The following is a 72,089-nucleotide window of genomic DNA, read 5'->3' as shown; positions in this document are numbered from 1 at the left end:
TCGCTTCGGGGATCGGAGATCATCGACCGCTCCGGGGGGTCCACTTTATGGCGCCCCGGGTGGAGCCACCCTTTCCACCCCTCACGGCTTCTTCCCGAGGTCGAGGGAGTCTGGTTCTCTACGGTCGACCCTCGGGGCATCCCGACCTTAGTCGGGGGATCGTCCGTCAGGTCGGCGGGTCTAGGCACGCTCTACCGACCTGCGACGCTTCCCGAGGTCGAGGGAGTCTGGTTCTCTACGGTCGACCCTCGGGGCATCCCGACCTTAGTCGAGGGAACGCTCGCTTCGGGGATCGGGGATCGTCGACCGCTCCCGGGGGTCCACTTTGTGGCGCCCCGGGTGGAGCCACCCTTTCCACCCCTCACGGCTTCTTTCCGAGGTCGAGGGAGTCTGGTTCTCTACGGTCGACCCTCGGGGCATCCCGACCTTAGTCGAGGGATCCTTGCGTCATGCCGATGTTTCATCGTCCTGCGATACTTCTCGAGATCGAGGGAGTTTGGGACTCTACGGTCGAGCCTCGAGGCATCCCGATTTTGGCCGGAGAATCTGAGGATCATAGACGACCCAACATTAGAAGAGAATTACAGCCATCAAGATAAGAGAATTATTTGCGAAAAGGAAGCTGAGTCCATTGTCCTGATTGTCTTGAACCCCTAGGGGTTTTACTGGTAGTACGTTCGTAGATTCTCGGAGTTCCAGCTTCGCGGGATCAGGGTCCCCTCTAGGGACTTTAATTTATATGCCCCTGGTCGTTGTACCCGGGCGATCTGATACGGCCCTTCCCAATTTGGGGCGAGCTTTCCTTGCTCGGTCGGTTGGGAAGCCTCGGCTCTCCTGAGGATGAGGTCCCCCACTTTGAAGAGCTTGGGCTTGACTCTAGAGTTGTAGTATTGGGCCGTTCGCTGTTGGTATCTCGCCATGCGGACCCGGACAACCTCTCTTGTCTCTTCGACGAGGTCCAAGTTGCTCCTGAGCTGGGAGGAATTGGTGTCGGGGTCGTAATGCTCCACCCTTGGAGAAGGCAGGCCGATCTCCAACGGGATGACGGCCTCAGTGCCGTATGCTAGGTTGAAGGGGGTCTCTCCCGTGGGCAGTCGGAACGTGGTCCGGTACGCCCAAAGGACATTGTACAAGTCCTCGACCCACTGTCCTTTGGACCGATCAAGCCTAGCCTTGAGTCCCTGCAAAATAGTGCGGTTAGTTACCTCAGTTTCTCCGTTTGTCTGGGGGTGAGCGACCGAGGTGAAACGGTGATCAATGCCGAGCTCAGAGCAAAATTCCCTGAAATGAACATTGTCAAATTGTCGACCATTGTCAGATATAAGGATACGGGGTAGTCCGAATCTGCAGATTATGGACTTCCACACGAAGTCCCGCATCTTTTGCTCGGTGATCCGGGCGACGGGTTCGGCCTCGACCCATTTGGTGAAGTAGTCGATGGAGACGACCAAGAACTTTCTCTGTCCGGTGGCCAGGGGAAAGGGCCCCAGGATGTCGATCCCCCATTGGGCAAACGGCCAGGGGGCGATGATGGAGGTCAGCAGAGCTGAAGGTCGGCGTTGGATATTGGCGTTTCGTTGGCACCGATCGCACTTCCGGACGAAATCCATTGCATCCTTCTGGAGTGTGGGCCAATAATATCCTTGTCGCAGGACCTTATGGGCTAATGCCCGACCCCCCAGGTGATTTCCGCAGATCCCTTCATGGACCTCTCGGAGGGCATAGTCCGCCTCGGAGGGGCGGAGGCATCTGAGAAGGGGAGAAGTAAATGATCGCCGATAGAGTCTATTCTCGTACAAGACATACCGGGGGGCCTGGCGCTTGATTCGGCGAGCCTCCGTCTCGTCATGAGGTAGAGTTCCGTCCTGAAGGTAGCAGACGAGCCCATCGATCCAGCTTGGCTCGGAGTCGATGCACATGGTGGGCTCGGGTTCCTCCGTGCTGGGGATCTGAAGATACTCGAGCGTTGTTCCCTTGGGAAGCTCGCTCATGCGGGAGGTTGCCAATTTGGATAGCTGGTCTGCCCTGAGGTTTTTCGTTCTGGGAATATACTGAATATTGAAAGAATTCAGGGCAGATATGAGTTTCCGCACCTTTTGGAGATACTTTTGCATGGATGGCTCTTTAGCTCTAAAATCTCCTTGGATCTGGTTCACTACCAGCTGGGAGTCGCTGAAGGCCGTCAGGTCTTCCACTTTTAGCTCTTTCGCCAGCTTGAGCCCGACGATGAGGGCCTCATACTCGGCCTCATTGTTCGAGGCCGAAAATTCGAGGCGCAAAGCTTGCTCGGCCACCACTCCGTCTGGACTGGTGAGGATAAGTCCGGCCCCGCTGCCCCTCGAGGTCGAAGACCCGTCCGAGTGCAGGACCCATGGCTGCCTCGGGGCCTCCTCCACGGATTCGGGTGGCAGCTCGGGGTCGTCCGGAAGGGTGCACTCCACGATGAAGTCGGCGAGTATCTGAGCTTTGATAGCCGGCCTGGGCCGATATTCGAGGTCGAATTCCCCGCGCTCGACCGCCCATTTGGCGATCCTCCCCGCACGATCCGACCTCTGCAATATTTGCTTCATAGGCTGGTCGGTCAATATAGCTATCGTGTGGGCTTGGAAGTAAGGCCTGAGTCTCCGAGCCGAGATGATGAGAGCGAAGATGGTCTTCTCAAGTTTAGAATATCGGGTCTCAGCATCCCTGAGAACTCGGCTAGTGTAATAAACCGGCTTTTGGAGCTTGTCCTCTTCCCGGACGAGGACTGAGCTTACTGCAGCTGGGGAGACGGCCAGATATAAGTAAAGGACCTCGCCTTTCTGGGGCTTGGTGAGCAGCGGGGGAGAGGCCAGAAGGCTCCGAAGCTCTTCAAAGGCCTGCTGGCATTCTTCTGTCCACCGGAAGTCTTTCGGCCATTTGAGGCTCTTGAAGAAGGGGAGGCAGCGCTCGGCTGACCGAGAGACGAACGTTCCCAGGGCGGCAACCCGCCCCGCGAGCCGCTGCACCTCCTTAACTGTCTTTGGAGGCGACATCTCTTGCAGTGCCCGGATTTTCTCCGGGTTGGCTTCAATTCCGCGCTGGGTCACTATGAAACCCAGGAACTTGCCCGAGGTGACCCCGAACGCGCACTTCGCCGGGTTGAGCTTCATTTGGTATCTCCTGAGCTTGGCGAATGTCTCGTTGAGATCGGCTATGTGGCGTTCCGCCGCTCGGCTCTTTACCAGCATGTCGTCCATATAGACTTCCATGTTCCGGCTGATCTGGTCTTTAAAAATTTGGCTGACCAGTCTCTGATAGGTGGCCCCAGCGTTTTTCAGGCCAAAGGGCATCACCTTGTAGCAGTAGGTGCCCTTGTCGGTGATGAAGGCCGTCCTCTCCTCGTCTTCTGGCGCCATTCGGATTTGATTGTACCCTGAAAAGGCGTCCATAAAAGTTAGCAGTTGGTGTCCTGAAGTGGAGTCGACGAGCTGGTCGATGTTCGGGAGGGGGAAGCTATCTTTCGGGCAGGCCTTGTTTAGGTCGGTGTAGTCCACGCACATACGCCACTTTCCGTTGGCCTTCTTTACGAGGACTACGTTGGCGAGCCAATCCGGGTAGGAGACCTCCCGGATGAAGCCGACCCCGAGGAGTTTGTCCACCTCCTCAGCCGCAGCTCGTTGTCGTTCCGGGGCGGAGCCTCTTTTCTTCTGCTTTACAGGCCGGCTGGTTGGCCTCACCTGGAGTCGGTGGACCATGACCTCAGGGTCAATTCCTAGCACGTCCGCGGGCGACCAGGCGAAGACGTCAGCGTTGTCCCGCAGGAAGCTGACGAGGCGATCCCTCTCGCGAGCGCCGAGGCCGGAGCCGACCTGCACGGTTAGCTCGGAAAAATTTTCTTGTAGTGGAACTTGAATAAGGAGCTCACCGGGCTCTACTTGCTTCTTCCAAAGGGTGTCCCTCGCATCGAGGGTTTCTATGGGCAATGAGGGGCCCGTAGGCTGAATCATCGCCTCGGCTGGTTGCTTTGCTCCGTGGGCCGCCATGTAGCATTGTTTGGCGACCAGCTGGTCTCCGCGGACCTCGCCTACTCTTTGGCCGGTGGGGAACCGCATGAGCAGATGGCGGGTTGAAACCACGGCTCGAAGGGCGTTTAGCCCTGGCCGCCCAAGGATGGCGTTGTAGACCGAGGGCAGACGGACCACCAGGAAGTCCGTCCTCACAGTGCTCTCCCGGGGGGCGAGGCCAACCGTAACAAGGAAGCTGGCCTCGCCTTCAACCGGGACCGAATCTCCGGTGAACCCGACCAGCGGGGCATTAATTCTCCGGAGATGTCCTTCTGGCAGCCCCATTTTTTGGTAGGCATGGTAGTACAAAATGTTGGCTGAGCTTCCATTGTCAACTAGGACACGCTTTACATCAAACCCATTTACAATCATTGAGATGACCACAGCGTCATCGTGAGGGGTCTCGACCCCTTCTAAGTCCTCGTTCGAGAACGAGATGACTTCATCAGCGCGGAGGCGTTTCGGGGGTGCTCCCTGGGCGACTGCTCCTGCCGAGGCCCTCCCAATCATATTGATGGTGCCGGCGATGGGCCTGTTGTCGTCCGGATTTTCGGTTGGTGCGACGTTCTCCGCCGGCCTTCTTTCCTCGCGCCGGTTTCTCACGAACCGGTTGAGTACTCCTCGACGGATGAGCGCTTCTATCTCATCCCGGAGCTGGATGCAGTCCTCCGTGTCGTGCCCACGGTCTCGGTGGAAGCGGCAGTACTTCCTGGGATTACGGAGAATTCCCGTGTCTCGCATAGGCGGCGGGGGTCGGAAGAAGTCCCGACCCTCAATTTCCATCAGGATCTCGGCCCGAGGAGCATTGATGGGTGTGTAGTTGTCGTACCTCCCTGGGTGCATCCGAGGCCGTAGCGGGGACCTCGGTCGGGGAGGTGTCCTCTGCTGAGGTCGTCCCTGCTGACGGGGCGGGCTCCTCAGTCGGGGGAGATTCTTCTCATGGCGGGGGGATCGGCTCCTCTGTCGGCCGCGCTCCTCGCGACGCTTCTTCTGCTTCTTTGAGGCGGGCTCAATTGCCCCCCGCCTGGAGGCGACCGCCTCCTCGGCCTTGGCGTACTTCCGGGCCCGGGCCAACATCTCGGTGAAGTCGGTCGGAAAGCTCTTCTCGATGGAGAAGAGGAGTCGGTAGGAGCGAACCCCAGTCTTCAGAGCCGACATGGCTATCGACTGGTCGAGCTCGCGAACCTCCCATGTGGCGGCGGTAAAGCGGTCCAGGTACTCCTTAAGAGATTCCCCCTCCTTCTGTTTGATGTCCAAGAGGGAATCTGACATCCGTCGTTGACGTCGGCTGGCAGCAAAGTTGGTGGCGAACTGCCTGCCGAGTTGTTCAAAGGAGGATATCGTGTCCGGCTTCAGTCCAGAAAACCAAAGCCGAGCGGTCCCTCGGAGGGTTGCTGGGAAGGCCTTGCAAAGTATAGCTTCCGAGGACCCTTGTAGGGCCATGAGGGCCCGATAGCTCTCCAGGTGGTCGAGAGGGTCGGTGATTCCGCTGTAGGGCTCCACCTGAGGCATTTTAAACCTCGCGGGAACCGGCTCGTCCTCGATCTGGCAGGAGAAGGGAGACTTGGTGGTGAACTCAAAGTCTCCCTCCTGCCTCGCCTTCTTACCGTGGAGCGCTGCGATTTGGCGCTCCAAGTGCTCAACCTTTCTGTCGAGCTCTCCCACCCGCGGAACTGTCGCCGTGGTCTGCGCCGGCTCACGGCGGTCCGGGGCTGACTCAGCCTCAGAAGGCTGGAGTCTTCTGTTGAAATCTTCCCCCGGTAGCTCCCTCCGGGGAGAAGTTCGCTCTTCATTGTTGGCTCTGGAGGAGCCATGTAAATTCTGGCCGGGGAGAACCGGGCCGTTGGGGAGACGCTCCGGCGGGGCCTGGGCCTGCGGGGGAAGCGTCGGTAAAGCCTCCTCAAGCCGCAGGCCCTGAACGGCGGCGGCCAGGGCCTGGACTTGCTGTACCAGGGCATTGAACTGTTCCGGCTGGACCTGAGGGACTGGGTCAGCCGGAGTTGGGGAATTCCCGACGGAGTGTCCGGGACTTTGCGGGGGACGCCGGGAGATGTTAGAGGCTCCCTTACTTCTCAACTTCATGATTGCTACTCGGGCCCTTCCTCTAGCGCCAACTGTTGCTGGAAATTGGACCCGGGGGCAATCTTCGGTCAAGGAGAGGGAGCGGGGAGTCACCACTGCGGGGCGGCGACCGGTCGGCGGGCGGCGTCCTCCGTCTGGGGCGGCCGGAGAGAAGGAGCAGCAGATCCTCGCGGCGGGGCAGCGATCCGTCAGCTGGCGGCGTCCTCCGTCTGGGTGCCTGCACACGAACCGGTGGCCGGGTTTTCCGGCGCCGGCCCTCCGACGCTCAAGTCAGGCAGGGGGCAAATAGTGTAAAAAGAGAGATAAACAGTATCTGTAGAGTGCATTAATCTTCCAACCCCCTCCTGAGAGGCGAAGGCTCCCTTTTATAGGCGGGGGTTGGTTTACCTGCGATGTAACAGGGCGAAGCCGTAGTACGGCTCGGCATGTTGTTCAGGTCGGCGCACGGTCAGGCGAATTATTGCACTGATGTCGGCGGTGAGGGCGTCGTACAACCCGAACTAGCACGCTACCAGGCGAATTATTGCATTGGTGTCGGAGGTATGGCCGAGATCAGAGACTTATCATAGTCGACTAGACTCTGCTGGGCTAATTTGCCGTGGGGAGCTGAGAGTCCGTAGATGACAGGAGCCATGCGCATTAATTGTGGAGTAAGCCGGAGATCCGCGTTAATTGTGGAGTAAGCCGGAGATCCGCATTTATTGTGGAGTAAGCTGGAGATCCGCATTTATTGTGGAGTAAGCCGGAGATCCGCATTTATTGTGGAGTAAGCCGGAGATCCGCATTTATTGTGGAGTAAGCCGGAGGGTTACAGCGGCCATGCGCAATAAATGCCAGAGGGGCGTCAGGGTATGGTCCTCGGCCGGACCTCAGAGGTGCACGGCCGTAGTAGGTGGTTGACAAGAGTAGACCTCGAACATCGGGGTTTTTCTTAGATCGGAGGTCTCGAGGTCAGTCGTCTTGAGGTCGGGCGTTCTGAGGTCGGACGCCGACTTCGGCCATCCAGGGTTGGAGGTTGTGCGGCTTCTTAGGGGCATTTGTGTCATTTGGGAAAAAATCTTATTCCCCCCAATAGGTTCTATATACATGTACATAAAGAAATTGGTGTAATTTAAAAGGCTCTCTGATTTTCTCATTCTTCTAAAGGTAGGTTGGAGCTGCATATTGGGCCCCGTTAGTCTATCGCCTTCTAATCGAAGCATTTTTGCAGGCCGACACAGATACTATTAGGCAAGACTGTTATTCATCCAAATTTCTCGGACAATGTTGTAACTTGTAGCCAGGGTTTGTTACGGGCCTGCCTCTCGTTAAACAAACATATCGTAAGCACGGTCCAGCGTAAATATTTCACGGCACCTTGGGTTGGGTCACGGCTGAAAATGTTAAAAGCCAAGAGAGTGGAATGACAACAATATAATATAAAGTATGCAGTTTTTGTTGTACATTTATTAAAATAAGAGATCAGGTTCTCCCACCACTGAGCTGTATTCTTTTTTTTTTTTTTCTTTTTTTTGACTCTGTTGGATATGCTCATGTGAGATTAGTGTAAGCAACTGGTGTATCAAAATAAATAATAATAAAAACAAAATTTTATTTTAAATCAAAAAGCAATCATATTAGCTAAAAAAAATAAAAACTAAAAATCTAATATCTTTAGTAAGTTTGTGCGTCCCCTTATCTTCCATTCTATAAACTTTGACACCACAGCACGGGATAACACAGGTAAGGCTCTGCCGGTGAGGTCCCAACCAATGAGAGAAGCCATACAAACTCCTATCCTCTCCTCAAATCTGGCACCATCCGGATGCCACACGAACACGAGTGGCGATGCGCGTTCCGCCTATTCACAATATCCCCACTTCTCCAATCCTTTAAGCGTGGTCCTGAGAACGGAAACGGAGGGAGGGAACTCATCTCCTGAGATCTGAGAGCCATGGCCTCCACCACCACCAGCGCCACCTGCGGCCTCACCTCGCCGGCTCTCGCCGACGGAAAGGCGCCCGCCGCCCGTCCGCAGACCCCGCACTGCGTCGGCCTTCCGACGCTGCCTCCTCCGCCGCCCCGCGTCGCGTACCTACGCACATTAAGCCCTTTGTTCACGATGAATCCAACTACAAGCAAAGGTACACCGGTCTACATAATAAAAATGAATGCATGGTCTCTCACACGTGTTATACGGCTCTCTCTATGACTCTTGGAAATGAATGCATGAGTGCTCCATGCACTCCAGCGCTCGGCATTTCTGTGTTGTAGAGCCATTTCCAAGGATCATCCATACTCGTCATTCCATGTCCATTGAAGGGTCTAGCTAATAAGCTGTATGGTTGAAATCACTTATGACTTTGGCATAATTCCTGATAGAAGGACCAATAAGGTTGTAATCTACTAAATCAACCCATAGAAAATCTAGCCAACATTGTCACTCCATCTATATCATGTCCAAGGGAGTAGCTAGTAACTAATTCTCAAAACCTTGTCAGGAAGACAGTCCCTGAGAATTGCTAGAAGCTTTAATTTTTATTCTCTGGCTTCAGAATAAGCTTGGATGATTACTAATTGATCATTTTTATCATGATTCCTGTAATGCATATATGTGGTAAGACATAATGGTGCTTAATATTAGGCAGTGGGGATCTGACAGATGGATTTTAGACCTGTTTATATTTTGATTGATATTTCCTTGTCAGCCAGCCATTGGAAGATCATTTTGGTCATTAAACTGTAAAAGTGAAGGAAAACACTATTTATTCAATTAACAAATAAAGGGTGCACAGCCTGTTGAACTAAATAAACTGTCTGCCTCTCCCTGCCTCCTCCTTTTTCTGTTGTCATTCCTCTATTCTTTGGTTTCTTTATATTTCTTCATATGCATTAAGTTATCATTGCTGCCTTCAAGATCTCTCGAGGTGATGTTTTGATCACAACCTGCGTTTGTAATGGAAAAATGATCCAAACAAAGCTTTATGCACCAGACATCCTATTGTCTATTAATATTACGGGATCTTGAAAGGAAGGACAGAGAGTTTTTCCCTAGAGGAGGAAAAGGCTGAAGGGGGTTTGTTTTTATCTGAGTTTTTGAGACTGCTGAAAGAATCACACAACAGGATGACTGACGTTCTTGTTCTATTTGTGGAGTGATTGCTTTATTTTGTAGCTTGGGGGTGACTTTTTGTTTGGATACCTAGTTTTGACTCTTGTTTCTTGTGCTAGGGGTGGTTGTGAATTATACCTACTGTGATGAGCTTTTATGTCTATTTATTTCCTTTTCTTTTAGGAATTTTAGCTCACTTTTGTTTGTCCCATTTCATTTTCTCAATTAAATGAGTGGCAGCTAGCCTCCATTTTTCTTAAAAAAAGTATTCCTGTGCTTTTTTTTGAAAATATACATCTAAAACCTCCTTAAGACAAATCAATCTCGATTCCAATATGGTCCACTAGAAATTTATTTTAGCAAACTGTAGCCTTGTTTTGAGGGTATTATTGGCATTGGTTAAATGAAAGAAAAGCAAACTGCTGCAACTGCTGCAATCCCCCCACTCTTTTTTTGGAGGGGGTGGGGGAGTGATGCAATGGAGGAGGTGCATGGGGGTGTAAAATCATCATTTCATGGTACGGTCAAGTTATAGAAGTGATCTGGCCAATATATGCACATACTTGAAATCGGATTTTTGAGCTTACATGCCTAATGCTGATACATCAACTTATACCTCCAGAGAGACTATTAACTGTATGGTAGGTATACTGATTTGTGAACCAAATTGCGTTCGAAAACTGAGGGACTCTAGAAGGCACCTAATTTGAACTTTTAATATTGTATTCTCATGCCATCAGCTTCTGGATTTTAACTTGAAAGGCTTAATAGCAGCTGATTAGTTTGCATCCATATAAATATGATGGCCGAGTATTTGCAATAAAAGTTTAACACAATGTGGAAACTATGAGAGCAGGGGGTATTGATGAACTTCAGCCAAGTGGATATCATAGTAACCTGCTATTTATCTTTCTCATTATCACGGTGCTGTTTTTGAAAAGTCACCTTATGTTGCAACATTTTCCCCTGACAAAATCTGAAAACCCCTAGATCTAAGAAAGATCTATTCATCTACATCTAACCATCCTAGGTGCACAGCTGGCATGATACATGAAACCTTGGTTTTGTTTGCTTTGAGACCAATCATGTCTTGGTTGTGTTATTCAAGAACTGGTCCTCAGTGCCTTACTGAAAACTTGTTAGGCATTTAGATGCCTAACTTTCTCTCAAAAAAGAATTGATCCTAATTTAAGCATGGTCTTTAAACTGAGCCAGGTTGATGTAATTGTTTTCTAGCTATCTTTGTAGCTGTTAGTTAAATTAGGTACCTAAGTCCAATAGGAAGGTAGGTGTTAACTACCTTATTGTTCGCATGAACTCCACTAATGCAACAGTAAAACAGAGAAAGCGCTAACTTAATTCTGTCATCTTGCTTGTACTGATCTAGGTCAAAAAATTGCAAGAAATGTTATCACCATGGCCACAGGAGAAACACCTGCTGAAGTTGCGACTGAGCTTCCAGAAATTGTGAAAACCATGCAAGAAGCGGTCTGTTTTTCATTATTATTTTTCAGTACATATTCAAAATCAAGGATATTCCATCTATGTTGTGGGAAATATAAGATTACAACTATGACTATTTTTTGTAGACAGTGGGAAAGACTTGAAGATAAGTATGCAGTGACTTCCCTTGCGTTTGCTGTAGCTGTTGCACTCTGGAGCACCAGTGGAATGATCTCGGTAATTAAAAACATGATATTGCCAATCTCAGCAACAATGTAGATAAATAGTTAATGTACATAGAGTCTCACCATTAATGCCAAGATCAAATAGTTTCAAAACCAAGCATCTTTAATTTCTGTAAGGAACTTTAATCTCTGTCTGAGAAATTTCAGATTCTTAATGAAGATTTTGAAAATGAATTTATGTGTGCAGGCAATTGATAGGCTTCCTATAGTTCCTGGTGTTCTTGAACTTGTAGGAATCGGTTACACAGGGGTAAGTTCTTACTTGTGGCTCTTTTTTATGAACATGATATCTAGTGACAGAAAACCATGTAATTATATTTTTTTCCCTTCTGTTATGCAACCATGTGTGGTATCATAAAGGATTCATCTAGCATTTTGTACAAATGCATATGATCTGTCCAAGTAGTCCTTCATACATAATCCTTTTTTTTTTTTGAAGTATATCATCTTCATAAAGCCAAACATCTATTGCATCATTATGTAAATGGAGATGAATGGTCTTTATTTGCCCAGAGAGTGCATAGTCCGAGTCCAATTCTGTTCTGTGCCTCAATGATAAAGTGGAATAGGGAGAATCTTCTATTTAGTATTTAGAGCTGGGATCCATGGCAGCTGCAGTGTATACTCGAGGAAATTAACTTTTCATATATAAAAAGTTATCTGTTCGAGGTATGGAAACTTTGCGCATCAGCCATACTGTTTAGTGTTTCCTGATCCAAGCTAAATACAGCATGAAGACAATTTAATATTTGTCTTTCATCCACAGCATGCATGAAAAGTGTAATGTTGAGTTTATTATTTTTTCATGAATAGTTAACTATTCTCTAGACTGTTAAATTAGATTGTTTTCTTGCCAAAACTTTCATATGTTACTACTAATTTTTCTTTGTTACCTGTACAGTGGTTTGCATATCGTAACCTGGTTTTCAAGCCTGACAGGTAGACTCAAACTCTGCTACTTTGAATCATATTCCTACTATAACTTTATGTCCTATCACTGTCATGTGACTAAACCCCTTTCACTATATAAACAACTGTATGTTTATGAGGCTCACAATCTACCTAACATGGTGGTGATAGAATCTCTTATCTGCTAATAGGAAATTGTTTGCAAAAGGAAATAATTTACTATCAATTATATTTTCCAAAACCTGCTTGAAATCTGCAGTGGTGATAGCTAGTCATGTTAAGTGCAATAGATTAGGATGATGCTTAGGATTATTTACTAGATTCCCCTTCTTCATGTTCTCTAGGTGGGTTATATGAATCAAGCAACAGAGTGAAGATTTCCATTCACATACCCCTGCCCACCTAATTAGCTTTTAATCCTTGTATTCCATGAGTAGGATGCTTCTTTACTAGTGGAAGACATGCGAAGTTGTCAACCCTCAAAGCATTTTTTAATTTTTGAAAGTCATTGTAACAATGAACTTCTTACTCGAAGTCAAAAAAAAGGCTTTGAAATGCAAATATAAATTGGAAGAAAGAAAAACTAGGATTATTTGTAAATTATTTAATTTCTAACAATCACTGATTGCAATGTATGTTTTCATTAGCTGCTTCCAATGCACCCACATATTTGCACACAATGTACCTAAAATATTTAGTACTATTATCAATGTAATCTTTCATGTTCTCGAAAATTCAGTTTTATATTTTCATGAATCATGCATTATCTATATCCATTGTTCAGATATCTGTCATAAACCAAATGAATGATTTATTTCTTAAAAATTCCCAACAATCTTAAATGTCTCCTTGTGTAGTAATTTCATTCTAGAATCATCCAGAAAAATAAAATGGGTGAAAGAATAGAACTAGTATACCTCTAACCTACGTGAATCTATATGCCAAGCAATCAAGGATTCAAATGCCAGTCCATGCCTACCACGCTGTGCTGCACTAGGCTGGTGCGGTTACTTGGCATGCATGCATGCTTGATACTGTGCATTGCCACATAGAAAGCTGCACCGGTCCCCATGCCAGTTCAACATGAGATGATATGTCATGGTATCTCTAGAAATGAAACCAAAAGATTTTTTTTTCTTTTTTCTCGCATGCCATGGCACAGCACATGCTATGCCAGCCGGTGACCAGCACAACCACCAGTATTGGCACTTGAATTCAAAGAACCAATGCTAGCAATATAGGATCGGGACAAATGATCATGGGGCACTTATTGATTATTTATTCTTGCCTATATGCTCAATAGAAACTTCATTTACGCTTGATAGAAACTTTCACTTCACAAGAAAACTTCTAGACCATTATGGTTCTGGTCATTATACTCTTCTGCTGCCAAAACTTCTTACATAAAAATCATTTTGTTTATAAGCACCACTTTGATACAAGTGAATTATAGCTTCTTTCATTAGTCAATGTATTGTTCCATAAATATAGAATGGATTAATATAAATACTACACGAACATAGAATATCATCCAAATTATTTGTTTCATCCATCACATACCTTCTTCAAAATGTTTTCTCCAAATTATATGGTTTAAAATTCATGACCAACAGTAGCATAATGTGACAGGTTATCATGGATCAAATATATAAACAGCAAAGATATAGCAATTATATTTTGAGCTAGAATGAAATGAAGAGATGTTTTTGAGATCTGAAGGTGATCGATTGGATGTTTTGATAAATCAAGAGATCATTCTGTAGAAGGAAAATTAGGCTACAATAAATGGTTCAAAATGTTGGGCAATAAAAAAGGGAAAAACACATTGATCTTGTTGAAGTGCTTGTGTGACAGAAGAAGGAAGATAGATTGCGGAATGGATCCATTAGAGGAGACTTGGGTGTTGCACTACGTGAATATATAGTGACTGAGAACCGATATAGATTGTATAGGCATGTGCAACAAAGATATGAGGAGGTTTTCATGTGGAGAGGTGCTTGAATCTGTAGCAAAAGGTCTAACATTAGTGGAAGTTGTAAGGAAAAGAATTAGTGAGCAATCCAGCAACTTCAGATATAGCCCATAAAAATAGTGACTGATGCAAACAATCAGAAGGATTCACAAAGCCGACCCCAAGAAGTTGGGACAAGGCTTGATGGTTACTCCAAATTATAGTCTTAGAAATCCAGGTTTATCATAATCATGTAGAGGTCGATTTCATGCTCACATCTTTTCATGTCGATGCCTTTTTGTCAAAGATGGTCTTTGGGACAATTTTAAGACTTAAATAACCACCTATTTGCTATCCTTCAAAAAAAAAACCCATCTATTTGCTACCAAAGTTTATCATAATTCAGTGAAATCATGGGATTTTGATTCTTTTTAGGACAGGGGAGTCAAGAAAAATAAGTTGATATGACGAATGACTGCAACCATGACTATTTTCTATCTTATAAATCAACTACAATTATTAGTAGTATTCTATGAACCTTATGTTCAGTCAAGTTTCGTCATTTAGGAAATTTGATCAGGAATCATTGGACTTTTATCAGATGGTTTTACACCAGTTTCTTTTGGTTCTGCCTCCATGGTTTGTGGTGACATAGACAACCACTTGTTTGGTCCTAATTTGTTATTTTATGAGATATTGTTGCTTCATATTTGTTAGGCTATCCGAGTGCAATGGTTCAGCAGATTAATTTAATCCTTCACATATGCTCCAATTAAATTAAGGTCGATTTACTTAACGGCAATAGTTCTTATTCATGGACAGTCTTTTCACCAATGTATGATGCCCTGCGCTTTCATCAAGCCAGAGTGCATTGATTGAGTCAAATCAAGATTGGGAGGAGAATAAATCAGTTCCCTATTTAACGGCTTTTTATTTCACAGCAAATGATACCATGAGTTTGTGGCTATCATTCACTACTTCGACAAAAAAATGAAGTTTAGGCTTGGGAATTTAATTTAGCAAGTTGGTATAATTATCTCATTTGGAGATATTGGGTAAAACCATGTTTATATATGAACGACAATCATAGCATTAATAATCCTCATTATTTTCATTATCAACAATAGATGTTATTTTCTTCTTCTGTTAGACGTGAAATATCCCCTGGTAAGGGTTTTGCTGCCATATCCTTATCGTCGTTCTTTTGTTTAATGGGTTTCAGGGAAGCTTTGATAGAAAAAATCAAGAGCACCTATAGTGACATTATTGGGAGCAGCTAATTAAGCATCCACAGGTGATCATGTCATGCCTCAAGAAGCTGTAGGGATGTGGTTGAGTCATGCACTGGAAGAGTTATTTTTCCAAGAATGAGAAGTTTGTAGTTGTTCCATGTTTTTCTCTGATATCTTTATCCCATAAGCTTCTAACCTTGGTTAATATGTCAGATTAATCACATTCTGTATCTATTTATCTATTCATGATCTTATGAAACAGGGTGCCATGCCACCCCTGAACTTGTCCGGCTCTAGCCAACCACTCCTCACAGTTGTGCTGATCTGGGACCAGCCTCATGAAGGGGCAGGTTTTGTTCAATTCCTTATGAGGTGTTCTGATGGATATCCAAGTGGTGGGATTATTTGGTTTGTGGTGTGCTCCAGGCGTACTTCAGTACACTCAAATAAAGTGCCATAATTTTGGCTACTATCGAAAAATAAAGTGCCATAATAATACTCGAAGCCTCCAGCCTTGGCCACTGAGAATCCATTTTGTTATTCAGTGAAATTGTACTCCCATGTTTTTTGGGGAGAAAGCATCCGATTGATTCAACTCTGGTCGAAGGGAAGATGGAAAACAGGAGTGTGTCCGATGAAGGTCGAGATGTCTCAACAAAGAAAAAAAAGGTCGAGATGCACAGGAGAATCTGCTCTAAGAAGAACTCCGATTTGCACAGAAGAAGAACCAAAAAGATATCGAAGGTTACCAAAACTAATCTAGCTGAGGAACTATAATGCTTTAGTTATACAGAGCTTTGGAGAACAGAAGAGTAGAAGAATTTCTAAAGAGCAAAATAGTGATATAATATCTACATAAGATGCGCAATGTGTACCTGGATCTCCTAGCCCTGCTTTTGTAGTGGAGTCACGGTCTGGCTGGGATTGGACTCAATAGAGTCCCAAATTAAGAGGAGGGCTACCTGTGACTTTTCTTATCCCGATCCGCTTAGGAATCTGAGTCCGGTTGAAATAAGTTTTGAGCGTCAAATTTGGGCCTACATCAGGAACTAAATGAGTAATAGTGGTACCTTCTTAGCGGTGAATTAGTAGTTACAGCTTCAACGGTATGAACTTACGTAATTGAATGCAAAGGCAACATGGAATAACAAATGACGCTATGCGGACTCCAATGTTAACAAACAACTAGACTATCTCTATTCTCATTCTAATATCAATGGTGGGTTGGAAGTACTTTCCACTTCTGACTTTTCTCTTACCTCCAATTCTCAATTCAGCTCCTGGAAATGATCTCATTATTATTAGATGAGTCTCTCTTTCTACTATTACAAAACAATAACGGTGCTCTAAGTGGCAATTGGATCCATTCCTCTTGATTCCATGGTTGAGATTGATAACTAAATATCTATTTCTTATAAAGATTTTTGACGTCCTAGTTGTAGAGAAAAAACACTCCTTCACTTTGTGAGATCACAAACTCAACCAAATATGGCCAACTACGTGTAAGTTTATGAATACAAAGTCTATGGAAGCTAGTCACCACAAATACCAATGCTAGGCAAGCAAAATGTATGGACTGATTCTAAGTGGCAAAATATCAAACACATAGAAGGCATACACAAAAGACACAAGATTTAATGTGGTTCGGCATACAGCCTACATCCACGGGTCATGCTCCGATCAAACTTCCATTATAATAAACAAATTACAGTGATTTCTACTCAAGTATCAACATATATCACTTGAGCCAACACAATCCAAAAAGAGGAGAAAGTCAAGGGTTACCTCATGAGCATGAACAAGCCAATTTCAACACAAAATCTTCCAAACAACTTGTTGGAAGAAACTACACCCTTGAAAACACAAGCTTCAATGAGTATCAATGAACATAGGAGTAGGACACACAAGCTCTCCCCAAACCCTAGCCGTCTTCCCTCACAAAGAGCTCTGATTTTCGTGCTTCTATTTTTATATCCAGAAAAAACAACACCCAGGCTTTAAAGTTGGGCTTAAAATGACTTAAGAGGTTCCATGGGCTTGGACTAAAAGAAAAGGCCCAAACCACATAACAATCTCCCCCTCCAAGCCCATGAGGGAGGAGAACCAACTAATGACTCCTTACCGGGAGCCTAAACCCGCCAACTTGGCGCAAAGCTCAAACTTTTTTTTAGGAAGCACTTTGGTCATCATGTCAGAAGGATTCTTATCTGTGTGTATCTTCTCAAGCCGCACTTGTTGCTTGTCTACTACATCATGTAGCCAATGATACCTCACATCTATATGCTTCGTACGAGAGTGATACGTAGCACTTTTACTCAAATCCATAGCACTCTGACTATCACAAAATACCACAAACTTATCTTGCGATATCCCAAGCTCAAGAAGAAATCTCTTCATCCATAGCATTTCCTTGGTGGCTTCTGTAGCAGCAATATACTCTGCCTCTGTAGTGGACAATGCAACACATTTTTGAAGCTTTGACTACCATGAAACAGCTCCCCCAGCAAATGTGAACAGATATCCTGAAGTGGACTTCCTGTGGTCTAAATCTCCTGCCATATCAGAATTTGTAAAACCCTCTAACACTGGTTTGTAGCCACCAAACCTCAAGCACAACTCAGAAGTACCCCTCAAGTACCTGAAAATCCATTTCATACCTTCCCAATGATCTCTGCCCGGATTTGAAAGAAACCTGCTAACCAAACCAACTGCTTGGGCAATATCTGGTCATGTGCACACCATAGCATACATAAGACTCTCCACAGCTGATGAATATGGAATGGCCTCCATGGATTTCCTTTCATCTTCAGTAGATGGATATGAGCATTTAGAAAGCTTAAAGTGATTAGCAAGAGGAGTGCTAACTGACTTAGTATTTGCCATGTTGAATTTTTGAAGCACTCGTTCAACATATTTCTCTTGTGACAACCACAATTTCTTTGCCTTCCTATCACGATAAATTTGCATGCCCAAAATTTGTTGTGCTGCACCTAAATCTTTCATATCAAAAGACTTAAATAAAGCTTCTTTTAACTTCACAATCATTTTTGCATCTTGACCCAAGATAAGCATATCATCTACATAGAGCAAGAGAATAATAAAGTTCCCACCACTGAACTTTTTGAAGTAAACACAATGATCTACATCTGTTCTTTTGTACCCATGATCGACCATGAATGAGTCGAACTTCTTGTACCACTGCCTTGGTGCTTGCTTAAGCCCATAAAGACTTTTCTTCAACTTGCAAACCAAGTGCTCTTTACCTTTCACCTCAAACCCCTCAGGTTGAGCCATGTAGATCTCTTCCTTCAAATCACCATGAAGAAATGCAGTTTTAACATCTAATTGCTTTAGCTCAAGGTCCAAACTAGCTGTCAAACCCAAGGCAACTCTGATAGAACTCATCTTCACAACCAGAGAACAAATCTCATCAAAGTCAATGCCTCTCTTCTGACCAAAGCCTTTAACAACCAACCGGGCTTTGTGTTTCATTAGCTTTCCATTACCATCCTTTTTCAACTTGAACACCGATTTGTTCTTCAATGCTTTTCTGTCTTTAGGAAGCTCCACAAGCTGATAAGTGTCATTTTTCAGCAAAGAGTTCATCTCTTCTTGCATAGCTCTTATCCAACTAACCTTGTCTTCATGAGACTGTGCTTTTTGAAAGCTCTCCGGCTCCCCCTCACTAGTAAACATAATGTACTCTGAAGCAGGATACCTTGATGATGGTCTATGCTCTCTAGCAGATCTCCTGACCTAAGGTTCTGCACTTTCTTGTTGAGTAGACTGCTCCTCCTGCTCACTAACCTCATCTTCAAGCATCTCATCATCATCCATACCCATTTCTAACATATCATTGCCACTAGTTTTCGGTACCTCATCTCTGCTAGATTCATATTATACCTCCCCCCATCTGTAGTATGCTGCAAAGGTGTCGGAATAGGTACAAAATTGATAGCATCTTCTACCACATCCTTAGATTTCTCGGCCATTTCAGCATCTTCAAAGGTTTGGCCTTCATGAAAGACCAAATCTCTACTTCTGATAATTTTCCTCTTCACTGGATCCCATAATCTGTATCCAAACTCTTCATTGCCATAACCAACAAATATACAAGGAAGTGTCTTATCATCAAGCTTCAACCTTTGCTTCCTAGGTACATGTGCAAAGGCTTTGCACCCAAATACCTTCAAATGCAAATAGGAGACATCTTTTCCACTCCATATTCTTTCTGGAATATCAAAGCCCAAAGGAACCGAGGGAGATCTATTTATTAAGTAACAAGCAGTGAGAACGGCTTCACCCCAAAATGCCTTTGGTAACTTAGCCATCTTTAGCATACATCCGACTCTCTCTACAATGGTGCGGTTCATTCTCTCTGCCACCCTATTATGTTGTGGTGTACCTGGAACAGTTTTTTCATGCCTAATACCATGCCCGGAGCAGTAACTTCTGAACTCTTTTGATGTGTACTCTCCTCCGTTATCACTATGGAGACACTTCAATGGTTTTCCTATCTCTCTTTCGACCATGATATGAAACTGTTGAAATAACTGAAGCACTTGATCTTTTGTCTTCAACAAATACACCCACACCTTCCTTAATGCATCATCAATAAATGTGACAAAATACCTATTGCTACCCAAGGACTCCACCTCAATGGGTCTACAAACATCAGAGTAAACCAACTCAAGAGGATTAAATTTCTTTGAAGAAGATTTAGCAAAAAAAACTCTATGTTGCTTACCAAAAAGACAATGATCACAAGGGTTTGGAGTTTTACCTTTGGCAAAGAGAATGAGAGACATCTTTGCTAAAATTTGCAATCCCTTCTCACTCATGTGAGCCAATCTCTTGTGCCACAAGCTTGGAGACGACTCATCTTCGGTGACATACAAGTCATCTCTACACACCTTCATATATGTCTTGTAAAGAGTGCAACAACGCTTTGCTTTAGCTACCACAAGTGACCCTTTAGTAAGCTTCCATCTTCCATCACCAAAGCAACTCACATAACCTTGCCTATCCAAGACATTCACGGAAATAAGATTAAGGCGCAAATCGGGAACATGGCGCACATCCTTCAAGGTCAAAGTACATCCGGCATTAGTTTGAATGCAAACATCACCAATTCCCACAATTTTCGAATAACTCTCATTGCCCATCTTCACATTTCCAAAGTCTCCTTCCTTGTATGAAGTGAAGAATTCCTTATAAGGGGTAGAATGGTATGAAGCTCCAGTATCAACAACCCACTCAACTTCTTCACCAACATGCATACATTCATCCTCTTCATAAGAAAGAACTACTACTTCTTCACTTGAGCAAGTAGCCGTTGTATTCTTATCATCTTCTTTCTTCTGTGTATTATTCTCTTTTTGTTGTGCTTTCCATGCATAGCAATTTCTTTTCATATGCCCCACTTTACCACAATGATAACCTTTGCCTTTTTCACCAAACTTTCCTCTAGACTGAGATCTTCCCTTAAATTTACCATGAGCTTTGTGTTCTCTACTCTTGCTTCTACCCCTGTTCTTTATGATAAGAGCTTGTGCATTATCTGTACCCGCTGACTTTCTTCTTGTTTCTTCATTGAACAAGCTACTAGTCACTTGACTCATTGACAATACACCACCCGGAGTAGAGTTACTAACTGTGACAATCAAGGTCTCCCAACTATCCGGAAAAGAACTCAAAAGCAATAAAGCTTGCAACTTGATGACCCAAAGATTGATTCATAGATTGATTTTGATGATCACAAAACCTTGAAGTATAGATACTAATGTTTATGTTGCAAGGAGAAAGATATTTATTTTGCAAGGAACATAGCAAGTTGGAAGAACACAAGAAGGTCTCCAAAGCTCTCAAGTTGGAAGAAAGCTACAATTTATTGGCCCAAGTTTAAAGTTCAAAGGATTCAAATTGGAGGAGTAAAATCAAAAGAAAAATTCAAAAGAACAGTCTTCGAGTCGACTCCAGTGGAACGCGAGTCGACTCCGATGGTTGGTAGGTCGACTCCAAAGAAAGCAAGAGTCGACTCTCAGCGGAACACAAAGAAAAAGTCAGAGAGCATTTTTGGGACTCTGAGATTCGAGTCGACTCCCGCATTGCACGAGTCGACTCCGAGACTCCGCGACCATCAACAGACAGAAAACCAAGTTACTGCCTCTGAGATTCGAGTCGACTCCCAGACAGCTCGAGTCGACTCCAAGGCAGCGCTACACCAAGATGGCAAAAGGCTGTGTTTTGCAAACTGAGAGCCGAGTCGACTCCAAGGAAGTTCGAGTCGACTCCAAGACTGGACGAGCCAAAAGACAGAGGATCGGGAGTTCGGGCTCTGAGATTCGAGTCGACTCCCAGGACAGTCGAGTCGACTCGAGAGGACAAAATTCAAAATTGGATCCACGGACTTCAGTGGATGAGCCGACTCCGAAATTGCCAAGTCAGCTCCAGAAGTTGGCGAGTCGACTCCAGGTTAAGACGAGTCGACTCCCAGTCGAGGCAAGCACATTAATTCAAATTTGGAACAGTGGCCGAGTCGTCTCCGGTAAAACACGAGCCGACTCCTGCAACAGGCGAGCCGACTCCTGATCGCGCGAGTCGACTCCGATCCCAACGGTAACATTGTCAGAAAATGCAGACTGTATCCAACGGCTCTTTTTCTTGTCTCTAACGGCTATATTCTTGTTTCCATGCCATCTAAAGCTATAAAAAACAAGAAGAGAGCTAGGGGAGAACTCATGGAAGTGGGAGAGATCATTTAGGAAAGAGATTCCAAAGAGATTACAAGAGAAATCTCCCATAAGCACAAAAGGGCCATTCAAAGTGAAATAGAGAGAAGAAGAGCATCCAAGAGAATCCCAAAGCTTCCTCTCCATCCGTGTGCTGCCTCAGTGATCCTCTACCTCGTGCCAAATCAGAAGAGGGTCAAGTAAAGAAGAAGCCGAGCTCCTCCATCTTCAAAACTCGGTTGAGGGCTTCTCTTTACTCTATTTGTTTATATTGTCATATTTGCTTGTTTAAGAAGCTTTGTTTTGTTTTATACTTTGTTTTAATATCTTGTAACTTGATTCAATCAAGGGATTGAATCAAGGGGTTAAGGTTTGTTGGTGAGCCAAAGAAAAACCAACGGTGTTAAGGTTGTTGGTGAGCCAAAGGGAAAACCAACGGTGTTAGGTTGAGCCGAGGGTAAAACCAACGTGTAAGGGTTTGATTGTGATCCCGGAAAAATAATCGGGGAGGTTCTAGTCGGTGAGCCTGGGAAAACCGACCGAGTTCGTTGTGCGCTCGTAAAACAACAAGTTGGGTTGTGAGCTTGTAAAACAACCGGCTGTAATCGGTAGGATTATAGTGAAATTCCCAAGAGGTCTTGGGGAGTGGATGTAGGTGCTGGAGTGCACCGAACCACTATATGTCCTGTGTGTTTGTAATGCCTCTAGTTATTGTCTAACTAACACACTTACTTACTTAGATAAATTGCTTGCTTAATTCTTATCCGCACATCCTTTAGTTGCAAGCATATTTAATCAAGTCGAAGTCTATACATCAAACCCTTGCTAAGTTTAACTTTCACTGTGCATCTAGACAACTTAGCATAGTTAATCAAAAAGTTTTAGAAGTAGCATAAAAGTTTTAAAAGACCCAATTCACCCCCCCTCTTGGGTTGTATCTACTGGGCAACAAGTGGTATCAGAGCAGGTGCTCAAATATTATTTGTAGTCTTAACCGACTAGAGCCAAAGATCATGACAACTCAAATAGATAGTTTTCTAGGAGAAGGACAATCAATTGATACACCTCCGCTGTTTAATGGTATAAACTACCCACATTGGAAAATACGCATGCGCATCTTTATTCAATCACAAAACTATTATTTATGGAAAATCATAATAAATGATCTTCACACACTCTCTCAAACTTTTAATGAAAAGGATTTAGCACAATTGAATGCTGATGCCATGAACCTTTTTTATTGTGCATTACATAGGAATGAGTTTAATTGCATATCTTCTTGCATGACTGCTAAAGAAATATGGAATATGCTTGAAGACAAATATGAATGCACTAACAAATCTGAAACATCATGTGTAGAAGGAGAGCAGTATCATATTGAAAATCCATGCTTGGTGGCACAAGAGGTACATGCTGAAACTGAAAGCAATTTTACATTTGATGAACTCCATGATGCCTTTTCTGATTTGTATTTAGAATATAAGAAACTTATTTGTAAGAATAAAAACTTGAAGATTGAAAATCAAATTCTAATAGATGAAAAACTGAAACTAACCAGTAAAACTGAAATCTTAATTAAAGAAAATCAAGAACTAAATCAAAGAGATCAACTTCTCACTGAAAGTCATGATAAACTTAAGAAAAACAATGAGTTACTTTCAGAAGATAACAGAAGATTAACTAAAGAAGTTGACAGATTAAAACCTGTTGTTAAAAGATTTACCCTCAGCTCTGAAAAATTGAACCTAATGATAAATAATCAAGGAGCTGAATTTGATAAAGTTACATTAGGATATCAACCTTGGTACACCCAAAAATCTTTTAAGAATATGTTTGTTAAAACAGTTTTTAATTACTCTAAAACAGATTCTTATAAACAAAAGCTAAGTAAAATCTCTTCTGTTGTTCCTAAATCTATACATTACAAATTTGATGAACCAAAAAGGGAGAAACAGAAAATTAAAAGTTTTCCTACTACTCATGTTCGATCTAAGTTTGTTAAATTCAACAAGAGGATACAGAAATACATCCCTTGTAATCCTAAAATCTGTAAATTCATGGACAAAATAGCTATTAAGAGAATATGGGTTCCAAAAGGAACAATTATAGCTAACCTACAAGGACCCAAAAGAGCTTGGGTTCCTAAGTTGAAAATATGATTATTCTTTCAGCAAGCATGTCTAGCTATCCAAGGTTCTAATGAAAGATGTTATCTAAACAATGGGTGCTCTAGACATGTGTTAAAGAATTGAATTTAAAATGTAATTAAAAAGAATGATTTAAATGAAAGAAAGGATGAAATAAGTAATTCTTACATCTTCTCGTATTGAAATTACTTTATTAGTTGATTAAAACATAACTTGAAAGTATTAATCATTTTTGTGATATAAGTGATATTTGTCTTTTTGGGTATGAAAAGAAAATATATTCAAATCACTTCATTTTTTTTATGCTCCACTCACTATTGGATAAGTTGCTAAATGATTAATTAATTCATTAAAAATAACTCTATGAACCCTCTATATGCTTGATTAAGAATTTTTATCCATGGCATTATTTTTATTAATCATAAATATGATAATGTGTACTTGGTATGCTTTGGAATATATGCACTATGAATACCAAGATTAAAGAAACCATCTTTGGCATATAAAATCAACTCATGCTAGTATGTACTTAATCTCAAAAGACCTTGCCATAGGCTTACTTAGATTATCTACTTAAAGGTCAAAGTTTTGCTATGCATGCTAACTAAGGAAACAAACAAAAATCATTTCTAAATCTAAAGATGTTGTTTCCATCTCCAAGTTTTTCAAAAGCTTACATTGGATTTATTCTTGAAAAATAAAACTGAAGTATTTTTCTGTATTTACTAAATCTTGTAAAAGTGGTTCAAATGATAAAGGTTTCCAAACTGTGAAGATAAAGAGTATCATGGCACAGTGTTGAAAACCAAAATCCTGATAAAGGTTATACAGAAAATAATATTAAATCCAATGATTTCAGCACCAAGGACACCATAAGCAAAATAGGATTAATAGAATTCTTGAAGAAATGAAAAAGACAATTATGTATGATAGTCATCTACTTAAATAATTTTTAAAAGACTATCATCACTGCTTGTCATACATATGATTTCTATTTTTGATGAAAATTTTGATCTTCTGAAAAATGAAAAATGAACCATTGCATATCTTTCATATTTTTCAGTCGTACATGTTATTATGAAAATAATGCCAAATCTGATAGAGATATGTCTATCCTTGGATATCATTCATCAAGCAATGCATATAGAATATTCAATGAAAAGATTTTAGTTGCAGAAATATCAAGTCATTTTATTCTTTATGAGACTAATGATTCATTATCAAGATACTAAAATCAAATTATATATGAATATGTTTAATCTTTTACATATGACAATCTGAAAACTTGTTAATAATTAGAACCAAATTGAGTTTTCAGAAATGCACTTAATGAAGAAAAATTGGTGACTACTAAAAGATTCAATCAAGAAAAGATGAATTAGATCTTGATGAAATTCTTGCATGATTAGAAGTAAAGATCACCATTATCATTTGCTTGCTTTATGAGCTTTATATTTTGTCAAATGAATGTGTAGAATATACGTCTATGTGGTTATTTCATTTAAAAAAATCTATGTAAAATAATCACCTTATTTGAAAACACTCATTACCAATATGATAAAGCAATATGTGATTTGGAACAAGCATCAAAAGCATGATAGAATAATTATTTCATCATACACCTAATAGACCAGATTGTGTGATCATTATGTGCCCTTATGCAAGACTTCAATCTAACTCTAATGAATCATAATTTATTGATAACAAATGAATCATAATCTGAATTTTGATAGAAACAATTGTTTAAGGCAATTTGATCAAAACTTAGCTAGCATGCCTTATTGATAATTATCTTAAGCAAATAGAATCTAAGCTAAATTGATTCTGAAAATAAAAAATTGATTTGACCTTGATAAATCTTTCTATTGCCTCACATGCTTGTCCTTGAACCATCTTGGTTAATGAAACTATCTCTTTAGTTCAAGTGATATGTGCTTGCTTATATTTAGGCAATCTCTTGAATAAAGTGACTCAACATGCAACTATTGTCATATCTTATATTGAGTCACCTAATTAAAAAAAATATATGTTGGATGAATGTTTTGTATCTTGAAGAAACTAATGACTTTCTTTTAAGAAAGAAAAGGAGTTTGTTAATAATGCAGGATCTTTGAGCAAGAAAATGAGAGATCTCAACTTGAAGGATATCTCCATGTAAGATACAATAAACATTCACATGCAAACAAGAGAGAGGACCTTCTTCAGCCAAAAGTTCATACATAAGAAATCTAGTAGGTATTTGACTGAAGAATGCAGAATGAATTGGTAATTCTAGATACTTCTCTCATAAATTAATTGAGCAAAGTCAATAACTTAAATCTTATTATGGCATGATTAAAGTCTTTAATTATAAATTTTTGATATCATGTCTATATATATATATATATATTGATTGACTTATACTTTTAGAAATTGTTTCATGGTTTGCCCAAACTAAAATATATCTTTGCCTATGTCATAACCATGAAATACACAAGTTTATGCTTAAAATTTTGATTTAAAATAACTTGTGAGAAATTATGAATCCTTGAGTACAATGAAAATATTGTTTGCATGATATACATCTAGATGATACATAAGATTATTTCTTTATTCTACTCTTTCATGTAAATTACTTGAGAATAACAAAAAGAGAGAGAGATAAAGAAAAGAAAAATGGATATTATTCGAGAGATGTAAAATCTAAGCAAAGGCAAATACTTCAATCTTAAGGAAAAGCAAAAACAAGCATAATATATTCGGCACATTTGTGATACTTGTGTGAGCATTCTTTTGGAAGAGATAATATTCGTAATTAATTACACTTAAATAGAGAGGGTTTTGAAGTAAACATTTTAACCTTTCTATATTGCTCATCATAGGGATGGTGCCAATGGGGAGGCTAGTGGTAGTACCCGGCACTATTTGATCCAACTATTCGATGTAGGGCATATTAGGGACGGCACAAGAGGGAGGCTAGTGGTAGTACCTCGTGCCCCTTCCCAACTCCACCGGATAGGGAGCAAATAGAGTATAAAGCATAAGAAAGTAAAAATGAATGACAAAGTAAATGAAAGTATATAAGAAGAATCAAGTCAAGTTTTAATCACTTGGAAACACACCTTAAGGATGAAATTAGTGGAAGATTATATTTAAATAGGGGGAGTTAATTCGAAAAGAATTGATTGCGATCCTTGACATGCTTGTTCTTAATATTTTAATGTATGACTTAACACACACTATATTTTGCATATAGCATGATATTTTAAATTATGGGTTCTCAATATTTTTTGTACTTCCCCATACTTGGACAACTTGATTGAATGAAATACTACATAACATCTTTGTTTAGTTTTATTGAAAAGAAATTTCAGATTTGTCATTCACAATCATTGTTAAAATCTGAAAGCTAAATAAAATTTTAGAAAGGAGAAGAGAAGAATATCTCTATTTAGGAAAAATAAATTGATTTTGATCTATCTTTCTACTTGCCTAACTTTGATACATAATGTCCTAATACTTGTTAAAATATTCTTTATTGTGTATCGAAACTCAAAATTAAACACAAAGATTCTGAAAGTGCTTTAATATTATTGAAATATGTATTTTTCAATCGTAACAATTTAAGATGAGCTACATTGTGAAAAATACATATCTCATATTATGACTTAGAAAGCTTTTATTGAAAATCCTATGTAATTCAGAATCTGATTTTGTATAAAAGCTTAAACTAAATGTAATTTTTAAAATAAAGTCTTACTTTAAGAAAAACAAAATTTATTTTGATTGCTCCGATACGCATCCGAAACATATCATTTCTTACTTTCAAAGTATACTAATTTTGATTCAAATGATGTGTCTTACGATGATCTTGATTGCAAGTAAATATTTTTAAAATATATGACTTTATCTTAATATTTAAAAATTTTATTGAGCTTCATGTATACATTGCTGAAAAACTGTGATTAGAAAATTGAGTTCTATAAATACACATACCTCAATGATCATCTATATGTTTTTCTCTCCTACATTCTTAGAAACTATCATCAGAATATATATATATAGAGTGAATACTATAAATTTTGAATAATTCTAGATCACTCTACATTCTCGATAACATAGAATTTCAGTTTTATTCACGTTTATTATTAAATTCTGAAATTCAACCAAAGAAAAGAATGATTAAAGAAGAATGCATCTTTCGAGGGGGAGCTTTAGATTTTCAGTATCTTATCCTAAAGAAACATTAATTACCTTTTGATGCATACCTTGAATTTTATGGATTGATTTTGATGAACCTCCTTATATTGCAAGACATGCTTTAATTACCTTGAGATGAGTTCTATAAAGGCTGTCTTATCTCAAACCTTGAGTCTTATGAAAATGAGCTGAAACTTATAGAAAATATATTTTGAGATTGACAATTTTATTGAACATTATCTTCAAATTCTAAACTCTTAAATGGAATGATCAATAGAGGGGGAGAAAGAAAATTTCAGAAGGAGAGGTCTCACGGAACTTAATCGCATACATCTATAACTAAAGGAGAGAGGAAGAATACAAAATGAAAAATGATCCTAATACTCTCCAATATGTATCATCTGAAATTTAATCTGAAAATCTTTATGATACACCTTAAGGCCTGTTATTTGGTTAGTATATCTTATGCATAAATCATGAACCAAATTGCAAGTTGAGCTTAAAGAGCCTCTAACTTAATGAAAAAGGGGGAGAATAACGTGTAAAATTTTCTTGAGTATCTTTTAGAAAATCTATTTTGAACTTCACTAATGAGCTCTAATTGGCTTGCTTTTTGGAACTTCAATTTTGTGCAAATTCATTATTTTATGTATCAAATTGTGCTTATTTTCTAAAGAAATAAAAGAAAGTCTTTAAAAGAGCTCTAAGATGTATCAAAAATTGCATGAATGTATATTTTGATATTTGTGCCCCAATGCTCCTATTATCATAAAAGAACTTTGAAGTCATTAAGAGAATTAATTAATTTGCTCTCATGGTTGATAAAATACTTAATAGATTGGGCAAAAGGTCTTAAATGAACAAGCTTTCATACTTAGTGAAGAGAGGTTAGATTTCCACTCATATTTTTCCTTGAATATCATTTGTGGTACTTCTTGAATTAACCTAAGGAAGATTCCACCTACACTTGATTAGAAAACTATCTGTGGTATCAAATTAGAAAATCTCTTGAATTCACACTCGATGTGTTCTGCTCTGATCTTTGTACTTAATGTTTCACTATCTTTTTGATGTTGTCAAAAAGGGGGAGAAATATCTAAGTATATGCTATATACTCAGAATGCTTTATTACTTTGAAGTGAATATAAATCAGCTTAAAATTTAAATATGTTGATTGTGTTAAGCTGATTAAATCTAAAGCATTATCATGAAGTATGTTTTTAAATATATATGTTTTCCACTTCATGCAACTTAGCTATGTATTACTTCTAGAAATCAATATCTTTTATATTGCATATACTCCAAGTTTTGTCATCATCAAAAAGGGGGAGATTGATGACCCAAAGATTGATTCATAGATTGATTTTGATGATCACAAAACCTTGAAGTATAGATACTAATGTTTATGTTGCAAGGAGAAAGATATTTATTTTGCAAGGAACATAGCAAGTTGGAAGAACACAAGAAGGCCTCCAAAGCTCTCAAGTTGGAAGAAAGCTACAATTTATTGGCCCAAGTTTAAAGTTCAAAGGATTCAAATTGGAGGAGTAAAATCAAAAGAAAAATTCAAAAGAACAGTCTTCGAGTCGACTCCAGTGGAACGCGAGTCGACTCCGATGGTTGGTAGGTCGACTCCAAAGAAAGCAAGAGTCGACTCTCAGCGGAACACAAAGAAAAAGTCAGAGAGCATTTTTGGGACTCTGAGATTCGAGTCGACTCCCGCATTACACGAGTCGACTCCGAGACTCCGCAACCATCAACAGACAGAAAACCAAGTTACTGCCTCTGAGATTCGAGTCGACTCCCAGACAGCTCGAGTCGACTCCAAGGCAGCGCTACACCAAGATGGCAGAAGGCTGTGTTTTGCAAACTGAGAGCCGAGTCGACTCCAAGGAAGTTCGAGTCGACTCCAAGACTGGACGAGCCAAAAGACAGAGGATCGGGAGTTCGGGCTCTGAGATTCGAGTCGACTCCCAGGACAGTCGAGTCGACTCGAGAGGACAAAATTCAAAATTGGATCCACGGACTTCAGTGGATGAGCCGACTCCGAAATTGCCAAGTCAGCTCCAGAAGTTGGCGAGTCGACTCCAGGTTAAGACGAGTCGACTCCCAGTCGAGGCAAGCACATTAATTCAAATTTGGAACAGTGGCCGAGTCGTCTCCGGTAAAACACGAGCCGACTCCTGCAACAGGCGAGCCGACTCCTGATCGCGCGAGTCGACTCCGATCCCAACGGTAACATTGTCAGGAAATGCAGACTGTGTCCAACGGCTCTTTTTCTTGTCTCTAACGGCTATATTATTGTTTCCACGCCATCTAAAGCTATAAAAACAAGAAGAGAGCTAGGGGAGAACTCATGGAAGTGGGAGAGATCATTTAGGAAAGAGATTCCAAAGAGATTACAAGGGAAATCTCCCATAAGCACAAAAGGGCCATTCAAAGTGAAATAGAGAGAAGAAGAGCATCCAAGAGAATCCCAAAGCTTCCTCTCCATCCGTGTGCTGCCTCAGTGATCCTCTACCTCGTGCCAAATCAGAAGAGGGTCAAGTAAAGAAGAAGCCGAGCTCCTCCATCTTCAAAACTCGGTTGAGGGCTTCTCTTTACTCTATTTGTTTATATTGTCATATTTGCTTGTTTAAGAAGCTTTGTTTTGTTTTATACTTTGTTTTAATATCTTGTAACTTGATTCAATCAAGGGATTGAATCAAGGGGTTAAGGTTTGTTGGTGAGCCAAAGAAAAACCAACGGTGTTAAGGTTTGTTGGTGAGCCAAAGGAAAAACCAACGATGTTAGGTTTGTTGGTGAGCCGAGGGTAAAACCAACATGTAAGGGTTTGATTGTGATCCCAGGAAAACAATCGGGGAGGTTCTAGTCGGTGAGCCTGGGAAAACCGACCGAGTTCGTTGTGCGCTCGTAAAACAACAAGTTGGGTTGTGAGCTTGTAAAACAACCGGCTGTAATCGGTAGGATTATAGTGAAATTCCCAAGAGGTCTTGGGGAGTGGATGTAGGTGCTGGAGTGCACCGAACCACTATATGTCCTGTGTGTTTGTAATGCCTCTAGTTATTGTCTAACTAACACACTTACTTACTTAGATAAATTGCTTGCTTAATTCTTATCCGCACATCCTTTAGTTGCAAGCATATTTAATCAAGTCGAAGTCTATACATCAAACCCTTGCTAAGTTTAACTTTCACTGTGCATCTAGACAACTTAGCATAGTTAATCAAAAAGTTTTAGAAGTAGCATAAAAGTTTTAAAAGACCCAATTCACCCCCCCTCTTGGGTTGTATCTACTAGGCAACACAACTCATCTTCAAGCACCATTTTCATTGAACTCAATTGATTCACAATACTTTGAAATTCATTCAAGTGACCGGCAACGGGGCAACCCTCTTTAAACTTCATATTCACAAGCTTTCTAATTAAAAAAGCTTTGTTTCCGGCGGTCTTTTGCTCATATCTAGCCTCTAGCTTCTTCCGCAACTCATGAGCATCGGTTTCATTAGACACATGATGAAAAACACTATCATTCAACCATTGCCTAATTATCCCAATAGCCTTTCTATGCAACTTTTGCCAAGCTTTATCATCCAAGTTTTTAGGCCTAGCCGTTTCACCCTCCACGGGCTCATACAAATCTTTGCAATAAAGAATGTCTTCCATTTTTGGTTTCTAAATCAACCAATTTGTGTTTGTAAGCTTAATCATGGTACTAGAAGAACCTTCCATCTCAAACCACACAAGTCAACCACAAGCCACACAACTTAGCTCTGATACTACTTGTAGAGAAAAAACACTCCTTCACTTTGTGAGATCACCAACTCAACCAAATATGGCCAACTACGTGTAAGTTTATGAATACAAAGTCCATAGAAGCTAGTCACCACAAATACCAATGCCAAGCAAGCAAAATGTATGGACTGATTCTAAGTGGCAAAACATCAAACACATAGAAGGCATACACAAAAGATACAAGATTTAATGTAGTTCGGCATATAGCCTACATCCACGGGTCATGCTCTGATCAAACTTCCACTATAATAAACAAATTACAGTGATTTCTACTCAAGTATCAACATATATCACTTGAGCCAACATAATTCAAAAAGAGGAGAAAGACAAGGGTTACCTCATGAGCATGAACAAGCCAACTCCAACACAAAATCTTCCAAACAACTTGTTGGAAGAAACTACACCCTTGAAAACACAAGCTTCAATGAGTATCAATGGACATAGGAGTAGGACACACAAGCTCTCCCCAAATCCTAGCCGTCTTCCCTCACAAAGAGCTCTGATTTTCATGTTTCTGTTTTTATATCCAGAAAAAACAGCACCCAGGCTTTAAAGTTGGGCTTAAAATGACTTAAGAGGTTCCATAGGCTTGGACCAAAAGAAAAGGCCCAACCCACATAACACTAGTCTGTGATTTTTTTTTTATCATGTGCACAATCCTTTATTGAGCTCGCCTAGTAATCTCTGAATTATGTTTATTGGCATATTAGTCCCTTTGCTTCCATATGTCCACCCAAGATATAAACTTACCCATGTAACCTTGTTTTAAGCTGTGAGTTATAAATTTAGTTTTTTTCTTTTCACATTAAATATAGGGTTGAGGTTTTACTCTCCCTTTTTCCTTCCATCTCCTCTTGTTCCTTCTTCATTCCTCTAAAGAGCTCTAGCAATCACTCTTTAAGTCACTGCAAATGGACATGTAGACAAAAATACAATAGTTGAAGTGTGTTTTAAGAGATCTAAAACTCAAATATGTGCAAAACTGACTAAAGCGATGGCAGTTCTAGGGGATGGATAGAGTGCTTTTGTCAAAGTAATTGATGAGAGTATTTATATAAGATGTAGTTAAATTGAAGCAAAATACACTCTAGGATATATAGTTACAGAGACTAATTTATAGATTAAAAAAATTGATGAATTAATATGCAAATGAAAAATTATTTTAGGAATTTATAGGCAATAGATAATTATATAAATTAAGCATAAAAATAGTCTAGATATTTTGAACCATTAATATCATAACATATGCTAGAGAATATTTATATTCATTTGAATGGTGGTTAACTATAAGACAAGGATTTACATGCATAAATTATAATTTCAAGGATAAAATATACTTGTAATGAAATGAGGGACTAATATGAAAGTTAGAAAGATTTCAGGTATTAATATGCATGCGAAACCCATGACTTCAATTCTAGCCATCAATGCAATAACATTCATATTTTTATGAGACATTTTTCGGTGTTCCCCTCTATAGGAATAATATTTGCATTCCTTTTGTGCGGAATGTACACTTTACTTTCTCGAAAAAGCCATAACAATTAAAAAGAAAAAGCACCTCGAGTCTAATTCTAAACAACTATGGTGTAGCATGCGCATCTTTCTATCAGCAACAGCTTGCACGTTGGGAAAAAAAAGCAACGCAAATAATGCCTTATGCTTAGAATGGGGAAGACATCAATAAAGATTCTAGAAAAAACCATACATATTTTCGTTATATTCTGATCAAAGATAAAGTTAGGAAAAGGGTAAGAAGAGTATGCTAAATGTTAAAAACCTTTCCAGAATTTTGTTAAAAAGTTTGAATAGTCTATTGGAATAAAACCACCTAACTCAACACACAACTCAGACAAATTTATGCTCATCTCAACATTATTTGGCAATGGACATAGAAATTTACATGAAACTAATAATTGAAAAGTCATTATTTTCAAGCACCATATATTTCCTCTTGGCAACAATTTATAGTTAATCAATTAATCTGAAGCGCCATTATCCACATGCTCGGGTCAAGTTAGCCAACCAGTGCTCTTGCCATGGTCATGGGCATGGGATACTCAGGTAGGGGCAAGAAGAGAGCCACCATGACTACTCTCCTGATTGCGAACGTTCGTAAATGAGAAATATCCTGAATATACAAGAAATCATACACACAAACACGCATACATATTCGAGCTATGGGGTGGCCATTCAGGCCAAGTATGTACTCAAAAAGGCAAATTGGGCTGCAAACTGGGTGGCTTCATATGTGGCTAGTCATTCCGATGGCACCATGTGGGTTAGAGATGGCGAGCTGCCTAAAGCGCTCTGTAATCTTTTATTTTCTGACTTTATTAAATGTATCCATACTAGAAATATATGAATTATTTATTTCAGCAAAAAAAAAACATACACGTATATATACATGCATATACATACACTCTTTATTGAAAGAAGGCTAATGACAACATTCCTTTGTCAAAGTGATAGAGTATATACACTTTGTCTATGTCTCATGTTGTGGTACATCATTGACATCATCTAATTCATAAGATCATTCTATTAAGTAATCAAGCTTATTACGATGGCTATAATCCAGTAGCTCCTACGTCTTATCAAAACCTTCGCACCCCACTAAATGGCATACTTGGTTATCTAATCACTAAAGCTTTATAGCACTATAAAAATATAGTTATCAAATAATAAATAGTATTTTATAAAAATTTTATTTTTAAAAGCTTTGAAAATTCTACTGCTAACAGGAAAGCATTAAGCATTTAACAAGTAGACTTTTCAGTAGCTATGTACCGGATGCCAATTGTTTTTTCCCCCAAATTGTTGGTTGGTCTAGCGTAACTCCCTTCGCGTATCGAGGCCGTATTTATTGCTCCCTACTACGTGCAAACAGGTCCTCCACAAGCAATGTGAACCACAAATCCTCTTTGCAAACTTTGTCCATCTGGCTAGGATAAGGCACTCAAGCCGAGCACTTGTCGTGGCTCCACCACTTGGGGCGGCTGGGCACTCCTCAGCCACAAGTCCACAGCCGGGCAAGTAGCGAGGCGACATGGCGGGCAGGTCGGGCAGCCAGCGTGCGCGGGGCACTTCTCGGCCACAACTCCCACGGCCGGGGCAGTAGCGAGGAGACATGGCGGGCCACTTGGGCGCTTTTTCTTGCCCGTCTTCGACCAGTCTCAAGAAACCCCGAAAGTCTCCTCAAGAAGAACCCATCCATCCATCCATCCATCCATCCATCGTCTTTTGTGGCTGAGGTGAAAAAGCGCAAGGGAGTCGAGAGAGCCACGAGTGGCGTCCACCATCCGATCGCCACATGGCGCCTCCTCCTCCCCTTTCCCTTCTTCTTGGCCGTCTTCCAGCCGCAAATTCCAAAGCCTTCTTCTATCCTCCTTCCCCACTCCCAAATTCTAAATTTCCTCCCCGATCGAAAAGAAATCCGTTTGTGGCTGAGATTTCTTCTCGCGTTCGCCAGAGTGAGAGAGAGGCCGTACTCTCGGTTTTAGGTTTGCCGAGGCCGATAGCTCCCTGTCTATCCCCGTCTTTCTTCCAACTTATGAAAAGGGTCTCCCCGCGCGCCATTGTCTCAAAGCTGTCCGCTCGGGTAAAGAGCGAGCTTTTCTTTCTTTGTTCGATTCTATCATCGGGCTAGCGTTTCTTTTCTGGTTTCTGGCTTCTTCTATGTGACGCTGTTGTAATACCATGGCGCTGCGTTCAGCTTGATTGGGTGAGAATTCTGATGGCACAAGCTGTGCTTTTTAGTTTGTTTTTGTTACCAAGATTTTTTTTTTTTTTTTTTGAGCCTTCTTGGTTGTAGTTTGATTGTTACTGCGGTGCAAATTAATAGAGCTATGAGGTATTTTTATCGCCAAATGGAGCGGTTGGTGGGAGATATGGAGGGAGGAGTACTGCTCTTTGTAGGTGGATTTGAGTCAAAGGAACATTTTTGTTTTAGCTTATGAGATTCGGCAATGGAGGCGATCTCGTCTGGGGAGGATTTGATTCTAAAGGTGATCATTGGTGACAGGATTTGGTGTTGAATTGCTTTGTGTTGAATTTAAGATTGTTTTTGCTTTCTTTTGTGCTTATTTGGAATGGCATTGTAGAGGAGGAAGCCTTATACCATCACAAAGCGAAGGGAGAGGTGGACAGAGGAGGAGCATAACAGGTTTTTGGAAGCTCTGAAACTTTACGGGAGGGCGTGGCAGCGTATAGAGGGTAATATAATCAACCATAGAATTCTCTTTTCCTTTAAATTTTGTTTGCTATAAAGTGAATAGTCAACCAAAAAATAAAAAAAGTGATTGTGAACATGAATCAGCACGTACACATATTAACAAATTCAAAAGCTTGATGCTGTAGGATACAGAATGAGTGAGAATGTGAGATATTGGAAGCTCAATTGGAAAAAGGGGCTTGAACATGTTAAATATGGAGAAAAAAGAGAAGAGATGCATAGAGAATCGAGTTGGAGCTATGGTTGAGAGATCTATTCCTTTTTTAAGACCTCCTAACTAACCAACAAGATTGACTATAAGAAACAAGTGCAAACACTAAAATTTCATTTTTTTTCTTAAGTTATTTTACAAATTTTGTCTTGATATTCTTGTTTTAGGGAGTCACTTGGAGTAGCATTCCAAGGTTTTACATACTAGACCATACCAGTCTATACCAAGTATACTATACCATACTTTATTTTGTCTTTGATTAGTATTAGCGAAAACTCGCTCGACTTAGTCATAGTTGTCTTACTCGACTTGCTTACTAGCTGCCTTTCTAACGAATATCATTATTTTACTTATGAATTTAGAATTCGGTATTGACACATGGTATAGATGTTGTTCCGACTTAACACCTCTACCATGTGTCCGTACAGGGGCATCCATGCTATGTCATACTAGGACCTAGTACTAGATATAAAATCTCGGCATAGATCCTTTAGTCTTCTATATATGATATCTTCTGTATGTTATATCTTAATCCTCAGATTACCTCTAGATGGAGGTTTCTCCTTAGAGAGCATAGGAAAATAAGTGATCATTATTCAAATCTTTTCCTATGAAATCTCCATTTGGCTATATGGTATAACTTTAAGTTGAGAAGAATCTATGGAGCATTGAGTGAATTATACAACCCATCATCAACCTAACATTGGATCTGTAAAAGTTGATGTAAAATTTCTAATTAGTTGCAAATTTAGGCAAGAGAGGGGCCTAGTCATGTAGTTTAAGCTCATGCAACCAAATTTTCCTAGACATGAAAAGAGTCTTGATGAAGGACTGTAACATTAAAAATAGGGAGCTTTATTTATCTCTAAGCCATGAATATGCCAAAAGCCAAACAAGACAATCTCATAAAATAGGAGCAAATCCCTAGGGTTTTCGAAGTAGTTGCCCATCCTAGAATTACTCTCATCCAAGCATACCTTAACTTTTAAAGAATCAAAGAGTTACAATATTTAAAACAAAGTTCGTTGTAGTGGTGCATACTGTCTGATATTGATACCAAATCGCGACTCAATATGGGGGGCATATCAAGTGTCAGTACATTGAACCGACCCCCCATATTGGGCGTGTTGATACTATATCAGCATGGCATTGATACAGGATCTGGTACTGAGACTGCAAACTTTGGTTTAAATTTTAAAGAAATATCATCACTTTCCAAAAGTTTCTTTTAATGCACTTCCTTTAGGATACTTCTTAACTTTCTAAGTGATGCTTACTAGCTGTATCTTGGTCCTAGAGTACATCGATTGTATTGTTGTCATTCCAATTTGCTTCTCTGTTGAAATGATAATTGCTAAGTGCTTTGTTTAATCATGACTTAAAAAGGTTTCTTCCTTTAATTTTATGATTGATTTAGTCACCATATATTACAATGCCTTATTGTTTCTTGCCAGTTAATCTCATTATTACTTTTTCATGTTATTTGCTACATTTGTTGCAACTATCTTTTGTTGAGGATTGAGCTACTATCTTTCTTTTAGATTGTTCATGGTCATTTATTTAACCCAACATGGGATGCATTTTTTGAGGCACTCTTCATGTCATCAAGACATTTGACCTAGTTACTGTTTGATGTTGTCTGGTCAGCTATAGGACTTCTTTTGCTTTATACCAAATTTCATTATATAGTGCACCTTTTATATACATCTTGTGCACTCTTTAGCTATGCCAATTTATTTGACATGGACCTTTTTTTAGCCTATACAGTAGGCTCCAAAAAGACATAATAGTTGAACAAGGTAGTAATAAGATACATTAAACTTCGGTCTAGTTTTCAAAGAATCGAGCTTGTCTTTTTTGCTCCATCTTCTCTCATTAGCTCTTTTGGAGTATGGGCATTTGGACATTCTTCATAATCATGCTATTCTTAAACACAATTAGTAGGATTCCTCATAATCTTCGACTATTATTGTTGCTCTTGTTCATTACAATAAGTTAAAGCTTGATAGGTTAGTAGCAAGCATAGTGCCCTATTGTTCCTCCCTTGAATTGATCCATCCACTTTTTTGTTGAGCCCCAGTGATAGGTTCAAGTCCTAGTACCTAAGCCTATCCTAATCTGGGTTGGTTAAATACAATGTTGGGATGGTTAGAACGGTCCTAGGACATCCTAGATCAGTCCAAAAATAAAAAATAAAATTGATGTTCTAGATTGCCAGGCTGTCCTAAGTGTTGGGACAACTTAGTTTGGTGAGACTTCAGGCCTGGATGTGTCTTTAGACCTGATTTCTCTTTAATCAAGTGTGATCTTTTTAGAATGGATCGAAACAAAAATCCTTGCTCTTTACTCACTCTAGTGTTTTCTTCAACTTGTGTCTGATAGAGATCCTTCAAAATTAGGCCAGGTTATTGCAAATTGGAGTTGGACAAACCTTTAATAAGGCTTGATGAGCTAGCCATTTAAACCAAAGGGCCTAGGCTCTCTCAAGTTGTGCAGCCTTCTAGAAGGTTTCATCCAATGAGATAGGACTGAAGAAGACTACCTTTGCTTCTAACTCTAGGCGCATGGCATGCTAATATTATTCCAATCACCACTCTACATCAAATCACATTGGGGTAACAAGTCATTAGATTTTGCTATATAATTGATCATGGTCATGCTCCCTCGCTTTAGGTGGATGAGCTTCTCATAGATTTCGCTATAATATTGTGCTAGGTGCTTCATTGTAATTTGTACATCATCATATTCTAACTAGAGGTGAATTCTTCATATCCTAACTCTTGTCCCTCCACAATTCTTGATGCTATCACAAGAGGCACATAACTGCAAGAGGAAGGAAAGATTAAGATAGAGAATAAGATAAATAGAAGGATAGTTTGGAGTGGAACCAACCACTTTCAAATAATTGATTTAAAACTCATAACAATTCTCCGTTGATATTGCTTTCCTGTGTTTTAAATATGTGGGCAGTTTGGTCACCACATAGTGTATATGAAATATGCAGGATGCATATGTGGTTCAAATTTTTAAATATATAATAATAATAATAATAATATATATCTATAAAATGGATTAAGAATTAGAACTTCGTCATCAAAATTCAGAAATAAATAATAAAAATAAATATACACATTTGTTCCTGTTTGAGTGCATATTCTAGCATGGTTAGACATGTTAACTTATTAAATCACGATTCTTATGAAGTTTAATCCATGCTCAAATTTCAGGTATCCCCTGCCTAGACTGATTTCAACTTGCCTGACCTGTATAAACGAACTAAAGCCCGCTTAATTTGGATCGACATAAAGTGGCCCTCATGCTGCATGACTTACATGTACGGTCTGTTGCCAACTATGCAGCCCACCACATATGGATACTGCATATCCCACATGCGATGCAGTTTATATGCTGCATACTCTTATGTGGCTGCATTTTTCACTTGTCCAAACACTATTTCTTTCACTATTTCAGGCCTGCTAAGTAGCTATTAGATGATCATTCATATCAATTTAGATCTATATTTACTCAAAACAAAACATTTATAAATTGTAAGAGACACCATGCATGAGTGATAGTTAATGAAGCCTAGAGGCTTTAAGACAACATTCATAAACTAACACAAGTATTTAAAACTTAGCCATCACCAACTATTAACTACCTATAAATGCTCCTTGACTATACTTTTGACATCTTAACTTTAGAAAGAGACAGACTAGATATATGAGGGACTTGAAAATGAACCAATCCAAAAGCCATCACCAACTATTAACTACCTATAAATGCTCCTTGATTATACTTTTGACATCCTAACTTTAGAAAGAGACAGACTAGATATATGAGGGACTTGAAAATGAACCAATCCAAAATGGTCGGTTCTCTGCTCCCATGTCAGTTTTCAACAAGATATGTATATGTCCTTTCAACTTGTTATTCATAAGTTACAAGCAAAGTGACCCAGTCATCTCGTACCAAGATAGTAAGAATTGCCTAAATGCAATCTGATTAGAAATGGTGTCATCATGGAGCTTATGATCGAAATCTAGAGCTTCAAGCTGAGCTTGTTTGTAGTTGTCATCTTCCATTTCTTAGAGAGATCGGGGCCACTCATATTGGAATTGAATGATGGTGATACATGCCTATGGGTGGTATGCCCCTTGAGATTCAAATCATCAACAAGATGCACCTTGTTAGGTAGTTGTTCAAGTGGGATTGGATGGTCCATTTCTTTGCTTCTCTTGAAAGTTAAAATATATCAAATGCCTGATTGCTACCACTATATTGTGCTGGCTTTGCTCCTTATGCCCGAGCAAACTTCCGTAACATCAATTTGTGGGCCTAATAGGCTTCCTTATTAATGACTAATGGTCGATTGTCTAAGAAACCCATCAAGATTGCATGCACTAGGCAATTGACCACTAGATGCTTAGCATCAGAAGTATCGGAAACCTAGCCAAGCACTATCCTTTTAGGAAGTTATATTCACCTCCGAGAAGGATTTCATTTAAATGGTGATATCATTTTCACATCTAATGTCACCACCTTCATAATGTAGGACAACCTTAGTAGCCTGAAGCGGGTGTGGGTGTGGGTTACAAAGAGTCTGTTTTGTTGTTGTGTTCCGTATCACTGAAGCCTGTTCTGCTGTTGTCCTTCCTAAATTACATTTTTTGAAAATGCATTTGTTAGAGCACTGGACAAGAGATAATGTGGTTTGCTGATTGACTTGATCTTTAAATGTTGAACCTACAATGTGGATATAATCTTTTTTTTTTGGTTTTTTGTAAAAAAACCATGTTGATTTATCTATTTCTTTGGTTATCCTTACCTGGAATCATGTTCCGTAATATCTATTATAATATTTACTGTCCGGTGTACACTCTGTACAGAGCATGTTGGTACAAAAACAGCTGTACAGATCAGGAGTCATGCACAAAAGTTCTTCTCAAAGGTAACGTATAGATTTTCTCATTATATGCTTATTCTAAAGTAGAACTGCTGCATTTGTTTGCTTTATTTTCAACAGTACAAAGAAGGTGTGTTCGATTTCTATATTTGCTCGAAATATTTTTACCTAATTATGTATTTTTCTGTTTTCTTTGTTTTTTTTGAAGTTGTGTTCATTTCTTAAGTACCTTTCTGAGACTTTAATTTATGTGAAGATTTTTTCATAAACTGGAAATCTTATCTATTATTAGTTTCAAAGTCATTTGAGTTCAGGTCTTCTTCTTACAAATCTAGAAATCATTAATGTTAAATCATAAAGTTGAACAGGGTTTGTGATTTGTTCTTCCAGAATTACCTTTAACAACTTCATTTACTTTTTTAGGAACCTTAGTTTTAATCCTCTGACATGCTGCTGCTTATGCACAGTGATACCATGCAAAGCATTATATTTATTTGAAATGTACGTAATTTTGTTTAGAGTAATTGATGGTTAATGGACAATCTGGACTATATATTTTATAAAGCAGATATAGTGTATTTAACAATCTGTGAAAAGAAACATCTAGCTGCCTAGTCTTGAAGATTCTCTCCTGGATTATAGTGAAATAGAAAATCATGATTGATTAACTCAGAATGAGTTCTTGAGTACGAAAATGAACATTTTCTACAATTTATCAATGCTATCCATTATACTAATATCAATGAAGCATGATAATTAAATTTACTAAATGTCCTTTGAATGCATATCGATGATAGCAATACAATGCCACAATCAGTCCATAGTTAACCCTAAAAGGGCTCGTGTTGTAGTGTCCCCTAGTCCACATGGACCATCGGTCTGGTTTGCTTTAATACCATTTGCAACAATCCAAGATTTCACCTCTAAAAGCTAAGAAGATATTGTTTAGGTTCTTTGGCCTTGTATAGGTATCCAAGATCTTCCAGCACATAATCAATGTGAGACAACACACGCCCGCTTGTCTCCTCACATCTTAGTATCTCAATGTGTTCCATCTTGTAACCCAACCGTGAGCTAACATGCCTTAAGATTAACAAATCACCCTTTAGTCCTTTCTCTGACTTAAGCTGCTAGACTCATCTTCGTGGGTACCGGTCAACTTGTGCCACGATAAGTTATCATTTAAGCAATAAGCACCTAGCACATTACCTTTGCAACATGGTCCCCCACTCTTGAGTCATTGACACCTACAACAGCCTAACTATTAAGCTCTGTCTACACCACACTCCAATGCCTTTGTATCAGCCTCAACTTTGATACTCCCATGTCAATTGCCAACCATGTTTCATCACACTTGCATTGATGACCACCATTCTGCTCCAGGACCACATGCATCAGAAACCATTACTAGCATTTACCATAGCCAACTTGACTTTGGTACCATCTATCACTCGGTGTATGTTTTCTGTTGCCCAACACCTGTAGCATCTTGGCAGCCCCATACCAAGGCCAACCCTCTTCAATCCTCCCGGTGATATGCCACAAATGTGCAGCAGTCTAGCCACATGACTAAGAATGAAGCACTCTTTGAGTGTTTGTAAGCAACTTGACCCATGATTTAACGGCAATGCCCATGTTCCCCCAATTGCCCACCGCTGTTGTCCCCACTTTTTCGTGGTTTTCCTACATTCCTACTGACCAATTCTTTAAGTTTTCTTTGGTCAAATCTATGTTACAAAAGGGTTTATATATGAGATATAGATGTTTACATGCTCATGTACATATATGCAAGCTTATAAATGCATACTTGAAGACTAGAGATTTATTCCTCCCTAGGCAGCAATTGCCTAGGCCATAAGGGCGGGGGAGTCCATCCTTTATTCTCGCTTAGGTTGTTTCACAACCTTCGTAAGATTGTCTAATGCAATTAAAACAGCTGTTTAATTTATGTGTAAAGGAGTCTATATATATATATATATATATATATATATATATATATATATATATATATATATATATATATATATATATATATAGGTTCATTATCTAGAGAAGCATGTGATCTTTGAGATTTTCAAATTAGTTACATTTGCATAAGGTAAATTTTTGACCTCAAAGAAATTAAGTGCCAATCTTTGCCGCTACGGTGTACCATCATATGTGAGAGAGTTGCAGTAACTTATATTGAGAATAGCATGTTCCATGCACATGAGATGCAGTATAGGTGGCTGTGATCCAGAAATCTGATTAATTTTTTTTATTCATATAATTTGATGAATATACTCCCAAATCCCAATTATGGGAGGTGCATTTCTCTTCTTTCTCTTCCTCGAAGCAAGAACCATACCAGGTGAGGTATATTTATTTAAGTTGAGGCAAATTGTTGCAATGTGGAGGAGAGATGTCAAGACCCAAAGCCTCACAAGTCTGAAGGACTCCTAGGTTGCAGTGATATATGAAGATAGATAAATGTTTTAAGAGGAAAATGCTAATGATAAAAGTTTAGTCTTTAACAATTGAATCATTCGAGATAACTTCCTTAAATGGTCAGAAGATAAAAATCATGTTCCCATTGTTAACAATAACACTATTTGACTGCAGTTGGAAAAAGAAGCCCTCACAGAAGGCATTCCTCTAGGGCACTCTCATGACATAGAAATCCCACCTCCACGGCCTAAAAGAAAACCAATATTCCCATATCCTCGGAAAGTTGATGTTGGTTCTCCTTCTCCATTTGAGGAAGCAAAGGATGAAAAAGTGTCAAATTCTGCTGCTTCTCAAGAGGTACATCTCTCTATCAGTTTTTTAAAATTCGCAAATATCTTTTTATTTCCACTTTTCCCCTGATGCTGTAAACCTTTGATCAGAAGCCTGTTGCGGTAGAAATGCAACAAAGAACAAAACGGACATCTGGAGGTGGCAGCTGCTCAGAAGTCTTTAACCTTCTCCAAGATGTTCCATCTGCTTCCATGTCTTTGGCGAACAAGGGCTCTTCAAACATTTGTACCTTTCAGCATTATGTGAAAGAAGTCAAAGATAAGACTGCACAGAGTGAAACCTCAAAGACTGTTAAAGATAATCATGAGGAGAAGAAAAAAGTAGCAGATCCCACAGACATGGATGTAGGTAGACTCGGCAGAACTTGCTTGCATTCACAACCAAAATTTGCCCATAAAGAGAGGAGAGATGCAAGAAAGCAGACTGAAAAATTTGGCCCATCATTGGAAGATAATCAGCAAGGTGCTCACTGCTACTCAAAGCATATTCCAGGGCAATTCATAGACAGGAACAGTGCAAAGTGCAAGCAGACTGCATGTTCTAATGAATTTATCATGCCAGTGACTAATCAAGTTGAAGCTCATGCCGATGTTAATCCATTCAAGAATCCTATTACTTCAGCAGGACATGAAAGCTGCAGCAACCGTACAGTGTCTTCTGCTCATCAACCAGTTCCAGTGTTCCCACCACCCTTTACCCAATTTGGCAGCAATCAAGATGCTTACAGATCATTCCTGTCATCTGCTTCTTCAAGTCTCATATTGTCTGCCTTGTTGCAAAATCCATCAACTCATGCAGGAGCAAGCCTTGCTGCTTCGTTCTGGCAAGCAGTTAATGCCAATGCCCCTGTTGACTTAACTGCAGAAAACCTTAATGGAGGCATGTCTGAAAAACAATCAAACCCATCCCCAAGTATGGCAGCCCTTGCTGCTGCCACAGTTGCAGCGGCATCTGCATGGTGGGCAACCAGTGGATTGTTGCCAATGTTTCCTCCCTTTCAACCAAGTTACGCATTTGCACCGTCATCCACAGTACCAGTTCCCACAGTGTACATAGCTCAAGCTCCAGAAGACAATAAAGAAAAGAAAGATGGCAGACCTCAAAATCTTTCGCAGGAAGATCACCAGAAAATCATGGATCCAGGACACTCTGGGGCTCTGAGAACCACACAGAAGGCTTCTAAATTGTTACCATCTTCAGAATCAGATTTAGATGAAAGTGGAAGAGGTGAAAGGTCTCCGTATGCCAAGCTAAAATTTTCTGCAGCTGACAAGTTTGAACCAGTATCAGATACTGGATTTCTAGACTCTGACAAAGCACAACATAATAAGAATTCGAATCGCTCTTCTTATGGTTCCAACACACTTTCCAGCAGCGAGGTAGAAACTGAAACCATGATAAAGAAGCACAAAGAAGTCAATGATGAAGCTGAACGAGTCCATTTAGAAAATCATCTGTTTGGTGAGGCTAGCAATCATCGACTTCATAGTAGCAGAGTCACCAATGGGTCATGGAAGGAGGACCTTGGAGAGGTTGTCATCAGTCGAATTAGTGTTATACTTGTTCATCTAGAATCAATCTTTTAACTATAATTGCTCCTCTATTTTGTCAGGATGGACCTGCCTTCCAAGCACACTCTACTAGAGAACTGATGCCACAAAGATTTTCACCACTGCAGACTAACGGTGATGAAATGCCAAATTTATGTAAGGACAAGGAAGTTACTGCGTTGCCAGCTGATCTCAGCGGGAAGGCATGCGAATCAACTAATAAACTTAACATTGACAGTGAAGATAGTTTGGTGAGTGAAATTGAACATGGGAAGCTGAAAGCAACTCGAAGAGCATTTAAACCTTACAGGAGATGTACGGTGGAAGCCAAGGACAACCAGGCAGCTACTGATGAAGAGAGAAGTGGCAAGAGAATACGTATGGAAGGGTAAGCAATACCAGTAGCATGCATGAAAAACTTAAGAATATTCTTGGCATGTAATCATTGGATTTAATTTTATAAGGATTTGTCATGCTTTAGTACTTGGACTCGAGCATCCATTGCCTCTTGTTGTAAGTGTGGTGTAGCAGAACTTAATGCATGGCTAACTACTTAAAATTTGGCCTTAAAACCATGTTGGATACTGCCCCTTGACCGAGAACAAATGGGTTGCAAAAGAAATATGACCTAAAACACAAGGGAAAGGTGAAGGTGACCTACAAGGAAGACGAGGTGACCCAGAACCTCTGCATTTAAGTTATTTGACACAAATTTTTCTCCCTTTGCCTGCTGAACACAAAACAAAAAGACCTGTGTAGCTTGTCTTTGTAAATATGCTTATGTTTTTAGTGTGTACCATTTACCGACCTCATTTTTAGTCCCCGGAATACATTATTCACTAACCTGATGGTTAAGTAACCCAAAGAGATACAAGCAAAAAATCAAGCTTAAGTGCTACATATGCCATGTGTATTCATGCACAGAAAAGTGGCCCATTTTTTTTTTTTACCCGAAGTGCTAGAGTGCTAAAACAAAGTTCACTGTGTTGATACTGAATTTCAAACCGGTGCCACACTCGCACTGTACCAATAGAATACAATATAAAATTTTTTTGACGTATGTTAAATTTTTTTGGTGTACCGAATATTGATATGCTATCTCTACCGAATATTGGTATCGCATTGGTAATGATATAATACATTCCATACCATTTGGTTCGGCTAGAACGGCGAACTGCTACGGTCCGTGACTAACACAAGATGCGAACCATGTGCTAAACTGAAGGGGCCCAATTGCACAATGATCGTTAATGGCCCAGCACAAGTATATATTCTACATCCTTTTGTTTTTGGTAACAGCAGGTAGCCTTGCGAATCCTCTAGTAAGGGTACGTCAGGTTTTTGAAATATAACAAATATGTAACTTTGGAGGCAGAAATCTGCAGAGCACAACACATAATGGATAAAGCAAGTAATGATAGGAGCTCTGAACATTGGGAACATGGCAAGAGTAACATTATTCAGAGGGCTCTATTATGCAAGGACATGCCATTCAGGACTAGAAACATAAATTTATCATGCCAATATTGAGATGACACAATCTGATAGTGCTGAAACCTGCTTGGATTGCCATTGAGAAGAGCAGACCTCTGAATTGATAGGGATGCCGACTGATTCAACTCACATTAGTAATCAGACTTGCACTGTCAGCTTTTGAATTGCCAGGAGCATAGTAGCGTACCCAAACATGGTATGAACCAGAAACCTGAATGAACTTCTAAAATGCATCCACCACTAGAAACTTTCCCAAACTGAGAGTTCAGCAATAATAATAAACTACATTTCAACTTGACATTGACAGTTATTTATCTGTACAGTTTCTAGTTTTTTCTTCTTCTTTTTTACAACCTATCAAGCTAAAGACAGATTATGTGCATTTATTTCCACATGAGTAGCTTTGTAACCAAAATTTGACAGAACCCCACTACCCATGAATGAGATTTGTCACCTCTAAGAGAAAACTTGATTAGAATACGGATGTCTGACAAACAATGACAGGCTTTGTGATTAGATACGATCCAAGATGATGGGTTTCCTCAGTAAGTAATACCATGGGCAGTCACTTGAGTCATATATATTTACTTGAAGAGTCATATCAATCGTTGGAAGATTCATTAGTTTGTCTCTGAGTGAGTTCTGCCATGAGACATGTTTAGATGACTTCTTAAATTGATGATGTATCTGTGGATCCTTTGCCGATCAGAAGGAGGGAGTGAAAATGGTGGATTCAATGGTAGCAGTATTGCTTCCACCATAATAAATGTAAGCAATGCGATTGCTCTTGAGTACAATGCAACTGCTCTCCTACTGTTTCTCATAACTTCTTCCACCTGAAAATAAAGCACATTAAACTAGTGAATAGTGATGGTGAGAAGATAAAATCAACAGGTATAAGTGCCAAAACTGTTTATTTACTGTATACCTAGGAGTCGGAGCAGAACAAAAAAACAAGAAGATAAAAATGTATCATATTGAATCTCAGAAAGTTTTTGACTAAGCCTGAGGTGTTGCAATTTCCTAGATTTAGTTGGCCAACCAGCCAAGGGCCACAAACAGACCAGGATGTTAAACTTCATTGGAGAAGGGGAAAGTGGAAAGGTCGTGCCACTGTAATCTCAAACTTTCCGGTCAAGATGTTAGGACATTGTTTCCTCAGAAGCCAGAATCTGCCTCATGAGTCACCCACATCATACCTGATCTAGAATCTGGCTCTCTGACCAGCACATGCTTGCCACTTCTAGGGCTCTTTAGACAAGTTTATAATATCAAAACTAGCATTGAAAAAATTGCATTTCATGATGTTATTATTGTTATTTTGTAAGTGGGTGAGAGGGAACCTCCATTTTCTACATAGTCCTTTTTGAAACAATATAGCACGAACAAAAAGTGTTAATAATGAGGCTCCATATACTAACACTAAAGATCAGGTGTCCTATGAGTTAGTCGACCAATCATGCAAATATCAAAGTCTGACAAAGGATTTCTCAAAAGCATCAAGGTGTGAAGTAATAAAGTTGACAACCTGATTACATTCCAAAGCAGGTGATACAATTTCATTATTACCCAAGCAATATATATATATATATATATATATATATATATATATATATATATATATATATATATATATATTTATATATGTGGCCAGATATTCCTGTTTGTTATAGCAGGCTTCCAATAATCATAAGTTACCCGTCATTCATGTAAAATTCAAGGAAAGGCATCGGAAGCAAACAAATTTGTGATATCTAAACCACTCAGATATTGATTATTGTTTAGGAAGTTTGAAATAGTAACAAAATCACTCAAACCTTATGCAAGAAAAAGATGACAAAATAATATGGGAAACTTCTTAGATAGGTGCTTGTTTGAGACTGATCCTACAACACAGCCTGCAAGCGAAAGACTATTGATGAGATTAAAGCATGGAGTCATTTGTATTATAACACTCCAGTACTCATGAAATCCTTTAGTATATCAGCTGGCTTTGCATTTCAATATAGCTAATCAATATTTTAAACAGTAAAGGGAAGAAAATGATTACTTACAGCACCACGTCTTCCATCTTCTAAAGCTGTTTGAAAGATAATCTCCATTGGATCTGGCATCACCACATCACCTGAAACACATGGTGATTCTTAAAATGAAAATCTGTAAATTGCTTAATACACTAATGAATGGCAGCAATATCATAAACATCGGCTAAACCACCTATGTCCCGCAAAGTATTAGAAATCTTTTCAGCTCGATCACATGCAACGACAAATCCTTTCTCTGCCCAAGAGCAAATGGATGATGGCTTCATGAAATCCACTCCCTCCGCAATGTTCAGAGACATATGGTCTTTTTGATGGGATGGAGTTTCATTAGCAGAAAAAGTATTCAGAGCATCTGCCTCGGCTGTCGAGGCCATCCATGAACTACATATGTGTAGGGCTTCTTTCCATACAGCTAAAGTCACGAGTTCAAGTGAAAATGATTCCAGATGCAATCCTTCATGAAGCTGTAACCATCACACAAATCATCAAATACATTTTGTTAAAGTAGAGATTCATTTCCAGGTTATGCTAGTGAATAGGAAAGAGCTGCATCCATAAAGTAGAATGTCCAGTTTTTCTATTTTATATGACAGGTTTGTCAGATGAAGTTTGTGTGTCTGAACAAAGATAGCTTGTTAAAAAACATAGTGCCATGCTGTGCCAGGATTGCAAAGGTGGCACTAAAGGGAACTTAAAAATCGATGAGTACTGTGTTTGAAAAATTCATGAGCCCTCATTTTCATTAAGAAAAAACAGTGACCAATAAGTACTCATTGCAACTACTTGGGGTTAGCTCTACGAGTCCTCATTCAACAAGAATTCCAATTTAGGGCTGCCTCTAATATTGTTTCAGGCTTTTCCTTATCTTTTCTCACAGCTTCCATGCTACCTTAGGTCCTCTCCTCCTCTAGTTGCATGTTTTCCAAGGATTACTATTTTTTAGGGAAAAATATTGAGCAAAAAGGAAAAACAAGTCACAACTATCTTTATCAAAGTGTAGGTCCACCTGATCTTTCTAATATGAGATAGTTATGACCCACCCTTTAAGGACTTTGTCGGTAATAAAACCTCTGGCCTCCCAGCATTGGCATGTGGTAGCTGGTACCTGGCACCTTCTTAATAACCAGATAGTTTGACAATACCCTTCCTTAACTGGTTAGACGGGCTGTGAATGTGCTTTCTTCTATATATATCAAACCTCAAGTCATCACCATCGTTCTGGTCTAAAATACCAACTCACTTGTTCGTTGGCCTTCCCCATCTGCATCTCCTATTTCAAAATAGGAGAACCAACATTATATGACTCATAGCTTTTCTTCTTGGTTATGGGTTCAGCTCGGATGCTTATTTGGTTCTCTGGTTGCCCATACTCATGCAAGTGCCTGATGTTGTCCTACACTTTCATTGGTGCATTATGTTCATTTATTCCACCTTTGACTCCATGTTCACCCTTCTCATTCATGTATATCATCACTCCACATCCACGACCATCCCAAATTGTTAGAATGTAATCCGACATGCTTATGTAAGATGCTGATGTTGCCATTTTATCTAGCCTTCTCTTTGGGCTTTCTAAGCCCTCATTCACAACTTTGTTTTACGAGTCCCTTGCCACCCGTTCACTCTTCATAAGGACTCCATTATTTTATCATGCCTGAGCCAAGCATTATCCATCAGATTGTCTACCCCACTAACCATCAACAATTTCAATTAATTGCATATCAACTTTTGGAACCACCACGTTCTGTGTACCTACCTTATAATTTTTGGATGCCAACATTGAAGTTGCTCTCTCATCATGCTTGGTGTCTATTTATAGCCTGTCTCTATCAGAATTAGCACCACGAGGATTCCCTTGCTATGTGCATTCCATACAGACAAGCAACCTTCATTGACATGCTTGGTGTTGGTGACATGTTTCAGTCATCATCATCTACATGTAGACTTTTGGCATTAGTTGTCAGCTGTCATCTTCATAAGCCAACCACCAAATCACACAACTAAGCAATCTTACAGGCTAATTGTTTTAGTTTACAAATTTCTCCATTTCATTACAGGCTTCTAGCTGTTACTGCTGTAACCTGCGGCTTGATACATGTTCCTCACCACATAGTTACTCTCTGGCCAGTAATTCAACTTTACTCTTTAGTGCCATCGCAACTCATAGAGATTGCTTGTTATTTGGTCTCTCTCATCAACATCAGTTCATTATTGTGCTTATGACCATCTCTTCATGCTTGTGCTTCATCATCTTGGCTCATCCTGGGACTCACAACTAGGCTGCTCTACAGTCAGGTTCACCTGCCGCAGTTCTACTTCACTGTTTTACTCCATTCTGTCAGTGGATAAATTGTTCATCGGTGGTTGGCTTTGAATCTCTTGTAAAAAACTGTTGGTGTATAAACTCATGTTTGAGAGAGCATGATCAAGATAATATCTTATTATCATGTATGTAGACTATGTTATATAAATTTTTAGTACTTTGATCCTCAATGTCCTGTTTTATTCCCTGTATGAGTTTGTACGCAGATTTCACATGTAGAATCTATCTACACGAATATGCATGGTGCAGTTTCATGCTCATCGGTAAGTTTTACATATACATAGGCTCAATGCCACACTGCAACACTATTCCACATATAAAGCAAATAAAATAGATAAAGTGGAATTCCCTGGTAAGACAATGTAGACAAACATTTTAAGATCCATCAATTCTCATTAAAATGACGCAGATAACTGGCAATTGATACAACTGCAGCTATCATGATTTCAAAACTTCCAGTAGTTGTAGAGTATTCCAGAAGAAATTAAACAGATGCAGCTTCAATTAGAAATTGCATACCTTTTCTTGTGCTAATTCTGTGAGGACATTTACATACTGACTTAGAAGCAGAAGCCTAGTGGAAGGATGCAATGATGACGACTCCTGCACATCCTCTGACGCAGTAGATGCCTGTAATTTTGATAAGGGAGAAGAAACATCGCTTCCCATACTCTCTGCACCAGAAATATTGCTAATGACTAGCTCCCCAGTTTGCATCAGGCCAGCAGTACCCTTGCTTGTCTGCTTTGGTTTGTAACTAGGAAGTCTAGTTGTCGAATTATCTTGCAAGGATGTCTCAAGTGAAGAAAATAAGGCCTCCATAGAAGCAAAATGAGTTTGAACAAGAACATATTCTTGTTCGAACGAGTCGGCGACTGGACAAATACTTGAGATTAGACCAGTCAGCAATAAACAGCCTCAGAGCAAGCTTGAAATCTCACCTTTTGAAGTATTTGTGAATGAAAGCCCCTGGTCCATGCTTCCAGTCTTCATGGCATGCACATTTAAAGAATTTGATGGATCACTATCTCCTAAGTTAACATCTGCAGTATTTTGTGACACCATAGCAGTTCCACTTATCCTACATGTCAACATTAGGCCGCCAAAATCTTTTAAGTTTTAATCAAAGTTTTTCTACAGATATCAATTAGATTTAGGAACTTCATAATTTTAGTCCTTTTAATAAAGACAAGTACGCAAACTTCCTCTAATTATTATCACAATGTAATACACAAAAACATGAAGTTTAAAGTAAACCTTTGTGCCATGAACTTGTGGTTGAAGAAATCTTCAAATGTTAGTCTCTCCACTGCCAAAATAATTGGATACTAAAATTGTTAATACTTTTTTTATGGTGTAATTGTGCCTGCTAAGTCAAGTTGAAGACTAAAAAGTAGACTTCCATTTTAGATTGAATTAAAGCATATTGGAGCTTTTTCTCCTTCAAGATGTTACTCGATATAGGTAATAACAGCTACCCAGCAACATACTGTGGTAAAAGACAGAAAACACACCATGAAATAAATAATCAACAAATGCAAGTTTCTTCAGTACATAAGCAACGTAATGAAAAATTAGAACCCAATGTATTCCATTTCAAGGCTCTAATATCTAACTATATCCATAACAAACAAGATGCCTTTACTATTCTGGTAAAAAGTAATTGTTTCTTTTCCCTCTTTGCATTTTAAAAATTAAAATAAGATAGCATGAAGAGAAGTGAAAGGCTAGAGTGTTAAACACAGCATCACCATAAATCTCTCTCTCTCTGTGTGTGTGCGCGCGCGCACGCGCACGCGCGTGTGTGTTTTGTGTCTATGCATTTGCATACAGCTAAGGGTGGCCAAATTTGGTTCGAGCTGTCCAACCAACCCAGTCTAACCTAGGATATATTGGGTCCATATAATATAACCCTTGTCTGGAAACTGGGTCCCGGAAAGAATAATGTCCGAATTTAAAACATCTTTGGCTCCAGGTCTGTAATTTAGACAAGCGAGGTCATTAATATAGGGAACATCAAAAACAGGTCATGTTTGGATCAACAAACTTGGGAAATTCAGACTCTTGCAAATAAGGCTTCAAGACCGGATCAAGTCCATGTTTGCTAGTCTGGAAAATTTGAGTTCTCACAACAGGGCATCAAGAATCAATTCAAAAGAGACCATCAAAGCAACATGATCATCAAGCATTCTACTAGAAATGCTTCACTCAGCCAGTGGTAATTATCACTTATGATTCCATAGCTAGTCCAACCTAGTGACTATTTTTGAGAATTTTATGAGCTATTTTTTTTCTTTTCAAATTTTGTTCCTAAAGGTATAGAGTTCATTACACTTTAAAAAAAAAAATGTTGTTTCTTATATTTTTCTGACTATAAGTCTAAAATGGATTAAGCAACGAATCTTATGGTTTAGGAAACACTACACTTACTATCATGTAAAGTCAACTACTGTTATACCATTAATAAAGTTGTGATTCCTTATCAACTCCTCTCTATGGTGAAACACCATACAAGAACCAGTTGTGAGAGGCTACAATTCAGAAAGAAGTTAGGAAAGACTGGGTTTCTTTAACTAGGGCCCTCTGAAGGTCGGAGGTGCAATACAAAGGTTGATTAGCAAGAGGTGTAAGGTGTAATGTTTGTTTCTGGTTATCCCTAAAAAGCTACCCTTGATGATTTAACCTTAGTTATATCACTTCCACATCCTTTAGATTACTGTGCTTCCACACATTATCTATTCAATTTGTCAGCACTTACATTGCATGTTCTAGGGAAAGGGGTTCTCCATCCCCTACTTGTATCAAATGCACAGATCAAGTTTTGTACACCAGTTGATTTCTTTTGGATCCAATAAATCTATTGAGAATCAATTGAAACTCCAAAACCAAGGTTGTGATCAAATCAGACATGATTGAAACTAATCCATTTTCCTTGAAAACTTAAAACCACGGTACCTACAAAACTAGTGTACAAGCCAAATAGTTCACAGGACAAAGTCTTTGGAATCAGATATGGCTGTTATCAAATATGTGATCCAAGAAAGTAGGTCCGACCTAGACCAAGTACTAAGACAAACTGTCAGATGTAAGTTTGAAAACCACTAAAAGTTAAACAAAATGGGTCACTTTTATCAGTCCAAATTAGATCAGCAAACATATCAAGACCTATTATGTATGAAACTAGATGACTTGCAGTAGAACAACATACAACATATTCCTGCCATGATGCATTTGGATTTTGATAATAATGTATGAGCTCCAACATCAACTTAGAACACATTATAATTAAACAAATAAATCATGATGTGCAAATGCTGAATCAAATCCAAGAATTAACTAGATTTCCTTTGGACATCCATACATGTATTTTCTATTACATAAACATAATATAACCAAGAATTAAGAATTCTTGACATAGACCAGCTCCAATAGGGTGTTAGATGAGATAAGATAATGAAATCCTAGACATGTCATATAGGAAATAGAACATGTTTACCTGGGTTTCGACGTAGAAGACTTCTACAGAGATCAATACAATCAGGATGCAGGTTCACCAAAACATCTTCTGGAAATTGCAGTTCATTAGTTGCCAATATGTTCTGGAAAAGCTGTTACAAACGAGAAAGAGAAAGATAACTATAATGGACCACATGAACTAGTTTCTGTTGTATGCAAAATATTACAAATAATTTTTTAAAAAAATAAACCTGAAAATGAGTATTTCCATCAAAAGGCAGCTTCCCTGTGACCAACTGGAACAGAATTGCTCCAACACTCCATAAGTCAGCCTGCATTTATCAACTTAATAATTGAACAATATTAAGAGTTGCAGGCATTTATAAGTACAAACTATATCAAGTTCTTTTTCATAGCACCTTGGCATCATATTTCCTATCCTGTATAATCTCTGGAGCCATGTATAAGGGGGAACCACAAAGTGTGTCAGCTAACCCTTGAGGCATCAGATACCTGGCAGACAGTTATTTCCAACAATTTAGTAGGGCAACATATAAAGACTTCAATATAGCAGCCATCTGAGTGACATATCCGTGTATTTGGCTTGATATCTGACTCAAGAAGGTGCATTTTACAAGCAAATAAGCAAAGTCTAGGGCAGAGATAATCTCAAAATAGTGTCAAGCCAAGCACAAGATCACATAGCTTGCTTATTTTCAGATTAATAAGCTCAATATCTACAGAAATATATACACACATAATTATTATTTATATGCAAGTAAACACATCGTTACCAATGATCAAGATTTTGGCATCTTCTCTTATACAAGACTGTTCATCTTACATTAACCCTCCACCTTTCTCATCCGGGCTTGGGACCGGCATCGGCGGCGTTACAAAAATCAAGGATACAATATAAATATACTCAGGTAGGGCCCCTTTCAGTTCGCAAAGAAGAGGTTTTCCGTGGATGCAGAATCACCTTAGAAGCTAACTTGCTCTATTCTGCAGCAAGGGAGCATAAAGGGAAACATGCAAATTGTATGAACTAATAAGCAGCCCCCAGTCCATTTACCAACATAGCAACGGTCAAGTGCTTGGAAAAGAGATCTCAGAAAAACCACACCCGATAAGGTCAGTACAACTCCACATAGATGTATCATATCAATCCTCCACCCAACATCAATCTCTTGGGAATAGGGAGTTGTTACAAGTTTTTCCGGTTTCAACCCCTATCACGTAAGGCCCAGCTCCTGGACCAGCCCCCTCTAGTCTTGGGAGCATGCACAAGAATCCCGGACACTTTTTCAGCCCTTGTTAGTTGCATATTATGACCACGTATTGCAGAAGACCCAACCTAGATACCTACCTCAATTGCCCATATGATGCCTATGTTTATTAAGATTGATCATGTTGCATTATCATATATTCACAACTTCTAGCAATAAAATGATCATTGCCATCAGGGTAATATCCTTGGTCTATTCATGACAGCAAAAGAATCAAGCAAATTTAGAATAAATTATGCATGACCCTACTTTGCATTGCAAGTGGAGATGAGTGCAGGTATAGGTATAATCTATGTGTTCTTTGAACGTCACATATACATCATTCCTTAATGACAATATTTCATATCTTGCCATCTTATTATTTTTGAGCTGAGCAAGTTTATAGTTTAGGTTTATTCGAATTGTGTAGCTCATATGCTTGTGGTCCATGGTATGTCGTATCAGTCAGTACCAAAGAATACCAATCGTACTATACGATATTGGTACCAAACATGTACGAGGTACGGAGGGCATACCGAGTCTCAATACACCAAATTGAACCCCATACCGAGCGTACCGGCACTATACCAGAATGGTACCCATATGGGGTCCAGTATTGACATGGTGAATCTTGTTGTGGTCTACCAATTATCAGCAGTTCAGCATCGTACATCTTTAAAATGGTTTACGCTACTGAGATCATTTGGGAAAGTCAAAAAAAAATCTTTGAATGTTCAACGTGCCTACTTGTTGCTGCAAAGCAATCAACTATAGACAAGAAGCCCAAAAAACAGTTTTGAGCTGCATTATGCAAACTCTTAAACTTTAGATGCAGGCATTAACATGCCCGTGCAGTTGGATGTGATGCAACCCTTGTTTGTGCAGTCCTAGCTTAGCACCTTGTGGTAAAAAGGGCAAGAAATGTCATTGGGAACTTGATGTGATAAGAAATTTCTTTCATGGCATCATCATAAAGTGATGATACTTTTTAATCAACCTTTAACAAAAAGAATGTTATTTCCCTCCAATTTGTCTAGACTAAATACATGGCCAATATGTTGCCTAGGACAAGCATGCTAAAAATAGAAAATTCGTGGATATGTTCTACATGTTTTGTAGGTTTTGTAACTTCAAGATAGTATCAATTAATATATGAATATCAATATAATATGTCCTTGGCTGTAGATGGATACTAAATATATTGCATGATTGATTTAATCGAAAAGATAGGAATATCTTACCAAAATGTTTCAAAGAAAAATCTAGCACGCTTTATGTATATGATGTCATAAGCACATTGAACACCGTTATTCTCTATCTATGCATATGTCTTCTCTAACTAAGATGTTAATCATCATAAGTAAAACAAAAGAACAAGACATAACAATGAGAACAGTATAGCTGCCACCTTTAACCTGCAGTCTCTAAGACTCGCTTAACAAATTATATAATGATCTGCCTAAAGAAAATTTAGCCCACATATTTACTAAGATAAGAATGTTAAATACAATTTCTCACCTTGCAAACCCAAAATCTCCAATCTTCAAGACGGGGGTTTCATCAGTACTTGACAGTAGAAGGTTCTGCAAAATTTAGTATAAGTGGTTAACGTGTAGAAAATAACTAACAAAGCTTTTATTCATATAGCATGTCATATGATGTAAATACAATCAGTAATTAATGTGAATATATAACATTTGGAATCCAAGTATAAGTAACTCACTCATCACATAAGTAAAACATGGTTGTCTTAATTAACAGGGCATGATGCATAGTAATTTTTAAGTAAAATGCAAAAATTCATTAACTGGAACAAGTATATAAGGAGCATCAGTAATTCTAATTCAGAGTTTGGATGAAAAAGGATTGGCGATGGCAGGCAGGTAGGTAGCCTGCTGGCCATAAAGCTGCAAACGAATGTTCGCCATCTCGGTACCGGACCCCATACCGGTGCCACACTAGCACAGTATCGGAACGGTACGGTACAACATTTTTTTGGCATATCGAGTGTCGGTACCCACCCGTATCGGGTGCCGATACCAAACCAGTACGGTACGATACGCCCCGTACTGTCACGCCCCCGCCTCTGCGAGGCACGTGAGGCACCTAGTGCCCACGTGGGGGCCACATGAGGGGGGAACACGGGGCTCCCCTGCCAGATATTGTCCGGTTCTGGGGCGTCCTTCACCCCTCCCCGGTTTTATTATCCACCCAAAACGCGTCTGCAGGATTAGGAGACACCCGCCTCATATGCCCAGGCTCTGGAACGAGTCTTTCCGATGGGATCGGAAAGACTCGTTCCAGAGCCTGGGCATATGAGGCGGGTGTCTCCTAATCCTGCAGACGCGTTTTGGGTGGAAAATAAAACCGGGGAGGGGTGAAGGACGCTTGCGTGAAGCCCCAGAACCGGACAATATCTGGCAGGGGAGCCCCGTGTTCCCCCCTCATGTGGCCCCCACGTGGGCACTAGGTGCCTCACGTGCCTCGCAGAGGCGGGGGCGTGACATTTGGTATCAGAGCCGAGGACGGCTCTTGTCCGATGGTGGAAAGGGTGTGAAGCCCAATAGTCCCACATCGGAAAGACTCGTTCCAGAGCCTGGGCATATGAGGCGGGTGTCTCCTAATCCTGCAGACGCGTTTTGGGTGGAAAACAAAACCGGGGAGGGGTGCAGGACGCTTGCGTGAAGCCCCAGAACCGGACAATATCTGGCAGGGGAGCCCCGTGTTCCCCCCTCATGTGGCCCCCACGTGGGCACTAGGTGCCTCACGTGCCTCGCAGAGGCGGGGGCGTGACACGTACCGTCTGGTTCCGGCCGGTACGACTTACCTTACTTCAAACCTTATCCAACCATATGGAGTTGAATTTATGAATTCGAGCGAGAACACTCAAAGTTCCAAAATTTTAAATAGTCTGCCATCAGTTGACATTATGAATTGGAGATGAATTCAGGGAAAAAAAAAACATGAGCCAGCAAGGGAACTGCAGTAAAGTTTTGAATACTAATTCATGGTAGGCTTGGCTATTTTTTGACTGAAACTGATGGCGGAACCACACTTGATCAACTTGGTGTTGCATCAAGGCCAAAACATCTGACTAAATTTGAAATAGGTGAGATACAAGTCAAAGCTATGACCTGCTTTGGGTCCTTAATTTAGCCAGCAAGTATCCAAGTAGTGATTTGGGATAAACCGAGGTTTTCATTACCAACTCATACTGGCTAGTATGGGGCATGATGTACAGACCAGTATGGTATGGGTATACCAACACATGGTGCAGCTACTAGCTGACTCCAACAGCATACCACGTGTCAATACAGGGGTATACGATCCTGATCACTGACAAGACCAGTACCCTCAAGTTACTATACAGGGTACAATATGAAGACTATAAAGCTTGGGCGACATTACTAGCACCTGAAAAAATCAATTGTATACTAGCAGCTCAATATGTCCGACAAAGTTTAGTTTAATCTAGTGGATATATAGCTGATGCTAAAAATTTTAAAAGACAAATGTGAGTTGTTAACACCTTACTTATTCACCATCTTCCATGGCATCCTCTTCTAAGTCCAGTTGTGAAGGGCATTTGCAGCCACCATGTTAGCATTGTTGAAAAAAACTATCATTATTAACCTTGATATCACATTTAGTTTCTAAGTAGAATTGTTATGTTATATTTTTCCTCGCATTTTTTTTTCCTTGACTTTGCGATGAAATATATCATGCTGGTTAGCTCATTGAGTAATCTGGATGGTTTAGTTCACTGAGATTGATACACAAGCAGATATTAGTAATGAAACACCAATCCACTGGAAGGTTAACTCATGTTTAAATAACCATGTATCCACTGATATGAGAGAACCAACCCCTGTCATTCCCAATTGACAGGAATGCAAACCTTTCGCATCTTTTTTTGATGTAAATCCAAGCCTTTCACATCAGTTGCACAAGCTGTGCTCTTGTGGCCAAGGAACAACACTTTATAATATCACTATAGTTGGAAAACCAGGTTGTACATAGGGAAGTATATTTATCTTAAGAGACACAAATTATAAGCCAGAGAGTAAAATAATAGAGCAGACTTTCAGGAGGTGATAAAATAACTGATTTGGCACATGGAAGTATCAGCAGAGCTGGCCAGTTATTTGATTGTTCTCTTTAGAGTTTTTATGTTCTTGAAAAATAACGCACACACCAGCTGATAACCAAAGAGAATTGTCTATTTGTCCAAACCATAGTGTTTCAAATTACATAACATTTACAAGCTCTATACAGGAAACTACATGATGCACCTATCTAATTAGATTTACTTTTTGTTACTTTTTCCTCCCATAAATGTACAAGAAGGTTTAGCTCTCCATCAAAAAATCAATCCATTAGAAAATGGAAAAGAAAAAACAAGTTCCGTAGTTGCTCAATTTCACCCAGTTCCATGACATGATCCACCTAGTGTTATGACGAAAACTACACAGCATTCAGTGGTTTTGGACACATCATCTACGAAGGGTTATATGCTGAAAGCTATGCAGTCAGTCCCTCCTCATCGTAAGCAAATTCAAATCATGCGTATGCACAGAGTCATGGGCAACCTAGAAATTAGTGAGCATCTGGTTGTCCTTTAATGCAGTACTTTTACAAAAAAACTGACATCAACGAGGCAACTCCTCTGCTGCAAGACCAATTAGTTCAAGATTCTAATCGAAACTTAGTTCATTTTTTTCAAGGCATAATTCTCTCTGTTCACTTTCCAATCTGTAACAGATGACATTCAGCAGTAGCATTCTGAGATCGATACTAAACAAGCAGAAAACAGCAAAAAAAAAAAACCCACCTGCGGCTTCAGGTCTCTGTGGATGAGATTGCTCTCTCGAAGAATCTGCAACCCCGAAGCTGCACAACCATAGTCCAAACTCGAAACCTTTAACAGCAACACGACAAAAACCCATCCAAAACCAACCCATGAACTCATTTTAAACCCCAGAAAACCACACGTACCCAGCTGCCGCATAAAGTGCCTCGCCACCGCCTCCGAGACCCTCCCCCGCCGCTCTATATACGCCGCAAGATCACCCCCCATGCAGTACTCCAGCACGAGAAATATCTTATCCTCCGTCTGTTCAAAATTAGCAAATAAGCGAAGTGATATAGATAATTAATTACAAGAAGACAGCGTACCTGGATGGCTTGGTGGAGGCGGATGATGTTGGGGTGGGAGACCTGGCGGAGGATGGAAATCTCTTTGAGGAGGCCGTCGCGGATCTTGGAGCTGAGCTGGTTCTTGTCGATCTCCTTCACGGCCACCTCCAGGCCGTGCTGCCGGTGGCGCGCCCGCCACACCACCGCGAACGACCCGGACCCTATCTTCGGCCCCAGAATGTAGTCCCCGACCACCCGCCCCCGCCCCGTCGCGAAAGAGCTCTCCTCCATCTTATGATGCGCTTCGGATTTGGTAGAGAGAGAGAGAGAGAGATTATAGAAGTTTAGAACATCAGATAGACTGGTAGTACTTGTGTTACTGTTTTGGCTTCGTCAAGGGAGAAAGATGGTGTGAAAACTGGGAACCTGTTTGTTCTGCTGTGCGGGAGCAGGGGAGGACCAGAGAAGAGGGGAGAAGAAGACGTGGATGCGGTACGGCCGTGTGGGTCGCAAATTTCTTGCGTGCGGCTCCGTATTGAAGGTCTTTCCAAGGATTTCTCGGAACGATAACGTCGCAGGACAGCTGTTTATCCGCCGGTTCCTAGGATTTAATAGATGTCGCAGATCGAAGCGTATTCGAAAACAGGCTGTTTTGTGGGGCGGAAAGGAGTTGGAAAGATCGAAAAGTGCGGACGGATTTTGTGAGACGGGGAAAATGGGGCTCGCATTGATAAGTTCGGGTTGTATCTTCCGCCAGAAAGAATGATTGATCTTCTTTCGCCATATAAACCGTTGGATCTAGACTTGCACATCTCTCAAGGCAGTTCATTGCGCTATCCAACGGTTGATGTCGCGAAGGAGGGTGGATCATGCTTCCGCTAGAAAGATACAACCCGAACCCCGCATTGATTCTCTGGCCATTACGGATGGGAACTTTTTGGAGTCTTTCGGTGGCTAATCAGACCGGTGGTTTGATTGGTCCAGTATTCCGCCTGGTAAGCGACGGTCGATTGCTGGTTTTGCTCGGCTTTAGTCAGTTAGTGGGAGAGGGCGGGGGATTTTGGAGGATTGCCTTGATGCTTATCTTTGATCGAGTCTTATCGTCTAAATAGGGCGAGTAAGCTTGTGCTTGAGGTGCACGCAAGCAGGCAAACAGCTTATTAGCTGATCTAACCAACGTCGTTCGCCACCTCCTGGGTTTTGGCTGGCGTTCGATGTGCTCTCGTCGTGGATTGGTCAACGTTTGTCGGCCACTCAAGTAGGGAACGGTAATCATTGTTAAATATTGCTGATGTGGATACTGAAACAAGAGAGATGCCGGGATTAAGTAGGCTCCCCATGCATCATTGTTGTAGGCGGATATATACACGCACGCAAGCATGTATACATACACACATTCAAAGAATTTTGTTTAGCATAACCAAGTAGGCACGTCGTACTCAGCGATTGGATTCTTTTTAGGATAATAAACTTCGAATCAAGAGAGTTTATAGGAAGTTGTTTGAGCTTTTTGTTCGGATTCTTTTTACAATTTGTCTGTCGCATACATAGTCAGCTAGTTTTAGGTCTAACTTTCTTCCATGGCCAGCTAGTTTTAGGTCTAACTTTCTTCCATGGCGTACCTTGATCTAGGTAGAGCTCATGATTTTGTTTCTTATATGTTTATTTAGAAAATCAGGATCAATTTAGAGAACTTCTCATGAGTAAGGTTTTAATAGTTCACTTGACTTGAATTTGTAGCTAGAAATAAGGTTTTCATTGCTCGTGGACTTAGACCATGCTGGAATACTCCGATATGTTGCGGGGAAAAGATTTTTGCCTTTGTAATTGAGAGTAATACAATGAAATCCTTAAGTTACATATTGTTAGGAAAGACCCCTTCACTAGATGAAAACTTTCTTATCTTTGTGTGAGTAGAATGAGAATACCATAATAATTAATCAATGTAAAAACTACCAAAAAATCAAACCATAAGAAAGCAACAATAATTTTTAGGTGGAAAACCCTCCAATATGAGGAAAAAAACCACCGGACCTTAGTCCATCACAAACCTCCACTATCAACAATAATGAGCTTATAAAGTATCTTCTCTAGGCTAAGCTAGAGGATCACATACATCAAGGATCTCTTCCTTGGATTACAAACAAAGAGTTTATATGAAAAAGAGTTTAGGCTCCAATAATAAAATGAGAATAATCTCACCGAGTGTAGGTTTGCACAAGGTTCTTTTTCCTCTTGAGATGCCTTGAATAAGATCTTCACCTCCTCCTTGAGATGGATTCCACAAGCACTTCACCAAGACGGCTACCCTCTTTTTCTTCTCATCCATCCTCTAATAGAATAATAAACCCTAACCCCTCTTTTCCCTCTTTTTGTTTCCTTTTTTTTCTCTCTTTTTTTCTTTATTTAAATTGCTGGGTCCCACCTCACATAAGTTGGGACTCGGCCAACAATTCTTCTCCTCCCACCTTATGTGAGAGGCTCCACCAAGCTTACCTTAAGCATACAAATATTATGCTTCTTCTTAGGCAAAATTTTAGTCATCATATCCAATCCAATCTCATTGGTATGGATTTTCTCTAGATGCAAAAGCTTTTCTTCCAATACATCCCGAATCCAATGATACCTCACATCAATATGCTTCGACCTTGAATGAAAGCTAGGATTTTTGCTAAGATGAATGGCACTCTGATTATCATAATAGAGAGTATACTTTTCTTGTTTCAAGCCCAATTCTTGGAGGAATTTTTTCGTCCACAACATTTTCTTACATGCCTCTGTCACTGCAATATATTCGGCCTCTGTAGTGGACAAAGCAACACATTTCTGCAATTTGGACTACCATGAAATAACTACCCTTGCAAAAATCATCATGTATCCCGATGTAAACTTTCGAGTATCAATATCACCAGCCATATCTGCATTTATGAATCCTTCTAGCATAGTTTTTCCATTTTCAAAGCATAAGCAAGCTTTGGAAGTACCTCTAAGGTATCTAAGTATCCATTTGACTGCAGCCCAATGTTCTTTACCAGAATTCGAGAGAAATCTCCACACAACACCAACTGCATAGGCTATGTCTAGTCTTGTACACACCATGGCATACATCAAACTTCCTACTGCTGAAGCATAGGGAACATTTTACATCTCCTCTTTCTCCCTTTCATTTGTAGGACATTGCTTGTTTGTGAGTTTGAAATGATTTACAAGTGGAGAGAAAATCGGTTTAGCCTTTTCCATATTAAACCGCTCAAGCATCCTTTCAATATACCTTTCTTGTGATAGCCAAAGCTTCTTGATCTTTCTATCGCGAGAAATTCTCATGCCAAGCATTTGCTTTACGGGTTTCATATCTTTCATGGTAAAAAACTTGCTTAAGTCTTTCTTCAACCTATCAATTTTGTTAGTATCACGACCAATAATCAACATATCATTTACATAAAGCAATAGAATGATAAAATCACCATCACTAAACCTTTGCACATAGACGCAATGATCGGATTTTGTCCTTTTGTAGCTGTGGCCCATCATGAAAGAATCGAACTTTTTATACCATTGCCTTGGTGCTTGTTTAAGCCCATATAAGCTTTTCTTCAACTTGCAAACAAGATGTTCTTTGCCCTTAGTTTTAAACCCCTCAGATTGCTCCATATAAATTTCTTCCTCTAGGTCTCCATGCAAGAAAGTTGTCTTCACATCAAGTTGTTCAATCTCAAGGTCCATACTAGCTGCCAAACCCAATATAATCCGAAGAGATGACATTTTCACAACCGGAGCAAAAATTTCATCAAAATCTATACCTGTCTTCTGACCAAAGCCCTTGACAACTAATCTTGCTTGGCACTTAGGTTTTAGGCCGCTCTCATCCTTCTTTAATCTGTATACCCGTTTGTTCTTGAGTAGTCTCTTACCCTTAGAAAGCTTTACCAAATCAAAAGTATGATTTTCATATAAGAATTTCATTTCCTCTTGCATAGCTTGAAACCATTTATCCTTGTCCTTATGATTCTGCACTTCTTGGATGCATTCTGGCTCCCCCTCATCTGTAAGAAAAACATAATCTGAAGCAGGATATCTAGATGATGCTCTGTGCTGTCTAGTAGACCTTCTGACCTCTGGTTCTGTCATTTCAGACTGACTTGATAGCTCACCATGTTCTGAAGCTTCACTGTGACCATTATCACCTGTAGAACCCTCACTAGCATCTGTATCACTATGCTCACTGTCATCCTGTACATCTCCCCTATCATCATCATGTACCATAGGTGGAGGAACTGGATCAAGATTAATTGGAGAACTGTTCAAATACTTCGGCTTCTCTTGGAATCACTGTGACCATTATCACCTGTAGAACCCTCACTAGCATCTGTATCACTATGCTCACTGTCATCCTGTACATCTCCCCTATCATCATCATGTACCATAGGTGGAGGAACTGGATCAAGATTAATTGGAGAACTATTCAAATACTTCGGCTTCTCTTGCTTTCCAAAGTTTTCAATAAACTGATCTTCAAAGAAGACAACATCTCTACTCCTGATCACCTTGTTGTCTTTTGGATCCCACAACCTGTATCCAAATTCTTCATGGCCATAACCTAAGAAAATACATTCTTTAGACTTTCCATCAAGCTTAGACCTTTCATCTTTTGGAATGTGAACAAATGTCTTGTATCCAAATACCTTCAAATGACTGTAGGATACATCTTTTCCTGTCCAAACTCTTTCTGGCACATCACCATCCAAAGAAGTCGATGGAGAAAGGTTGATCAAATCCACTGCAGTCCTCATAACTTCACCCCAAAATGGTATTGGCAATTTTGCATGAGAGAGCATACATCTGATTCTCTCTACAATTATTCTATTTATTCTCTCTGCAACTCCATTTTCTTGCGGTGTTTTAGGAACCGTCTTTTGGAGCTTAATGTCATAGTCTTTGCAATATTTTTCAAATGGCCCTCTGTACTCACCTCCATTGTCTGTCCTGATGCACTTTAGTTTCTTGCCTGTCTCTCTTTCAACCATGACATAAAAATGTTTAAATATATCCAAAACTTGATCCTTGGATTTCAAAGCAAAAATCCATACCTTTCTAGAATGATCATCAATAAAGGTAACAAAATAAAGTGCACCACCAAGAGTTCTACTATCCATCATGCATACATCACTATATATCAAATCTAGAATGTTAATTTTTCTAGATATAGGTGTTCTATGAAATGCAATTCTATGTTGTTTTTCGGTTAAACAATCAACACAAGTTTTCAAAGACACACCTTTGGTATTTGGTAGCAACTCCTTCTTGGCTAGAATTTGAAGTCCTTTCTCACTAATGTGCCCAAGCCTTTTGTGCCAAAGCTTTGTAGAGAAATCATCATCAATTGTATTCACCTCTTCTTTCTTTAGCTTTGCTTGCATCATGTAGAGAGTATTATTTTTCTTTCCTCTTGCTATCAACAAAGAGCCTTTCGTGAGCTTCCATTTTCCTTCACTAAAATGATTGCTATAACCTTCATCATCAAGCTTGCTGATGGAGAATAAATTGAGGCGGATATCCGGAACATGTCTAACATCTTTGAGTAGCAACTTACACCCTGTATTGGTCTCTAAACATACACTCTCCATGCCAACAATTTTGGATAAACCATCATTTTCCATCCTAGCACAACCAAAATCACCGGAAGTATAGGATGTGAAAAAACCACCATGTGGAGTGATAAGAAAAGAAGCACCGAAATCAATCACCCAGTTACTATCTTCATATGCACGGTTGACACAACCATCACTAACAACAATGACATCTGCATCAGCTGCAACTGCTGTAACATCCTTTTTCTCTGTCTTTGCTTCGCTTTTTTCTGTGTTCTGCTATCTTTTCAATGCTCTGCACTCTCTTTGAATGTGTCCTAGTTTGCCACAATGATAGCATTTTATGCCTTTCCTTGACTTTGACCTACTCCTGGATTTATCTCTATTGTAAGGATACTTGCTTTTGCTTCTACCTCTTCTTTCCGTCACAAGAGCCTCAGCTTCAGGAGATATTCCCTGTTCCTTTCTTCTAACCTCTTTATTTAGCATGCTATCTTTTACCATATCCAAAGTGACCTTGCCGTCATGTGCAGAATTACTTAGAGACACCACAAGAGTCTCCCAACTATCTGGCAAAGAACTAAAAAGTAACAAAGCCTGCAACTCCTCATCTAGGACAAGCTTCATAGTAGTCAACTGATTCACCAAGCTTTGGAAGTCATTCAAGTGTTCTGTCACACTTCTCCCATCTTTATACTTCAAGTTGACAAGCCTCCTAATCAAAGAGGCTTTATTCTATGCAGTCTTTCTCTCATACATGGCCTCTAATTTCTTCCACAAAGAGAAGGCATTGGTTTATTGAGCAACATGATGAAACACGGTTTGATCAACCCATTGTCTAATTTGTGCAATTGTCTTTCTATTCATTATCTTCCATTTCTTGTCGGTCTTTTCTTTTGGCCTAGCCTCATCTCCATGAATAGGTTCATACAAATCCTTACAATAAAGGATATCCTCCATCCTAGGTTTCCAAATGGCATAGTTGGAAGATGTCAATTTGATCATGCCTTCCATAGAATCCTCCATTCGAGTCACACAAGAATTTTATCAAACACCTTGTAGGCACAAAACCTTGCTCTGATACCACGTGTTAGGAAAGACCCCTTCACTAGATGAAAACTTTCCTATCTTTGTGTGAGTAAAATAAGAATACCACAATAATTAATTGATGTAAGAACTACCAAAAAATCAAACCACAAGAAAGCGACAAGAATTTTTAGGTGGAAAACCCTTCAATATGAGGGGAAAAAAATCACCGGACCTAAGTCCACCACAAACCTCCACTATCTACAATAATGGGCTTACAAAGTATCTTCTCTAGGCTAAGCTAGAGGATCACATACATCAAGGATCTCTTCCTTGGATCACAAACAAAGAGTTTATATGAAAAAGAGTTTAGGCTCCAATAATAAAATGAGAACAATCTCACCGAGTGGAGGTTTGTACAAGGTTCTTCTTCCTCTTGAGATGCCTTGAATAAGATCTTCACCTCCTCTTTGAGATGGATTCCACAAGCACTTCACCAAGATAGCTACCCTCTTTTTCTTCTCATCCACCCTCTAATAGAATAATAAACCCTAACCCCTCTTTTCCCTCTTTTTGTTTTCTTTTTGTTTTCTCTCTTTTTTTTCTTTAATTAAATTGCTGGGTCCCACCTCACATAAGGTGGGACTCGGCCAACACATATGAGGGCACGATTCATACTTTGACTTGTCCTACCCAGCCCACTCCTAGGATTTAGCCTAGTTACATAGACACTTGGACTAATGCTCGAGAAAAGAGGATTTAATGGGGGCCAAAATACATGAGAGATGGCACTTTTCAAGTTTTGATTTTTGAACCCTACCTCTCGCTTATAAAGCGACAGCTGACAGGGTATATTACTGAACTAGAAGCTCAAACTTACATTCCACTAAGCATAACAAGATTTGAAATAATAACAATTATCAAGTTCTTGGGGTCTCCTCGTGTCCATGGCTTTTAATAGTAAAAATTTACAATATGTGGCTTTTATTCTATTACAATTGCCATTATGTACAAAGAAAAACTAGTGTTATTATATTTTGCCTGTTTATTAATGAAATAGTACTTATAAATTCAAACTTTCAATTAGCTGGAAAATATTTAGGTTTTCCTAGGTACTTCCTTGAAATCCGTATCCCATTTTTCTTGATGATGCAAACTGTACATTTGTTAATGGACAGCCAAGATAACCGTTTTGAAGGCAGGCTGTCGCCAGTTCAAAGGATAGGTGCCGAGTGGCAATTATTGTGATTACAAGTAAAGAAGAAGGGTATTTCAGTTTGGGTGCCCTGTGCACCTCTCCTCCCTTGACCTGCACGCATGTCCAATGCAGTGCTCTAACTCACTCCCTCAATCTCGGTCTGCAACCGTCCCTCAATCTCGGTCCGCAACCGGCCCTCTCTCTCATCTCCGTCCATGAGAAATTATATCATATATTTGGTGTACCAGCTCAACGGTACATTCATTTTTACCATATGGACATTCTGGCCGCTGCAGCGCAAGATAAAAAAGGCCAAGCACTTCGCCCCCTCCTCCCGCGAAAGGAGAATAAAAGAGAGGTATGTTGTTTTTCTTAAGGTGAACTTCGATAGCGATGTCAGTGAGGTCGGAGATAATGAAGATGCCAGATTTGTTATCAGAGATCAGGAGATTAGACTTATGGCGGCCAGAGGTCGACAGATCTTCGAGCAGACGTGGTTGGGGTGAAGGCCAGAGCTATGTAGGAGGGTGTCTCCTACGTGAGGCAAGTGCTAGGTGCGGACTGCATTACTCTTGAGGAAAATTCTGCTACGATGATTGAGTGGATCCAGAATTCGGACGATGTAGCCGGTGGGATGCGATTGATCCATGGCATCCGTCGACTCTTGGGTGAGTGCACCTTTTATCGGACCACTCATGCCTATAGAGAGGCAAACGTGTGGCTAATTGAGGGCATCCTTTGTGGCTCAAGATTCCGGAGGTTTTATTTGGGACAACCACTTCTTGGTTCCAGCGTTATTGTATTCTCTTATCCTCTTTGATTTTAATGGCTACACCCACATTTGTTGTTTGTGAGTCACCGTTGTACCAAAAAAATAAGAGGTATGTCGTCGTAGCCCATCGGCAGCAGAGGCGGCAACACTAGAACCAATAAGACTGCTAGTAGCGGTGGTGGTCCAAATCATGGCTAGACTTGTCGGTCTCCTAGCTATGGTGCTCGCCCTCCACCACTGCCAACGCCTTCCTCAAACCAGTCACCAATGCCTGCACTGTGAGCACCAAGTCCATCGGCTCCCTCAACATCCAGCCTTCCCCCCTATGCTACACCTACTCTTGTCTCTTCCTTTTTGCCTCCAACTCTCTTGAACCCTAGTCCACAGTCTAGAAATCCCCCCTTCCTCCATCTCCATTCCTCCATGAGCTCTCTCTCGTCGTAGTCGTTGTCACCGACCCTCTATCAAATGCCCGTAAAGTGGAGATGGAGGAGGATATGTCGATCATGGATAGAGTCTTAATGAGCAACTCCGACTTAAGCTGATTGAGGTCATTGACCTCTGAGTTTGGATCGATCAATTGGTTGTAGTCCTCATTTTTGACTCATAATGACAGCGACAATAGTCTTCGCTTGCACCATCTGTGACAGCGCTGCCACCAACCACACCATCACAATTCTTCGACAAGTTGAGACTTATTCGATTTTTATAATTGCTTTATTTATGGATATGTGGTAAGATATTATTAGTTTGGTGTACCGCTGAGCTAGCACTATTTTGAACACCTATCATAGCTACCTCGTTCGCTAATCTAACATTCTCGAGATATTATTAATTAGACCGATCTACCAGCTCAGTTATACGTCGGGCCTATAATATCTCACCACATGTCCACAAATAATAAAATAATAAAAAACCCAAACTTTCTTACTATATCCTACACCTCTTCTCTCAAAGTCCCAGCCTACCTTTAACCGCCCGTCCCCATTCCACTTCCTTTGTGCCTTGCTTGAAGGTAAGGGCCGCCGCTGTTTCCCTCCACAGGCTCTTTTTCCCTATAATGAGCTCGAGCACATGATCCTAATGGGTGACATGGCCCGCCTCTTCACACCTGCGACATTCGTTCAACCATCATCATCACCATGCCACCCTCCTCCTCCTCCTCTCCCTCTTTGTCCTCTACTCCCGCCTCTCCTCCTCTTTCTCTCTCAGCCTCGGCCTCCGCTCCATTCTCCCCCGCCGCGCAGACCATCCCTTCCCCAATCTCACCCTTTCCTCGATGACACTAACAATGATATTACCCTTCCATTTAAGGCACAACCCTCTTCGTTACTCAAGCAGTGTGGAACTAAATTCCGGAATCTGCCCCCCCTCCTCCACAATATCTTTGATCACACCACCAACGACTGCATTAATGAGCTCGATGTTTTCGATAAGGACGACAATCAGTTGTGATCGACCCTCGCCAATGATGCTCCACCCCATCTAGCTCGGTTGCACAAAGGGAGTGAAGAAATGGGAGAGTAGCAACTGGATCTAGGGGTAGGTTGGGTTTGAGAGAAGAGGGGTGGCTCATAGAAGGGAATTTTGGGTTTTCTATTATTATAGGCCAGTCTATAATTGAGCTGGTAGGTCAGATCCATCTAATAATTTCTCAATATTCTCAATGACTTGGATGGCACTATAGCTGACGTCTTCTTTCTCTCAATCAGGAGAAATTATTAGTTAGACCGTCGCTACCAGTTCAGCGGTGGATCGGGCTTATCAGGAAGCATCTAAGCGTCCAGGGATCCACACAAGCCACCTGGTTAAGTAAAAAAGAGAGGGAAATGGAGTTCGAATGCGCTTTGCTTTCCCTTTCTTCTCTCCCCCGGTGGCGCTGCCGTCATTGCCTCGACCTCCACGTGCTCGAGCGGCAGTTGCTTGTAGATGGCGTTGGTGAACGTGGCGGCAATCACTATCACCGGTTGCGATGTGATGAGCTCCCCCACCCTCCCCGCCCCCTCCGACCACTTGCCCCTGCCTGCCCGCCGGCGAGGTAGACTGTTAGCCCAATGGCACCCGGCAGCAAGGGTGCCGGGAGGAAGGCCATAAATAGGGAGAGGATCTAGCTAGACAAGCGGCCATGGAGGTTGACGATGGCCCTGGGCGGTGTTGCTGGCTGGCGAAGAGTTACGGTAGTCACTACGCCACTACCGCTGAGAACAGAGATACCATGCTGCCACCGGCGAGCAAATATGGCGATGGCATCTATGATGTCGGTCCCATTAGCGA

The 72,089-nt window shown here is 40.3% G+C and overlaps 3 protein-coding genes across 8 annotated transcripts; 2 read left to right on the top strand and 1 right to left on the bottom strand.

Annotated features, from left to right (window-relative positions):
• The first annotated feature begins 7,908 nt into the window (after positions 1–7,908).
• On the top strand, positions 7,909–15,268 carry LOC103712789 (protein CURVATURE THYLAKOID 1B, chloroplastic). The gene is made up of 6 exons (XM_008799412.3): positions 7,909–8,233; positions 10,589–10,689; positions 10,795–10,881; positions 11,077–11,139; positions 11,791–11,828; positions 14,972–15,268. Exons 1-6 carry the CDS (start codon positions 8,044–8,046, stop codon positions 15,027–15,029), a joined length of 537 nt encoding a protein of 178 aa, XP_008797634.1. The 5' UTR covers positions 7,909–8,043; the 3' UTR covers positions 15,030–15,268.
• Positions 15,269–35,180: 19,912 nt separating this feature from the next.
• LOC103720372 (protein LATE ELONGATED HYPOCOTYL) lies at positions 35,181–46,068 on the top strand. 6 transcript variants are annotated; one of them, XM_008810039.4, is made up of 7 exons: positions 35,181–35,557; positions 35,678–35,840; positions 35,937–36,048; positions 41,165–41,226; positions 43,783–43,965; positions 44,049–45,491; positions 45,638–46,068. In XM_008810039.4, the coding sequence occupies exons 2-7, from the start codon at positions 35,802–35,804 to the stop codon at positions 45,899–45,901; spliced, it is 2,103 nt and encodes a 700-aa protein (XP_008808261.1). In that variant the 5' UTR covers positions 35,181–35,557; positions 35,678–35,801; the 3' UTR covers positions 45,902–46,068. The 6 variants fall into 6 exon arrangements, with proteins under 6 accessions (XP_008808261.1, XP_008808260.1, XP_008808259.1 ...); XM_008810038.4 differs by having other exon boundaries at positions 35,198–35,557; positions 44,052–45,491; positions 45,572–46,068; XM_008810037.4 differs by having other exon boundaries at positions 35,201–35,557; positions 45,572–46,068.
• Positions 46,069–46,912: 844 nt separating this feature from the next.
• On the bottom strand, positions 46,913–61,912 carry LOC103720373 (serine/threonine-protein kinase ATG1a). The gene is made up of 14 exons (XM_008810042.3): positions 61,658–61,912; positions 61,271–61,533; positions 61,091–61,208; positions 60,927–60,985; positions 57,614–57,678; positions 55,247–55,340; positions 55,079–55,159; positions 54,868–54,979; positions 52,629–52,680; positions 52,313–52,452; positions 51,891–52,246; positions 49,221–49,512; positions 49,058–49,128; positions 46,913–47,839 (listed from the first exon to the last, which is right to left on the bottom strand). Exons 2-14 carry the CDS (start codon positions 61,520–61,522, stop codon positions 47,624–47,626), a joined length of 1,908 nt encoding a protein of 635 aa, XP_008808264.1. The 5' UTR covers positions 61,523–61,533; positions 61,658–61,912; the 3' UTR covers positions 46,913–47,623.
• Positions 61,913–72,089: the final 10,177 nt, after the last annotated feature.

The sequence above is a fragment of the Phoenix dactylifera genome, chromosome 2 (genome assembly GCF_009389715.1).
Source record: "Phoenix dactylifera cultivar Barhee BC4 chromosome 2, palm_55x_up_171113_PBpolish2nd_filt_p, whole genome shotgun sequence".
In the NCBI taxonomy this organism is placed as follows: Eukaryota; Viridiplantae; Streptophyta; class Magnoliopsida; order Arecales; family Arecaceae; genus Phoenix; species Phoenix dactylifera.
Note: the sequence above shows the minus strand (reverse complement) of the source record. Positions and strands in the feature narration are given on the sequence as shown.

Excerpts from the sequence above, each read along its gene's own strand:
- LOC103712789 (XM_008799412.3), top strand. The coding sequence starts at position 8,044 with ATGGCCTCCACCACCACCAGCGCCACCTGCGGCCTCACCTCGCCGGCT. Across the intron at positions 8,234-10,588 it reads GAATCCAACTACAAGCAAAG|GTCAAAAAATTGCAAGAAAT; the intron begins GTACACCGGTCT and ends GTACTGATCTAG. Across the intron at positions 11,829-14,971 it reads CTGGTTTTCAAGCCTGACAG|GGAAGCTTTGATAGAAAAAA; the intron begins GTAGACTCAAAC and ends AATGGGTTTCAG.
- LOC103720372 (XM_008810037.4), top strand. The coding sequence starts at position 35,802 with ATGGAGGCGATCTCGTCTGGGGAGGATTTGATTCTAAAG. Across the intron at positions 36,049-41,164 it reads GGCGTGGCAGCGTATAGAGG|AGCATGTTGGTACAAAAACA; the intron begins GTAATATAATCA and ends CACTCTGTACAG. Across the intron at positions 45,492-45,571 it reads GGAAGGAGGACCTTGGAGAG|GATGGACCTGCCTTCCAAGC; the intron begins GTTGTCATCAGT and ends CTATTTTGTCAG.
- LOC103720373 (XM_008810042.3), bottom strand. The coding sequence starts at position 61,522 with ATGGAGGAGAGCTCTTTCGCGACGGGGCGGGGGCGGGTGGTCGGGGAC. Across the intron at positions 55,341-57,613 it reads GGAGATTTTGGGTTTGCAAG|GTATCTGATGCCTCAAGGGT; the intron begins GTGAGAAATTGT and ends ACTGTCTGCCAG. Across the intron at positions 55,160-55,246 it reads ATAGGAAATATGATGCCAAG|GCTGACTTATGGAGTGTTGG; the intron begins GTGCTATGAAAA and ends TGATAAATGCAG.